Source organism: Vanessa tameamea, chromosome 15, assembly GCF_037043105.1.
Source record: "Vanessa tameamea isolate UH-Manoa-2023 chromosome 15, ilVanTame1 primary haplotype, whole genome shotgun sequence".
Classification (NCBI taxonomy): domain Eukaryota; kingdom Metazoa; phylum Arthropoda; class Insecta; order Lepidoptera; family Nymphalidae; genus Vanessa; species Vanessa tameamea.
In genome coordinates, this window is record NC_087323.1 from 3,184,512 (window position 1) to 3,245,459 (window position 60,948).

Consider the following 60,948-nt stretch of genomic DNA (forward strand, 5'->3'; position numbering starts at 1 on the left):
GCGCCGCCAAGAGATGGCGTAAGTTACCGAACATAACTTAGATAATACGACTATTTTTTATTAGGTATTTTATAATATGTTACATACTTTATTTGATAATAAAATTACCTTTAGAATCTTGATTAAATACTTGTTTATTGTGTATTCATAAATAAAACAATTTATAAAGTGAAACTAATTTAATAAAATAAATAATAACAATTTGGCGGCAAGATAGCTTCTCGAGACGGAGTATACTTAAATCCCTAACTCCTTTATAAGGAACTCTATCAATTAGTCTTTTCAGGAGCACCTTAAAGTTTTAAGACTGACGTTGGACAATTAATGAAGAACAATTCCTGCATCCTTAGTCTTAAATATTAATAATAACTCACACATCTAAAAATCACTAACACATAAATAAAATATATTTACACAATTCAATTTTTATATTTAATTTTCCGATCAGCTAAACGCATTTTCGCTTTTTTCGTATAGTGTGAAAATATATCGTTTTAACTGTGCTCCAATATTTCAACATATATCCTTCATCCGTTATAAGCGACTCGTGTAAAAACTCCACTAAATTCGTACATTCTATTCTATATCTTGATGTCTTCTTAATACCTCCAGTGTCAGATCTTCAATTGTAAACGTCATCCAAGACTTGCTCCTGAAGAACTCTATACTAAATGAGGTAGTTGTCTTCTTCACAATTTATTTGTGGACAACAGCTTGGATACGGTCTACTAAGATCTTCGTCTGTGATGTAACAGTTTGATGAGTCAGCACTTACTACGTCGCAACTGAAATTAAAAAAACAATTGTTAGAGAACCACACATGTTAACCTGTGTTATTTTAGAACTACATAGATTATAAAATGTTAAACTATTTTCATTTCAAACATAATGATAATGGACATAAAATATTTGAATTAATAATTTACTAATTTAATTGTAATCACGTGATATCACGTGAAGTCAATAGTATTTAACACAAAACTTATGCTATACTTTTTCAATCCACACTAAACCAATATTTACTTATTGGGTCTCTGAATAGAGATTTTTGGTTACAGTGAAATGTAAGGAAGTGGGCAGTTATTAAGATCCAACGCTTCGGAAAGCCCGTAACATGATTGGTTCTGGATCTTGATCTTGGATCTTATTGCGGTTATTTCGGATTGTATTCCACTCTGATAATGAGGTTGAACTACAAAATCAACTCATTTATAAAAAGGATTTTTATTAAATATATAAGAAATACTTACGAAGCATATTCTAGTCTATGTTTCAAGCACTCTATCCTATAGCATATACCGACTGGAGACACAATTTCACCAAACGGTATGACGTCATCGATTTCTTTGATAAAACAGCCTGTTTTGTGAGCTGGAACAATAAGATAATGTCTTATTAAAGAGGAAGAAGAAAAATCATATTCGTACTTCGAGTATGCACGAGCATCGTACCTAAATTAAATTATGTGTTCGAATTCCTCTTGGGCAAATAGTGGAATCCGAATAGTGATAAATTTAAAAAACAATGTCTACTTTGATTATTTTTAGATTATTTAGAAGTAGGAAAAGCTGAAATTATTGTATTGTTAATATAAAAGAGCTTAACGTTCATAAACATATAGGCAGGTATATACGCATATGCACTCTACCATTAATCCTAACATCTGGAAGAGAATCTAATTTTTACATGCGATTTAACTTCTTGAATATTAAGCCCTGCCATACCATATTAGCAGCTAACGTGCAAAGTTTAAAAAAAGTCTGTATATGATTTTCACATTTAAGAAATATAATTTAAAAAAATATTTTGTTCAGTGTCGAAATGACGGGAGACATATATTAAACTACGTAACATTTATGAACATAGCTCTTTAAAGTTGTATTACTCATATGAATATATTAAAAATAATAAGGCGTATATGTCGTTAAAATACAAAACTACGTTCATTACTTCATAATAGAACAGTAATTACACAAGAAATTATTTTTCCATGGAAAATATATTATAATTTATTCTTTAGGTAACCGGATTTCCATTATGAAGATTGATAACGGAAAAATATATACATACAAACTAATGATTATTTATTTGAGGAAATACATTTATGACAGTTAATTTATTATTTAGATTTAATAACGGTTTGCGTTATCGTGGACTAATACGGAACTAAAAAACCGCTTACATTATGATTTTTTCGTTTAAAATTACCAAAGAGGTCAGGCACAGATTAAATATAAAAAAAAAATACATTAATTAGTTATGTTTTTAACAGATAAGAATATGCAAATACTAATTAATTGTTAAACTAATTTTTTATTTTAATAAAATTCAAGATTTTATTTTTTTGTCAAATAGTAAATATCGATAATAGTAGATATTTATTTATATTTTTAATAATAGCAAATATATATTTTTTAAATTAATCTATATTCTTCTCTAAATTCAAATTATTTTATGATTATTGTGTTTGAGATTAAATAAAAGGAATTCAATTGACTCTTGAAGAAATATTGGGAAACAATGAACCAAGAAGGATAGCTAGGTTGTATTTCGCCAAGAAAATCGGCATTGCAAATTGCAACAGGGACTTGTTGATTTGCTACTAACATATTTTCCACAACCCACGCGATCATAATTCGTGCATATACGATCACGATTTTGATCTAAACAAATGTAAATACATAATGTATGAACTATCATAATAATTTCTGGTAACATATTATACAATATATATGCAGAGCCGGATATAAAGGTGGAGGCCCTTCGCCACAAAGGAGAGGACTTGGGGCAAGAGATGACTGGAGTCCCTAATAATAATTATTTTACAAATTAATTTGTAAATATTTATTTCTGTCAGTAAGCAATAATTTATTTACTCTTTGTATTGGTAACTTTTCAAACAGTAATTAGTAATTATATTATAATTTGACAATATCTAGATACGTTGTGTGGCTCTTGTGGAGCAGGCAGTTGCCCCGATTGCCCCTAAATCCGATCCTGTATAGTCGAGTAAAAGCGATCAAATCTATTACCAAATTGACATGAATATTTTCTATTATCTACAAGCCAAACTCCCACGTTGTTACATAAAATAACAACTTAATATTCAAGGAATGCGATCGACGTCTGTATATCTTTATGATTACGATGAACTCGAATACAATGCAGCGACCTTGCGACTGAATAAGGATGTATAACGGTTTCCATTAGCCGATTTTAGGACTGAATATTAATATACTCTTTTAAAATCGTAACGAAATTATATAAATGAATGTTATTTGAAGTTCGTCTAATAGATTTCGAGAGACTAGCGAACTGCACAGAACATATCACTGATATGTGATATGTTCAGTTCGATGCACAAGTGTCTGCCAAAACACTCTATAGCCCCTCTCATATTCTAATGGACTGGGATATTCGACAAAGAAATATTATCAATTAACTACTATGAAATTTATTTATTTATTCTTTAATGCACACCAATACTTAAAACTAAATTTGACATTTGGATCAACAAAAGTTGCATGAGGTGCAACCGCCTTATCGCTAAAATAGCGATAAAAGACTACTACTTTTTAAAATAAAATAAATATGAGAAGGATTCCAATTATTAATGAAATAAATTAAAATCTACAGAACAATTTAAAAACTAAAATATAATGTAACAAAACTTGATTATCGAGACGCCCAGCGTCATCCGCCATAATATAACATTTATGCAAGAAAATAAGAAATATATTTGAATAGAATATCTTTAACGATTATAATTATGTTTAATGATCATCACGATGTACATCATTAAAATGTATATAATATATAAATTAGAATAATTTAAACGTACGCGCATAAATTAACATTTAATTTACGATTATGTTACTAATAAAGTTGTAAAGTAATAAATGAACTTTATTACGAAGTACAAAATATATTACTCGGCCGTTAAAAAAATTTAAAGTTGAAGATAATTAAAAGGTCATAAATATAAATAAAATAAGATTAAAGTAATATGTCACTATTATCAACCAGTAAGCACAACGATGTTGCATCGGCCTTGTAGTATTGAGACTTTAACAAAAAAAAACTCACCTTGTAAGTTGTTTACAAACGGGTACCTTGACCCTTGAGAAGGTTTCGCTAAAACATACGCTAGGGCCATCATAACTTATGTTACGGCGGAAATCGAATTCCATGTACATTTGAGAGACGTGCTACATTTATCTAAATGACACGAGTATCTACACTTATTAGAAAATCGTTCAATACCTAATTATATAAACATTGAATCAACATCAATATATGATGAATTCATATAGGCTTTATCACTTCCAAAAAGTTTTTTTTTTTTTGTAAACGTAATGTTATCTGAAGACACAAATTAAAAAACATTAATTAATGATATCCTACTAATATTGTAAATCCAAAGTTAAGGTTGTCTGTTTGTTTGTTTGTAAAGATTTCCTATCTTTTACTGCATACTTGCATTCACGTTATCAGGGCTACAGAAAAAGGATACCTATCATCTGTCTAACGCGGGCGAAGACATGAACGAAAATCTTAATGTCCTTAAGTATAAATTAATATGTTATAATTGTAAAAAGTATTTCCATGTGCACAGTACGCACTAATAATAACTAATCATCTTTAACTATAGTTTAAATAAAACTATTTTTTTAAACAGATACCATAGTAAAATGGTACGATGGAATACAGAAACAAGGACACGACTTGAAGAGGTTTAGCAGTTTAGTTTTGTTGTAAACAACAGACAACAAGAAAGTTAGTCTGTATTTAACAATATGTTAGACGCAAAGAACGGAAGCTAGCATATATGTACATATATATGATTCAGTTCAGTCTCATGCAGGATATTTTTTGTTAACAAAAAAATATATTAATAAACAAAATTATTATATAACATCAAGTATGTGGCACCCCTACACTTAGTGTATTCTTAAAACTGTTATCTCTGTTGAAATTATTTAACTACTCTATATTTATAGTGATAATTACTGTTTTTAATAAAACAAATTGTCAGTTTGACAGTTCTTGCTTTAAGTGTCACTTCGTATTAATAATAATACTAAAATTGTGTATCATAGTATAAGAGTGAAACTTTAAAAAAAATCAATAAAATTCTTTAATTAAAGACTTGTTATTATTATTATTTTATGTAGTTTAAATAAATATGTATTTAAAACGTGATCTATCTTAAGTCGTTCGAATTTATACAAAACTCGATAAACCTATCCCATATCTTCTTATTTTAAAAGTCCTTCGAGGATAACAAAAGGCACCGAACTATCCCAAACACAATTCTTCTAACAAATTGCTACTTTATCGCAATCGAATCGAAACGTGATCGTTGCCCTTTGCCGTTTAACATTTTTACTAACACAACGATCCATTTACAGTTCGGTCGAAATTAAATCGGAAGAAAATATCATATAATTCCTCATTAATATTAAGTACAATAAAATCGTCGACTCGTAAAGGCCCAACCTTTTGCAGAGCCATATTATAAGTCCTTTGATTTGATAGCTGTATTTAATTACTGATGGTCCACGTGTGCGGAATTTACATTCTACTAAGAAAATCTTAATTAAACTTTACCAAACTTTATACATTTCTAAGATTATCTTCATGTAAATTATTAGAGAAAATAAACGATTTAAATATACAATATTTACCAATAATATCATATACATATCAATATGTATTAATAATATTATGTAAAAAAAATAAGCTCATAACATTTAGCCGGAACAAAAACAATGTCGAGACAGTTGGCGCGACAGATAATATAGTCGTTCACAAATTTCATTTACATGTTATTTTTTAAATAATAATCTGTCTTGTTAATATGCAAATCGATTCTTATTTTTTAACGTTCGAACGTCAGATAATCGCGCGTAAAAAAAATCGGATCCTTGTTTTAAATCACTCTGGTGCCGTTCTGGCGATATTTATTCACGATTTAAAGTATAATTGATATGAAAAGGTTATCGCGGCGCCACTCATTTGGTTAATTTGAATTTGTGGGACGGATTTGTGATTTATATTTACTATAGACGAGATCGTTTTTTGTGTAATATTTTAACTTTTTTTTTTTTATTTCATAACCACTAATTGTAAGAAGTATTCAAAATTGTTTAATCACGAAAATTTAAACTAATGGTGATTTTTACCAGAAATTCTAGAAAATTCTATTGTTTATAACAGATTGTTATTCTATAGAAAGTCATCATAATTACACGACATATCTATCGTATTTATTTCTATCGTTAAATTAAGCTATCTTGTTAGTGTCATTGATCTCCAAAGTATTTTGATACGCACGTGTTAGATTAAGTAAGAAATAAATAAATAATTATAGAATTACAAACAAGGCTTTCACAATGTATTGTATGTTTTAATCAATTCTGTAATAATAATAATTTAATTTAAGCTATTTTTTAATTGTGTTGATAACATTCATATTAAATAAAAGGGTACTTTGACTTTTCTGTTAATTATTGTGAGTCACGTGATTTGTAGTGAGGCTTATATAAGTGATAGAAGCTCGGTACATACGACTTTTCACTTTGATCCTGGACCAGCAAGTTGCTGCTAACATTTAAGTTACGATATAATTTTGTGATATAGTACAATTGTTATTGCTTGTTAAATTATTGATGAATATATGAATTGTGTTTTTGCAATTATCAATATACAAAGTTAGTATTATATATACAAAGTTAGTATAATTGTATTTAACTAACATGACTGTATTTTTGGATATTGGAAAAGAGTAACTACTGAGTTTCTTGCCGGTTCATCTCGGTAGAATCTACATTCCGAACCGGTGGTAGCTTTACCTTAAATAGTTTGTTAAATGACGATTCGAAAGTGCATGGTTTAATAAATATTTGTGTTTCATATATAATCTTGTATTGTCTTATAACCTTAAAATATAATAAAATAATAAAGAAGTAGAAATTATCTTAAAATATCCTGACATGATGTATTAAGTCTCTATAAAAAATCTAACACACGCTTCATAACTACGTTGGGTTAAGATTAAACTAAGAACTTTTTTCTGCACACAACAAAAATTTAGATACAACCGACAGTTCCTCAGGAATCCCCCAAATATATGCCGTTAATTTATATTATATAGTAACAAGCAACTTTCCCATTTATAATTTTAATCCGATTAAATAAACTTAAAAAAAAAAAACAATTAATTTATAAAACGATTTTTATAATATCTTAAAGTTCTAACTACAAAGTATTGAAATATTTTGTAAGTGTAAAGATCAAAAGGTCAATGAAATCCGCTGATAACTATAAGCAATGATACAGGGACAGATATGTTTCTATATAAATCACGTGTTTACAAGCAATCGACTGAATAAACTCGTCTATGGGTCAAGGGCTTAAGTTTTGTCAAATGATTATTTGAGAAAATTGTGTATATTTATGAGAACACGAATCATAATTATTATATTCATTACTAAATGGTAATTAAATTCGTTATTTTATTAATAAGATATAATTTCTAATTATAAGTCGAATTGAAATTTTAATTTCAAACACCGAACATTTTATGATCTTCAGATGTTTTTTTTTTTACTTATTAATTAACTAAATATAAATTATGATTATTTGATTTTCATAGTTTTGTTAATTAATAAAGTAACTACAAACGTTTATGTACATTTAAAAGAAACCAGTATATAAACAAATAATATTAATTTAATTGTTCTACATAAATAGTCTAAAAGTGTTTCTTATTCCAAGTCCAATCGTATTGACTTCAGATAACTTTGCAGTAAGTACCGACATATAAAAAAAAATTTTTTTTTTTCTAATAAGTATTTTTTTCATCTCTATCGCATGCGAAAGTACTACGCCAAGTTATTGTAAAGCGTAAACGGTTTTCAGAAATAATACCTTTATTATCATTATAAATTAAAATACCTATTCTTAAATATAACGCAGTTTAAATAGGTATAGATTAATCATCAGTGAATTGATTAAATTAATAAATATTTATAAATAAATAATAAACATACACGTCAAACATATAACCTTATTTTTTTAAGTCGGTTAAATATATAAAAAATAAACTCACCATGTTGACGGGGCTTCATTGGAAGTCTTCCCATCCAGGTGGCGCCACAGGTCAACCCAATAATCATCATCAGGCACACAATCCTCGACACCATTTTTTTTTTTTAATATTCTCAGTCACGTCAAGGTCCCTCGCTAAAGATATACCGAACAAGACTGGCCCGTGGCTTATCTGCCTCTTGTTTTTATTCACACTCGGCCGACTACACACTCACGGCTTTGCCAGTTTATAATTTTATTTTTTATACAACATTGATGATTATCAAAAAACAACTATTATTGAATTAAAATTTAAACTAATAACTGATAAAATAAATCTGAAGACATAGAAATCAAACTAGGAAATAATAATCATTCAAATTTTATATCGTATAACTTAAATTAATAGTTTTTTTTTAGACAGTACATAATATTACTAAACTTGTTATTTTATTACTGAACACATTTTGATAATCTTAACAAAGCATACAATTAAATATTTATGACAGCTGTAGTCTAACAATATAAATTAGCATATACATATATTTTTAGACATATTATAATGATAGTACGAAGTTACATTTATAGTTCTATGGAATAAATAACATGACGTGACGTGTGAAAATCGTGTCGTTTTGTGTGTAAGGATCCTTATGAAGGACGCGCGTCGGAATGTATTCGCGGGTATTACTAGTGATTCATCTTATTGATGTAAACAAACGTCATTTTTATTATTACCAGTTTCTCTTACACAAGATCCGCGTGTTAACGTCCTTATGTGGTGCGAATGTTTGAGAGATTTTTTGTTTGTTGAAATTTTGGGAATTCTTGATCTTCTTGACACTTTAAGACGTTGATTACTTAGAAAAACATTATATATTTAAATAATTATATTTATACATATATGTAGAGTTATCATTAGCTAATGTTTAGTTTAGATCTGGCTGCGAACTCTACATACAGACTTCTAAAAACTTGACTAGTTTTAAAAAAAAATCGTTCGTTCTTTCTTTTTGCAAGTGATATATGAAAATTGGATAGACAACAGATGTTATTTATCATAGATGGAAGTTTGAATGAAATACATTAATATTTAATTTATAATCATGGACATCGGTGTTTTAGGCTTCTGTTTAATAATATTTTTTAACCTGTTATAATAAGGATTAATGATTGTTGAAGGTCGAAATACAGTGAGGCAAATATCTCAATAGCCATTACATACTTAGTTATATCAATGAATGGAAATTGAAATCAATATCGCCTTAGAAGATTAACTGCCACTACGCTATTCAAAGGTTTGACTGAGACTAAGATCTAATTCAATACGTAGGTACTAGTTGTAACCTAACAAACGCACACTTTCGTAAGTTGTACGTTGTATTTTACTAATTATTCAATTATATTTATAATACTAACGATCCGCCCCGGCTTCGTACGGGTACAATGCTGCCACTAAATATACTACAGAATGTCTCACAACGTCCACAGTTTTGCTGTCGTTAGACAATACAAACCGCTAGGTCCCAGCGTTTTAAATCTCTAATATCTTCGAAAATATTTATTTAAATTACATGCTGTCAGGGGCCATATTGATCTATATTAAAAGCACAATGTAGTTAAGGAACTTAATTGGATAAGGATTAATACTGTATTGCTTAAAATCGCTTCTAAAATAAGTCATTATTTCTCGTAAAAATTAAAAGACAAAAAATAGTTATTGTGGGTTATCCCTAAGAGATAGACATAAACCATCGGGGACTTTTTGAAGACCTTTTTAAGGTGTCCAATACTGTAGAAAATTATTTTGATCTATCTCGTAGCGTTCAGCCAGCAATTGCAATGTAAGCGCATAAAATGTATTTATTTACGACATCAATTTGGAAACCTCTAAAATTATCAGTGTTTCTCTACTATATTGTGCATGTATTATACATAATATAAACCTTCCTCTTGAATCTATCTACCTATTAAAAAAACCGCATCAAAATTCGTCGTGTAATTTTAAAGATCTAAGCATACACAGGGACAGACAGCGGTAAGCGACATTGTTTTATACTATGTAATGATATTATATTAATAACATAATATATAATACGACTGACACCGAAATACACTTAGTTGTTAGTTAATTAATAGATAAAATTATATGCCAATGTTTTTTGTTGCCAGATACGCATTAGAATTACGTAATAGAATTATCAATTAATATAAAGACGTATGCACATTGGCTCAATGTGTACATGATTATTATATCATTGCTCTGATGGCATTTATTTGGGTTCGGCCTTTTCTGTTCCAATAATCTGTAGTCATGTAATTTTTTATAGGATTACGATTGACCACAATCATACCTGGTCTACGATCAAATGCATTTGCATAGAAGTTTTCGCTCTTTTGTTGACTGTACCCATTTTATAATACATAGGAAACATAGATACCGGAAGGATATGCTACACATTGGCTGAGCGTGGGAAATAAGGAAGCAAAACTTTATTTGAACGAGTGCTACTGCGATGAGGTAACAGTGTTCTCTCATGGCGCCTAGTTGATCGATGGTAAAAAGTTAAAAAAGGTGTAAAGTCATGTACATCTTGTTGTCATGCAAATTTTGTCATGCCTCTAAAAGCTAAACTCAACTCATTTTTTGTATTCCATTTTCCTCAAAGCCATCTAAATTCCTAACATTCTTGTAATATGATTATCATTCCTCCGAATTATATGTCCAGACAATGATACTTGCTTTCTTTACAGCATGACTATAACATGAGATTTATGAATATGTAATTTAGTTAAAGCAAATATAAATGCCAATATACCAATTGCATAAATACGAATTAATTCTTCAAAAGGGCACTTTCGAAGAATTAGTCCGTATTTCTTAAGACCGAATTAAAAAATCGAGTCTTTGTTATTGCTCTGCAAAATTCTATATTGGAAGATGCCTGTGTGAGATATGTATGTGCTTCTTCAAAGTAAATTCATCCAACGCGTATATGCATAATAAATATCTTGTTTAGCTTGACTAAAAATTGATTTATTACTGTTTTTAAATAATAAACTGCATAAGATAAACACTGTGTCACAGTACGTCCAATGGAAAGTTGCTAGCGTGGAAAGACCAAATCTCACCAAGACCAAGTTTCGAAATTCGTTATTGCACAACTTTTATATAAAAAACCTTACCTTCACTCGCTACCGATCAATTTATAACAGGAAATTTAAATAAAAGTACGGAAAAGAAAATTGAAGCTCGTTGATCCTGCGCCTAATTTCTGTCCAGTCCTGTCTGAGTGCTTTACTGTCTATGAGAGTGAAAAAAATAATTTCACCTGTGTTTGCACACACAATTGAGCATCATCATATCTCATCATCATCTCATCTCAGTCATCAATGCAGTTGACTCTATTGAACGGCCGGCCAAAAGCCGCCCCTACGAACTCGTCACCATTATTTTAATAATTATTTTTATTATTTATTAATACAATTTAATAATAACAGATGTCTGTTATTTATGTATAATTATTAGATTTATTAGGCCTATTAGGCCATCTGTTGGTAAGTGGTCTCCGCTAAGATCAGCATCTCATTTTGTCTCTGTAAATATAACGATAAGAATTTTTTTTATTGCTACACATATTGAAATTTTATGAATGAAGTTATTCATCACTATTAAAAAGACATAAATAAAAAACACTTAAATATAAAATTTATTAATGTGAAACAAAACTATTCATAGAATTAATTTAATATAAAAAAATAGCATCCGCGTATAAACCATAACCCAGATACAGAGAAATTTTTAAATCTTTACATCTTATTTGAAGCTCATCATAATAACAGTAAATCACGCCAACGCAACGCTTTCTTTATCCTTTAATAAAATCAAATTATCTTTCTGTTTTTTATTTTATTTATAACTACATGTGCCCGCAACTTCCTGCGTGTTTTAATTTAAGTTATTTGAACATTGCAGCGTGGCTTTATTTTTATTTTACATATAATTCTAAAATAAAAGTAGCCTAAGTTACTCCTTATTACATCAGCTATCTGCCAATGAAAGTCCCGTCAAAATCGGTCCAGCCATTCCAGAGATTAGCCGCAACAAACAGACAGACAGACAAAAATTGTAAAAAGTTATTGTGGTATATGTACCGTGTATTCATATGCATTAAGTAAAAAGCGGTTATTTTAATATTACAAAATTACACTCCAATTTTATTATATGTATAGAACATCTGCTTACCGCCTGTTGACGCCTTTCAAATTCACATAGGTAGGCTGAATGGCAAATGGCCCAACTGATGGGAAGTGGTAACCACTGCCCATAGATATTAGTAATTTAAAAAATGTTAATGTTTCCTAATCCTCATATAACCAATTTGCCACTAACCTTGGTAACGATAGTATGTCCCTTGTGCCTATAGTTACACTGGCCCACTCAGTCACTCACCCTTCAAACTAGACACAACCTTACTAAGGATACCTTTTTCGAAGAATATATATCATATATTCTTCGATCAAACAGCTATAAATCTTTTAATTTGGGCTTTAAAAACTTAAGATGTTGTCGAACACTGTTAAGAGAAGAGAACACAGAGGGCACCTGTGTTTGTAGTCCCACTCATTTGAGCACTGTAATACGTTCTGCACAGCTGTCTAGTCATCCTTGAGAATTGCCAGCACGGCCGGAATCGATCATTATGTATCAGTATTTCCGAGGATATACCTTATTACAAACATAGGAACATGGTTAAATACTATTAACTACACTGCCATATTTAATATGTTATTAGTACAAGATTTTTATAATCGAATCCCCGAGTACTAACAACTTGAAAACAAAAAATCAACTTAAAATTTCTAACTACGCGTCGGATAAGAAAATACTTCACAAGGGTTAAACGGTGTTCAACAAAAGTTCCTGAACTTCCGTTTACTTCGGAATCCTATTCTATAAGAGCGAATTCGAAATTCGTGTGGATTCGAAATTTAAATGGGAAACCTTATCTGGATAAGCCGCCCGTTTGTTTTTGTCGAGTTTGTTTTGCAAAATAAACCTTATATTGTTTTGAATGGTCTAAATTAAATACAAATACAAATGGTGAAAAATATTGTAATTGACATTAAAAACCGATCTAAAAATATAATATATCTTGTAATATAACAGTAAAATCCGGCGAGCCTTACAGTGAACGCATAATATGAAGTGTCACATCGGCCGTCTCAACTTGGTAAAAAGCAACATTAATATTTTATCCTCTCGGGACATGGGGTGCTGCCATCTGATAGCCAAAAACATAGCACCGCGCGCTCTCATTGGTCAAATCAAATGGCACATTTCCTGTTACTCATTACCGTCCCTCTTCACAAATCATTCACAAAGCTTGAGGAAAAGAAGCAAAACATCATACATGAAAAAGCAAAACATAAGCATGTTCAACAACGTAATGTAGTGTATTTTAGGTTTTTTTTTACGTGTCATTGTCATTATCATTTCATTAAACCTAAGGTATATTTGCTAAGTATTAAAATGAAAACTAAACGTATGAATGTAATTTGTTAGTATTTGCTCCTTTTACATATTCAGATATTTTAAAAGCGTAAGATACCACGAACCGCATTCTTTTATAGGTTTTTGACACTCCCGATCGTCCTTAACCCGCACTATAGCAAAACATGTTTTGCATTCTTGTGGCCGAATTTTTCGTCATCTCGTTCCTTTTTTAAATGAACAAGATCCGGGTTTTATTTTGACCAAATCAAAAAGGGCAAAGACCGTAAAAACTTCTTTTTTTTTAATTCGTATATTCTGTGTTAAAGAACATTTCTTTTCAATTAAGCCGCATTAGTAGGAACTTAAAACTCATATTATAAATATCACTTAGTAATGTTTTACTTTACTTTACCATGCACATATTTCTATATTGAGAAATTATTGCTTGATTTCTTCAAAATAATTGATTTCATCCAGTTTTAAACGCATGGAAAGAATTTTGCAGAATATTACGGCCTACTTAAAGCCATCTCGTTGCCTTTGCTGGTAGACTGGTTCCCGACCACAATTAATACTCGATTACACTGTATTTAACAAAAAGCCTTAAAGCCAGCTTGCTAAGACCGGCTACTGAAACCGGCAAAAATAATGTATACCAATTACATAACAAAAAATCTAACATACGTCTTCTTACGCGATCTCTTGACGCATTATTCGTGATCGTCATTTCAACTATGGCTCACTTGATGATGATGATGATGACACTGTCTGATCACTTCTTTAGTTGTTATTCTTAGTTTTCGATTGAGACCTTCGACGTCCTTTTATATATATACAGTTAACCATCGACAATTTAGTTATTAATAATTATATATGTATGTGTATTTTTTTGTTTAATGAAAGTCAACAAAACTTCGCAATCAATATCGTTTTTAAATTAAAAGCTATCCTGAGGACAAACAATGTTAACGCGTGTTGTTTTTTGGGACCAATTTTAATGTTTGACTTATATTGTGTGAATATTGAATAAATACTGCTCCGATTTCAAATAGGTACAATGATAAACCTAGTTGTTTTTTTGTAGTAGTTTCATTTTAAATAGACACCTATAATATTATTAAATTTTTCTCATAACAACAACATTAACAGCCTGTAAATTTCCCACTGCTGGGATAGGGCCTCCTCTCCCTTTGAGGAAAAGGTTGAGAGCTAATTCCGCCACGCTGCTTCATTGCGGGTTGGTGGATTTATATGTGACAGAATTTCGTTGAAATTAGACACATGCAGGTTTCCTCACGATGTGTTCCTTCACCGCCGAGCACGAGATGAACTACAAACACAAATTAAGCACATGAAAATTCAGTGGTGCTTGCCTGGGTTTGATCCCGCAATCATCGGTTAAGACGTACGCGTTCTAACCACTGCACCATCTCGGCTCAAACCAAATAAACCTGATATCTACGCTTATCACGTCAAACATTCTTAAGGGAATGAAATGGTGAACTGCAGCATTTTATATAATAATATTTTATACCAAAACCTCCTGCGAAAGGCGCTGCATCTTCTGGATTAAGTTTTATGTTGTTGCTTTTTTGTTAGGCATATAGCATTTATTGTGCAATCATTATCTGCATAAATATACTATTTTCATGTCATTTCATCATAAAGGTAGGCGATACCACCGCCCATGGACATACTGTTAGAAATATTTATCTATCCCCATATCACTACACCATCAACCTTGGTAAATAAAATGGTATTTCCCTCGTGCCTGTATTTATATCGTTTCAATCACCCTTCAAAACAATACTAAGGTTTACTGCTTAAAGGGCTCGTAAAAATCCTACCAGCAAGCATTTCTTACTCCTTACGTTTTATCTCAATTAACATATTGTATTTACATTTTTATATAAAACAATTTATATACTTTACTTATTTTCCTCCTTTGCAAATCTAATGTAATAATGAAGTGTGAAATCTTCATTTACATATATGTATTAAGTAAATCAACAACATATCAAGGAAAAAGACAATATGCGGTTATAAACCTGATATTAACTAGACTAGGTAACACGAACGAATTTTATTAAGAGTCAACTTATAAATTTTACCTTAACAAACAATACATTTTTTGTTGATAAACATTCGTCGAAATATTTACAATATCAAACGAGATTAGTTTAATGATTATTACATTCATAAATTTTTCCAAACAAGACTTGTAAACAACTCGTAAATTGGAATGTTAAAGATGGCGCCTTCGTATGTATATATAAAAATTTGGTCAAACAAAATACTCTTCACAATGTATGTATGAATACACCTACATGTGTGTGTAGCACACATATACCCAAGCGAATCAAAACATCGGAAATATATATTTACGGAATAAAAAAATTGAGTTTGAAATAAGAACTCCACAAGAATTACATCTTATATATAAAAATAAGTGGCATTTTTTCAGGTGAAACGCCCGGCATGTTTTGTGCTAATGGCAAAGTTAGATTGCCAGCATTAGAAATTCCACCCGAATCATTATATTCATTAGTATTTGGGACATCTTCGGCATTTCATATGACTTCTTTCGGTGCTACTAAAATGATTAGAGATAATTTCATGCCGACGTTTAAGGTAAATACTTCAACTGGATTGTCCCATATTTATATCAATCTTAATCATAAAGTATTCGATAGTTTTAAAAATTCTTATCCAACAACCTAAAATTGCATACATGTTACAGATTCAGGGCCAGATTTATCATCAAGTTGGTTCGTTATTGCCATACCCCGACGCTGATTATCAATTTTTACAAATTTATTTTATTGGTGATGAAAATCGTGAATTGGATCAACGTTGAACAATTGTTTCTAATACAAGACGAGAAATTATTCGAGAGCTACAATGGTTTTTCCATCAGCATAACGCATTAGTTCAATTGTTTAAAATTGCTCTAGATCGTATGCCATCTGATAATTACAAAATCGTAATAAGGGCTGATAGAACACCTTTTGGAGAGCATGCCAGGCGATTCAATGCACCGACAATTGATGAGGTTGCAATTGTAATTGTTGGTAATCAATTTTAATCCCGTGATATTATACTTCATCGCAGAAATGAGGAATTGCAACGTGTTTCGGAACTTCATCGTAGTTATGATGCATTACAATACCCAATATTGCAGTGGAAAGGTGACGATGGCTGCCATATGAATATACCAATGACTAATCCACAAAGCGGTAAATAATTATCCTATTTTCTGTATTGACATTTTCATTTGTATAATTTTCCAAAGTCGCATTTTGCATTTATTTTCAGGTGTATACATAAAAAAAAAAGAAAACAATACAAGTAATTATACAGAAAAAAGTTAGTGCCATGAATTTTTATTCGTATCGATTGATGGTTCGTCCACAAGCACAGAATTATATCTTGAGATGTGGTAAACTATATCATCAGTACATCGTTGATATGTATGCCAAGATAGAAACTGAACGTCTTAATTTTATTCGTTTCGACCAAGCAAAATTAAGATCCGAAGAATATATTCATTTGCAAGATGCGATAGCGAATGATGCTAATGTAAATGACATCGGGCGATTGACTATATTGTCATCTTCGTTTACTGGTAGCCCACGGCATATGAACGAATATGCACAAGACGCAATGTCTTATGTACGAAATTATGGTCGACCTGATCTGTTCATTACATTTTCATGTAATCCGCAGTGGGATGATATTAAAAACAATTTATTTGAAGAACAGTCGACAACTGATCGTCATGACATTACAGCACGTGTTTTTCGGCAAAAATTGAAAGCACTTATGGATTTAATTGTAAAATTATGTCTATATGGAGAGGTGCGTTGCCATATGTACTCCATTGAATGGCAAAAAAGGGGATGGCCGCATGGACATGTATTAATTTGGCTGGTACATAAAATAACTCCTAATCAAATTGATAACGTTATATCAGCTGAAATTCCCGAGCAAACTGTTGATCCAGAGTTATTTCACGTTGTCGTTAAAAATATGACACATGGTCCGTGCGGTGAACTAAATATGAATTCGCCATGTATGCTTGATGGAAAGTGCTCGAAACGATACCCAAGGCAATTGACTTCAGACACAATAACGGGCAATGACGGATATCCATTGTTTCAACGTAGAGCACCTAACGATAATGGAAAAACTGCAATCATTAGGATGCGTAACCAGGACGTTGAAATTGATAATCGTTGGATAGTTCCGTATTGTCCATTATTATCGAAAATATTCAATGCTCATATAAATGTGGAGTATTGTAATTCAGTCAAATCCATTAAATATATTTGCAAGTATGTAAATAAAGGGAGCGATATGGCTGTTTTCGATGTTGCTGCTGATAATAGAAATGATGAAATTACTCAGTATCAAATGGGGCGCTATATTAGTAGTAATGAAGTCGTCTGGAGCATTCTGTTGTTTCCAATGCACGAAAGACATCCTATGGTTGTTCACTTGGCTGTGCAACTTGAAAATGGGCAACGTGTTTATTTTAATGAAGCAATTATATCGGAAAGAGCAGCACAACCACCAGCAACTACGTTAACAGCTTTATTCAAATTATGCGAAACTGATACATTTGCAATAAATGATTGTTGATTATGATTTGTTGATTATCTTGGAAATGTACAACGAATCTCTAATAATAATTGAAGATATGTGTCTAACAATTGCAAATAAAGCATTAGCACAATTGGGTATGACCGCACCAAATCGTGAGATGTGATCTCGATCAAACAGATCATGATCTGTTTGATCGTAATAAGGTCTTTTCCTGAATACGTTACGAACATTAAGGTAAGAGTTAAGAGTATTTATGGATTTTTCCTATAAACTAACTGTAGAACTTAACAAGATCTACAAAAAATTCGAGGACGATGTATGTATGTAGATTGTAAATATTATGATATAAATTGTTAAAATATGACATGCACAATATACGTAAACATAATTTTAATATATTGCAAATTGTGGTTTTCTGAATAATATTCAATAAAAATAACTTCAGATAAATTCATGAATAATGTTGATTCTGAGAAAAGTTTAGAGTAAAAATATACTTTAAGAAATCCCACGCAAATGCTTTTACGGATACATCTCGTTAAAGTATACTCGTGCAACACACTGAAACCGGCAAACGATAAACATATATTACAGTTCCAAATTATTATACATATAATTATATATTATATTTACAGCAGTCTCCTATACTGCAATTTTTTTTACAATTTAATAATCTGTTTTTTAAAAGATTGCAAAGGAATCATTATTGTTAAAAAAAAAAGTTATATTCCATATAAATCAAATGACAAATAAAAACCAACTTTCTTTTTTATATATAATATACATTTTATTTTTTATTATACACCCATAAACGTATAACGTTATTCCACGAATAAAATGTTTAACATAAACATTTGTCGAATTATTCTGTCAGAACCATTTTTAAGTCTCGCCGCTAAAAACAATCGTAAATTGTCACAAAGTAAAATACGATATCGACTATAATAATAATAAACACTTGGGGATACATAGAGTATCATCGTAAATTAATTTCCAATATTTCACGAGTGAGATACGAAAAGAATTACAGAATAAGACTACTGGATGTACTTAATTCTTAAATGTAAATCCCTAAATGTTTTCCGTTTCTTATTGATGAAGATGATGATGTCCTCCTAACCTATTTTGGTCACGGCGGACACTCAAGAGTTTCGAGCCAACTGCGCAGGACATATTATGTATTATTTTATATGATAGTGCACAAGTTTGTGTGCCGACACAGATGTACTCTGTACTCTGTATTCCCTCAATCTCGTCATGCGATAGGATCCAGCAAATCAGACACGACCAGAAAAGGTCTAAACTTTCCAAGTCACTGGGTATACACACTTCTGACATCCAGACTCCGAGCTACTGCTGAGAATTGTTTGAAAGAAAAACTCAATATTTTTTGTATAAGCCTGACCTGAATATTGAACCCAGGAACTCGAGATCTGATGCCTTGTATCAGCTATTAGACCAACGAAATAGACAATCTGATACTAAAAATGTTGTCAACCTAAACATTGTTCATAATTAAAATTCCTATACTTTTATTTCTGCTGTTATGTAACTTTAGTTTTTTCCTTAATCACGTATAAGAGACATCATTAGAACATATCGTAAATTCCAACTGTCTTAATTTAAGATAATAAACAAATTATAATAAGAAAGAATTCCAAGATTCCAGAATGGAATGCGAACGATGGCGCCATCGGTTGGAAAACGTAATAAAAATAAACAACGGCGCTTAAAATATAAATAACTCATTGTGTTTGCAATATTTTATAAACCAAATTTGTTATTCAAATAAAACACATTTTTATAATATAGAATTCTGATAAAGTATATATTATTATTGAAATAAATAGTTGCTTGTTTCGTATAATTAAAATATAACATGTTCCTTAAAGCAAAAATAGCATACAGTCTATATATTTATTAACATATATTCTACCGCCAAGAAGCAATACTTAGTAATGTTGTGTTGCCATTTAATTGGGTCAGTGTAACTACAGGCACAAGGGACATAACATTTTATAGTTAGCTCCAAAAGTGCGCACTGTGTTTAATTTTAACAACGACAATGCCACCTATAAATGCTGCTGGCCACTTACTTAAAATTTTTAAACACTTTTTTAAATTAAAAAAAAAAGTTACATTTAGCGGGATTACAAATAATAAACATCTATGAAAATAATGTATTTGTTTCGCAATATTTTACAATAACAAGCTTTTAGTATACTTCATACGTTTGTGTGCGTGATTTAAATCTTACGACGGAATTTGAAACAGTTCGACTAAACCAATTGATATGAAATTATGTGCACACTTTTGGTGTTAGTGATAAAGTTGGGTGGGTTGAAGGTAGCATTTTTTAGTGTATATTCACCGATTTCTCGAAACCGAATAGACCAATTTAAATGATTGAAACTGAACTCTTTAATCAAACAATATCCTGTTCCTAAATCGTGATAACATTATACCTCCTAAAATTAAATTAAACATCGATGATATATAAAAACTTTTAACTTTTACTTGGTGGTAGGGCTTTGTGCAAGCCCGTCTGGGTAGGTACCACCCACTCATCAGATATTCTACCGCCAAATAACAGTACTCTGTGTTGTTGTGTTCCGGTTACAATGGTGAGTGAGCCAGTGTAATCACAGGCACAAGGGACATAACATCTTAGTTCCCAAGGTTGGTGGCGCATAGGTGATGTAAGGAATGGTTAGTTTTTCTTACAGCGCCTTTGTCTATGGGCGGTGGTGACTTACCATCAGGTGGCCTATATGACCGTCCAATGCTATAAAAAAAAACCTTATAACATCCGAATAAAATAACACTACTACTATCTAATTCATCATTGTGTACATAACATCACACATCTCATAGATCATAGGATCATAGCTCGTTTTAAAGTGTTACGCATAATTCTATGAAATACACCGATGGTTTTCGTTATTCATACAATATTCACCAAATTCCACACACATGTTTCATGTTCACAGCAAACGAAACTAATCATTATACAACCTTAATAAACACATTAAATACAACTGTCGGACAATATCTGACGCTGTAAATTAAAGTTAATTTATTAATAAGGCTGTTCAGGTATTGTTGCGTATTTAAATCGTAAATAATAATAAAAATCCTTATTTATTAATGATAGTTAACTAAACTTATCCTTTAATATTGCTAACATCATTATCTAAAAAACGTATTTATAGTATAGCATCAATAAAAACTACTTCCTTTAATTTTTTAAATGGAGCATCTTTTCCACTGACATGTTCCATTATTTCCTTCTCGCTTACATTAAATCCTTTATTTAATACTACAAAAGCTTTAGGTTTTTCAATTACTGCTACATCAAATACTGCTGGGTGCCCCTTAATAACGTTTTCCAATTCAGCTGGAGGAACTTGGTAAGCTGTAACGAAAGTTGCTGTAACTAGTTTTTGTAATTTGCCTATCATTTTAATTCACAGATATACTAAATTTACTCTCCACATCTTCCACAATTTTTATTACAATGTAAAACACAAATTGAACAATATAGAATAACAAAAGTGTGTAGGTAGTACGTATATATACAAGGGACAACGTAGTTTTTTATGTTATAAGTAAGCTGATAGGCAAATGGGGCACCTGGTGGTTAGGGGTCACCACGGACATTGACGCAAAAATATTAACCATTCCTTACATTGTCAAAGCGCCATCAACTTTAGGAAAACGTGCGTACTGCACTAGTGTTGCGCACTTTTAAATTTCAAATAACATTGCTGTAATATTCGAAGTTGTGACACACATGTAATGCTCGTTTCTGAGCTCTTCCGTTTCTGTTTTGTCTAATTGTTGGTAAATATGTTTTAGTTGACCTTCAAGTAGTAATAAAATGTTGGTGCTATTCATTTACACCTTATCATAATTTAACCTAATAAACGCATTCTGTATAGATAATATGTCCTACCAATCGAACCTGTTCAATTCAAATCCAACATCGACCGTGTGTATCACTGAGAACGCAAACTATTATTTTTTCAATAAAGCGATTCTATTTAGATGGTAAAATCATGAAAATAAATGCCTTAATGTAAGTAGAATATTATATTAAAATCACATCTATTATTCTTTTGTGCTTCACTAAAAGCAGATGTAATATTTTTACGCAACATTCTTTATTATATTTTCCAGTTCGTCGTGATATATGTATTAATATAATTCGATATTATTTATTCTGTACGCTAAAACCGTAAATATTTCTTTCTCATATTTCAACAGGAAAAGTTTACTACGTTCTTATCTCTTACCATATTTGTTTTAATAAAGTCTTATTGAATATATTTTCTGTTTATGTTTCAAGCATTCTCATCGACAAATTTGAATCTTTTATAACATAATTATTTCGACGATTGATCAGTCCCAACCGATTTTGGTCACCAAGTTCGTGGGAAATATGATGGTGCTAACACAGATGCACTCTCTATTTTCGCTCAGACAAATAATCTTACGGGACGGCAATCGGACATGACTACAGATAATTCAGGTGTAAAATCTGTGTGTACGATTTCCTCGTACTTACTTTTCGAAGCACTATCGAAGTATTATTGGCGACAAGGTATATACCTCAATTGCTTTTGCAAAAAAACAAGAAATGTTGTCAACATTTTTTGTTTGTAAGTCAGACTGCCGTCGTCATCGTCGTTTCTTCATTAAAAAACATTATCGCCCATCTCATCTTCGCCCTCGTTTTAGAACTGAATTTATCTCAGAATAATTAGTGAGAAATTTATACCAGACAATAATTACCTTTATAATTTCCTTTAATCTATCCGCTATTACTACAGAGCCATCTTCTTTAATCTTCACCAAATCACCAGTTCTCAACCACTCCTTTTCAACAAAAGCTTTTTCATTTGCTTCTGGATTATTCTTGTAACCTCTTGTTATATTTGGTCCTTTGATTAACAATTCACCAAGCTGTAAATCAATATTCATTTATCATACGTAACTAAAAACTGTCAGTAACAGCACTTTATTATTTTGCAAAACTAAAACTAAGTTATAGTCCTAACCTGATGTAAGTCCACCTGATGGTAAGTGGTCACCACCGAGAAATATTAACCATTCCTTACATCGCCAATGCGCCACCAACATTGAGAACTCGGATGTTATGTCATTATTGGCTCACTCATCCTTTAAGCAAAAATATTTAGTACTGTTTTTTGGCGGTAGAATATCTGATAAGTGGGTGATACCTACCCAGACATGCTTGCACAAAGCCTTACCACCAAGATTATAGACAAAATTAATAAAAAGCAGCAAAGTGGATAACTTTTAAACAGCTGTTATATTTCTATACTCCTCTACTAACATTTATTTTTTCAGAAGCTGATATGGTTTCCCGCTTTTGCAAAATTGTAAAATATGTCTATTGTTACAAATTATGAATAAAACAAAATATAAATATTATTTGATCGCTCACGCATATTGCCAGGTCAAGAAGTTACTTAATATACTAAACTATTAATAATTAAACCGTATCTCCCTAATATATAAAGTATTTGATAGTTTGAAGTATGTTCGTCAAATGGGAAATGAGTCGATTACCTAATTCATATAACATCATATTACCTCATTTGGACCCAAGTTTTTCAATTGACTATCGATGACCCTGAGTTCACAGTTTGATATTGCGAAACCAACAGAGGAATAATCCTTGAAGTTTAAAGGTGGCACTAGAGTCATTGATGACGTCTCTGTTAAACCATAAACATGGCTGAATTGTATGTCATGCTAAAATAAAAATATATTTAAATAAAACATGAAATAATTTGGTTTTTTTTTTATGATTTCGGTAGGCGGACGAGCAATTGATGGTCCACTTAACATCGCCTTTTACATCGCCATGAAAACTAAGTCGCTATGTCCCTCGTGACCGTAAATAAATTGGTTCTCTCACTCTTCAAACCGGAACACAAAAATACTAAGTACTGCTGTTTGGAGGTAGAATATCTGATGAGTGGGCCTACCCTAACGGGCTTGCACAAAGACTTACCACCAAGATTATAGAGAAAATCAATAAAAAGCATTTAAGTGTATAACTCTTAATGAGCTCTGCAAATAATTCAGTTAAATAAATATCGTTATGTTAACAGTCGACCTAATTAGAGAAATATTGGTACAATAGACAATGATAATCTCGAGGTAGCCCGGTGGTTAAGTCAAGTGTTATAATATATTTCGTGCTCAGCGATAAAAGAAAACATTGTGAGGAAACCTGCGTATCGGATGAAAAACTGTGCTGTGCTTTCGTGAGTAAACAATGTGTGTTTAATTTAGCACACATTAAAATACCTCTAATATTTTTGTCTTTAGTGTGTGTACATTAGTCATCTCAACCACACATCTTGTGAGCAAGGGAGTAACTTATACCAATCCATGCCGATAGTTTAGGGTAACAAGACACACACATAAATAAAGTTATATAAAATATATAGCATTTAAAGGTGGCATTTGTTTATGTTATCGTTGGTTATTATTAATATAATCGAATGATATAATATTATTTTATGTTCTAATAATTATTGACATCAATATTTAATATGATAATTTTACCTAAATAAATTGATCAATTTGTTTTGTCATGTGTCAAAATATAAAGTCGTAGGTCACATAACTTTATACTTATTTTCCGCAAAGCGCCTGTGTAAAAATCAGAGCAATATATTATATCTAAATAAAATCTTATATACAAAAATAAGTGGCATTTTTCGTTGTCACTTTATAATACGATCTGACCACTCACTCTGTTCGAGTGAACTAAACTACATTGTTCACTTGACACAACGCTAATAGCGTAGGTTTGCCATTCATTCAGTGTGGGCGCGCGTACGGAGCTAAGCTAATAGTTCGAAAATCCAAATCAAAGTGTGAGCCTGGACTTAAATACCAATTCAAAATACTGTTTAATGTGCTGTTGGGCTTAGGGCGCTTCTCGTTATTAGGGGAAGGCTCAGTTATTCTCGCAACTCCAATACGATGCGAAATAAATAATATTATATAGTTTGAACAGTATAAGTGGATACTTTATTCGATCTAATTAAAAAAATAAAATACTCACCAGTTGTATCAGTGAACATTTTTATTTCATTTGAATTAATTTGTTCACAGTTCGCAACAATATTCCTTCAAGACCTGTAGTGCCACTCGAATATAAAAGTAATGATACATCATCCACGCTATATTTGACTTCTTTCAAAATATTTAAATCCGTGTTATTATCTTCAATAAATTCTTTAAAAGACACAGTGTCTGCTGGTCGACACTCATCAATGTCGATGACGACTACTGGTATATTTAATTTACATTTGTTCAAAGCTTCTTTTATTATTGGTTCGGTGTCTCGAACAGCAACGACTACTTTCGGATCTTCTTCTTCTATCTTTAAAAAAAATCCTTTATAAGAGATAACTTAACGATTAGTAGAACAGTTAGAGGAGAAAATGATTGAAGATTGATTTTTACAATAGCCTGAATTCGCTACTAAACTATAACTAATTCCAATTGCAATAAATTGTAAAGAAAAATAAAAACTTAGGCATTTATCTTTAAAAACTTTTATTGAGAGAGAACGCGTGTTGTGCTTAAAATGGAGACGCTAGGTATAATATCTAAGTAGTTGAGATGACATTTTTAAGCGTATGCTTTCCCAAAAAAATTTAAGCACATCCTTACTCATTGTAAGCGTTACAATTTAAATAGTAACAATGGGTGATACTCGGCTCTTGATAAGTACTATTAGTATCTTATACCTAACTAATTATATAGTCTCGATGTTTAAACTTGCGTGCAGTGTAAACGGGATTTAATGTTGTAACCAAACCACCGGCAGTTAATGTTCCAAGCACTACAATAGGATATTCGGGTATATTTGGTAGCATTACTGCAACTGCGTCGCCATCTTGAATTTTAATTTTTTTTCGCAGATTCGCACCAAATGCACGGGATTGGCTGTATAGCTGTTGGTAGGTGTACCGTCTATCAGTTATTCCACAAATCTGTAAAAAGACGAACTTAAGAAGAAATTAAAAACAACATGGCCGTCACAAAACTCGGTAGATATAGAACATCACATTCGATCAGTTATTGAAATAATTTATAATTAAAGAAAATAAATAAACAATATATTTATTATTTTACCCCCAAAGTACTTTTTTCTATAAGATGTGCGTATGGTATATTGTACTATTTACCTAGGAACTAGATTTTAGTGGTATTACTTAGTACAAGACCATCGGATAGGTACCATCTTCTCATCAATTTACTACTCAGCCATAGCCATGGTATGGGATAATAGTTTTCATATTATGGGATAACAGCTCTCATTGTTGGCGACGCAATATTGGTGTACTGAACGATATGTATAAGATATATCACCAATAACTATGACCGATGTATATATAACTTACTTATATATACATCGGTTACTTACTAACTTACTTATATATACTTACTTTTTATACTTCATAAAAAACGATAGAGAACTTTATCCGGATCACCGAATTTCGGTTTATGGTATTTATATTTTATAAATGTGCATTTTAATAATAAAATATGATCTTTTTAATTTTTAAATTGTTTTATAAAAAAACCTCAGATTATAAAACAAGAGGCTATATAAAGAGCGCGCTACCGGGATTTTGCATTGGCTTTTGATATGCGAAACCTCAATTATCCGAACGCTGACTTAGTTTATCCGAACGCTTAATTATCGGAACGTTGTCGGGTTGGCCGTTTGTCAATTAAAAATTGACCATTTTATTAAAAAATAATATAAAAATAGCATTTCACTTTTTCAGATGTTTTATATTAGAACGTATTATATTTTTAAATGTATATTAGTTAATTTACTAGTGTTTTTATGTGAAAAGGTGTTGTTTTTGTTTAATCTTGTCTCAAAGTCAACCAACATTTCGATTATACGAACTTTTTAGTATCCGAACTAGTCTTGGTCCCAATTAATTCGGATAACCGAGGTTCTACTGCACTATAATTAACATTCCATAGATATATTTAAAAAAAAAACCATAGACATTAGCGCTGTATGTAATTTTAATCATTTCTTACATAGCCAATTCGTTAATAACTATGAAAACATTAATAAAATAAAATAAATTATTAGCAGTAGCTTTTAAAATTATTTTTTTATTCTGAACCTGTAAGAATCCACCTCGTTGATTGCCATTCACTGCACAACCAACTTATGATGATACGCTATTTTGATACATGCATCCTATAAATATTATAATTACTTATTATAACCAATGTCGCGTATCACATCCTTTACATACATTTCACGCTCGTGTTATGCGGTGAGTTTCGAGTTTCATCTTACAGAATAAGTACTGTTGTCAAAAATTTTCACTTTCTTAATTCAAACATGTCGGTTCATCCTACATCCACGTCTGTTTTTATTACTTTGACTAACTTTGAACTGCTGTTATAAATAATATCCGGATAAGATGTTTCATACATTCATTGTCTAGAGAATTTAGTAATTACATATATACATATACATATACAACATAACATTAATTATAGCTATTTAATCACTATGATTGTAACATGTATAATATAATTTAATATTTAACAACAATTTTCGATTTGATGGTGTAAAGGATACGTATTACTTACAGCGTCTATGGATGGTGGTGTCTTAACAACATATGGCTGATTTGCTAGACTACCTACCTATTTTGTATTTAAATAATTGGTTCAAAATTAACATTATTAACCAAAATCAAATTACTTACTACTGCCGTTTTGTTCGACCATCTATCCAAATCTGCCACATGTATTCAGAGATCGGCATATGCGGTATGACCACGTCTTTATACGGTGACTGTACGTTTCATTCTTTCATTTATCGAGAAGATCTATTCAAAGCCGTCGGGGCTTACTTCCAATCTTAAACATTGTTTAATTTTAACGAAACAAACTAAGTGTACCGTTTTATTTAAATACACCGTATCGTTTTAAAGTTAACGTCATTGCTTGTAACTATTTATTGAAGCGACTCAATGCTAATGTATTCCGATAAAGAGTGACTATTTTACATCTTTATTTTATTAACGAAAACTATAAAGTGTTTATGACACTCTCGAAATAGCGTTACACGATGACTATTTTGTAATATGTATAATAAATGTATTATATAAATAGTCAGTAGTTTTAAAACTAATTACGATACGATGTTAAGCTTCAGGTTGATTTATTTGTTTATTTTTTTTTAAATTTAATACGAAATTTTATATTGAGGGTATGTTAAATACCTATAAAATAATGGTTTTATCTTTTTGTGCATAGGTCACGTGATAACAACCGAACGTATCGGTATAGACTATGACCAATTGACGCGGAATCGTTCGTATTTTTTTAATTATTTTATATAGGTAGCCGTACTGGTAAATGGGCAATGTGATGGTAAGTTGTCACCTCTGCCCATAGACAATAGTACTATAACATCCCTGTGCAGAAATGGAAAATAAGGATAGCAGAAATTTCCTTAGAGTTAGCGTGAGACCAGAACGCCACGTGCGTTCCTGAAGGGAGTCGTAACAGCCTCTCGCCAATTTGCCAATGTACTCCATCTTCGTCTTAGCAATGATGTTTTTGAAGGACCTAGAGGCAGAGTTGTATTCTGAATGCGCTATTATTTACATCACGAGACACAGATGCGTTAGCCCAGGCTAGATAGTGTTTCTGCTTGCAGCGTGACACCGTTTTGCAAAAGCGACCAAACCGAGACTGTGACTTGCGACCGATGGGCAAGACAGAATACGGAATGAACAGTTCATATCCTGAAGTACCACTTCGGCTACAGAGTCAGCAGCAACGTTCGGATCATCCGGCGAGTAATCTACGCTAATAAAGTACTCGTTTGGCGAGTGTCAATCGTAGCTGTCACACACACTACGACAATAAAGTTAGTAAGTAGTGAAACGTGTCCGTCAAAATGCGTTAAAAATCTATTACACTCCGCATTTTCTCAAACCAATTTTTTTAGCTTATATTTACATAATTATTTCCGACTATTTTTAACTTATCCCCAAGTGGGACGGTTCACCTTACCTCTCCATAGTCACATACGACTTTATATCGGTTTTACGGTTTTAATCCGAAATCGCACCAATATATTTTTCCTCTAAAAATACTATCTTTAAAATGAAAAAGTAATTAACTTTTAGATTTAATTCTATAATTAATCAATATATATTATTTTACAAAAAATATTTGATTTTTGAGTATAAAAATAGATTATTATTTACAATTATTATGATTTATTTAATTTAAATATCGGATCAATGACGTATAACAATAATAATGCATCATATTGTTAATATTAATGACGTTTTCCATCATCAATATAATAATTATAGCTGTTACAATCACACGAAAAAAAGATTAAATACAGCGAAACGGTAACCATTATATATAATAACGTAACTATTTTTCATTATATTATCTATTCAGACAAAGACTTAATAGTTCAATACCTTTTTCTCCTCTGTATAATTCAGTTTAAGTATTCTCGGTAAAAAAAAGAGTCGAAAAAAGTCACGCAACTTGCGTCATATCACTAGTTATAATAAATGATTATATTTTTCACGTGTGCAACATTGCTAAATCATATTATCAGGCGTTAAACTGGTACTTTACAAAATATATTTTTAAATGTTTCTATGACATTGATCGAACAATTACATGTCATACAGATAAAAAAAGCGATTGAAATGCAGCAGTATTATATTTAAAGCGAAAAAAAACTATTTACATCGAAATTACATCCATTTGCTGAAATCACTAATATCATACAATTTACTTTCATACTTATCTATAATAACAACCTTAAAAAATTAATAAAATAATGCTAACAATATTTGGACTTTAAATCCTTTCTTAAAATTTTTCCAGCCGCACTTCTAGGTATACTTTCCAGGACGGAAATATCATCTATCCTCTTGTAAGCCGCAACTCTTTCAGCAACAAAACTACACAAATCTTTGGGACTAGCGCTAAAACCAGGCTTTAAAGCGACAAACGCTTTAGGAGTTTCTCCTTTTGTCGCATGTGGTACACCAATTACAGCTGCATCGCTTACTGCTGGATGGTCACGTAAAACTGCTTCCAATTCAGCTGGAGGTACTTGAAAACCTTTTACCTGTAGAAAATATAATATTTTTCTATATACAATTATAAAACTTGGATTTCATTGTATAAAGTAAAGATTAATAGCCTGTAAATGTCTTCTGCTGGAAAAAGTTCTAACCTCTGGAGGATAAAGTTTGAAACTTATACCAAGATCCTGCTCCGATAACATACACATAATAAATCGAATATCGGTGTGTGGTGTGTGTCATGCGTCTCTGTTGTTTTCCATAAAACTGACAGGGCAAGTCCTAGTTGCGTCCTGCTCGCACGTTTTATTTTAATTACCATAAGCGACCGTAATAAGTAATTCATTTCTGTTTATATAAAAGCTTATAATATTATAACAGATTAGTTTATTGTTATTATTATTAGCATGCAATCAATCTTACCTTAATCAATTCTTTTAGTCGATCGCAAATCTTGATTATCCCATCGTCATCAACGGTTGCTAAATCACCAGTCCTGAACCAACCATCATTTGTAAGCACATTGGCATTAGCTTCAGAATTGTTTCTATAACCTCTCATCACTTGCGGTCCTCTTACTAACAGTTCTCCTGTCTAAAAGACAACTTGCAACTTTACTAAAACTATATATAGGCACATATAAACTATTTTTTGAACAAGGATCATAATGATATGTCGGTATTTCACGTGAAGCAACCATCAAAAAAGGTCATGTTTCTGATTTTAGTTATTATGTCGAAGAAGCGCAACGCCAGTCTCTTGCGCGCCCACCGCGCTTAGCTTGCGAAGTTTTAATAATTGTTTGAATATATTTTTATGTATCTGTGCTCGTGCTAATTGATTTGTCGTGACGTAGTAGTTGCTACTATATAATAAATGCTTCTCTTCAAAAAAAAAACACTATGAAACTTGGTAGGAAAATGCCTCATCAGTGATCATACATATGTGTGTTGTAAAAGGATATTGAAAACAAACCTCATTTGGTCCTAAATTTTTCAAATCATTATCAACAATCCTTATATCTGTATTAGCGACTGGATGACCGACAGCATTATAATCGTATAGAGTTTTCGGTGACATGGCTACCACCGGTGCCGTCTCCGTGAGCCCGTAGCCTTGACCAAAACGTATTTTGCGCTAAAAGTATAAAACAAAACAAATAATCATTAGATATACTTTAGACTAGATTCTTGGCGAGTACTTAGTTAAAAAATAAACCTATGTTCTAAATTTTAGCATTCTAGACTCCCCGTGACGTGCGTTAATAATCAGTCAGAATAAACGAATTCCAAAATTTAGATGCTGATATATCATAGATATTTTGTCGTTTACATCTATATGAACATAAAATCATAATAAAAATTACATATTATACATACATATTATATAATAAATACATAATTATCTCGGATCACTAACCTGAACTTTACTGAGGAATCTTTCCGCGTCAGTGGCAACTATTGGTGCAGCTCCATTTATAACATGATCCAAATACTGGTACACCTTAGCCGAAGCCATAGGATGTTGCGTCATTAATATAACTGTTAAAATAAATAATAACCTCACTTATGTTATAAGAATGAATGGTTGCGTGTCGAAATAAATGTATTTCTTCACTATTTATTGTTATAATTAATATATTCATTCGTTTCAATTTTTATCACTTATTGTGCTAACAATTCAGTTTAATAAATCCCATACAACTAAGCAGTATAAAATAAGTGTGGAAAAATACCAGCAGATTTTGATATAATATTGTATGAAATGTCGAACATTCTAGAAGTAATTCAAATTTTATAAAATACTTAATAGACGCAATAGCTTAATCAAATAGCAGAAATAAAAAAAATGGCCTTGAACGTTATTGAACGGGATTTAAATGAAATAATCTATGGTATTCATAATCCATGAAAATATGTTGATTTGAAGTTGGCATAGGTTCGATTCAGAACTTTGGAATGAAAATTAAAGGAGATTTTATACCCAAGTATTTAAGTGAAATCGTTTGGCATATAATAATATAACAGAGCTATTAAAAAAGTCATGCAGTATGTAGATATAAGGTTTGCTTATCTTTGCTCCTCATGCCATATAATATGGACTAGAAAACTTACTTAAGGGTGGCGCAAGAAACAGGATATTAACTTTGAATTTTTCAATGGCTTGAAGATAAACTTCCGGCTGAAACTTGTCTAAGGTCACCAATTTGACGCCTTGTGCCATCTCGTGAAATCCAACAACTACTGAACCATAAATGTGGAAGAACGGTAATATAGCCATCGCTACATCTTGGTGAGTCGCTGGAAATAAATAATACTGTGTTAATAAAATTTTGGAACAATTACACATCATTTAATGAAACGCCTTCAATTTGCAGATAATCCTTTGATTGAATTTGATTAGATGGATACCAACAATGGACCAACAGTTTTACGTGCTTTCCGTAACAAGGGATTGTAACTTCTGGGTGTTAATGAAATTTCCAAAACAACGAAAAACGTTCACTTATTATTAATTTCGGATATTGATACCTCAGAAACCACAGCTTTTAGACGATAGTCTAGTAGACGCTTATAGTAATAATGATAAAAAAATATACAGAAATAATTGATTAAATATTAAACTTAATTCACCTGTGGTCTCTTCATTGCAATTTATCGCTGGATCACTGATTTGTTGACAGTTCGCTATTATATTCCTATGTGTCAATTCAACACCTTTCGGCAGTCCTGTGGTGCCGCTTGAATACGGTAAAAAGCATAAATCATTAGCAGTTCTCCTTACTTTTTTTAAACACGACTTGTCTACATGTATATCCTCGCTCAGTTCATTAAATGCGACTGTCCCCTCAGGGATCGGATCTCCGTTTGTCTTTATAACAATTATAGGAATGTTTAGTTTTGCTATCTTTATTGCTTCTCTGACGACGTTCACTTTGTCCGGTAAAGTTACTATCATTTTTGAATCGGACATTAGTAACTGACGTTGGATTTCATCTGAAAATGTTCCAAAACGGCTTATTGTAACTAGTGCTCGCATCGTTCGAAATTCGAATTTGACAAACAGAGGAGAAAAATAAATTGAACTGAATATTTATTGTGAGATAGTACCAAATCTGATTGACATCGTATATAAAAATTTTATATCCCGAACCGGGATTTAAGTGCGAGTGTTTTTAATCTATTTAAGGAAGGCAGAAGATCCAATTAAATCTTCGCCTACGGACTATATATGACCAGTACTAACACTGTAATAAATATCTACGCCTTCTCTTACAATTAATGCGTTGTCAATTTCTGGTGTTTTATTCCTTGTGCCCATTTGGCCTATTCACCCCTACCGGTATATAAATGATTTCACTTACGCGCTGTATAAATTGGATTGATGGTAGTAACTACACCACCAGCTGCCATCACACCCAACATGATTAAAGGGAAATCGGGAACATTTGGTAACATCACCGTGATAACATCACCATCCCGTATTTTAAACTTCTGTCGAAGATTTGCTGCGAATGCATTCGATAAATTAAAGGCTTGCTCGTATGTGTACCCTCGGCCGGTACGTGCACAAACCTAAAAAAAACTTTATGTGAATAATATTTATCGAAAATCATTGTTTTTTAATAATTAATCTTATATTTTACTAACTCTTTTTTATAAACAAATTAAATAATGAACTCATGGTTATGTTTTTGTTTATGTATTAAAGCCGAAATACGCTTTATTTTATGAATGTTCTATTTTTCTTTTTTTATAATTATATTGTATTTTTTAATATTAAATAATAATTCACGTCATTCGATACACAGGTTTATAGACTTACCGTCAAAGTCCTTTCCGGCCATTTTTCCAAATTCAGCCATACATAATCGTACAATGTATAATTTGGTACATCAACACGGGCGTATGGTGATTTGATTATTCCTTCCTTCGTCCATAGACTGTTTTTTCTCACACTAACACCGGCGAATTTTGAACCATTTTGCAATACATTTAAGGTTCTATTTGCAGTTCTCAATAGTTTCGAAGCCATTGCTTTGTCTGTAATGAAAAATATGTAATAAATGATAAGGCTTGTATTATAAAACTGGTATAATTATACGTTATCTTTTTATTATTTATGATAAAGATAATCTATTCGATAAAAACAAATTAAAAACAATGATAAGTTAGATGATATCTGTAAAAATAATTACTCAAGACAATGAATATGAATTATTACATAACACAAATTTAGTAAACACTTCTCGGAATTATACTACTACTACGAGTAAGTGTGTATTTTTAATAATAGGATCTGGCTGCGTCTAAAATTAAAAAAAAAAACTCACTCGAAATTTAAAAAAAAATCATCAAATCTTCTGAAAATTACTAAACTACGACGAGATGATGAGGTAATTGTATTTGTAGATCATATTAATTGCAGTAACATCAAATAACAACTAGTGTTCATTGTTGTTATGTTTCATATTATAAATAAATTTAATTGGACGCCCAAAAGCCACGACAGGCCTTAATTCGCTATCCAATTGAAACTCTATTTATATGAGGCGTATTTTTATTATTAATTCAAAAGAAAACGCAGGTCAATTGGTAACCTGGGCCCAAATTCTTAAAACAAATTGATAGTTTATCGCAATCGAACCGTAATGGTTGCCGTTCGGGCCTAAACCTATTCTATACTCTATTCCAACCATAACAGGAAAAAAGCCAAATAAAAAAACATTTAACAAATTGACACGATAACATCGGCCAGGAGTTACTCTATGTAATTACTCTATGATATTCACTATGGATTTGTAAAAAATGGCGTTTTGAACGTCGACGAAACTGTTATCGGAATTTTGGAAGTAAAATTAAAGCGGAAATAAGTAGTTAATTGTAATAGTATTGTATTATATTAATCAAAAACTCTTAATAGTGCAAAATGAGTTATTAGCAAATCGCATGAAATATATAAAACTGAGGTTTGTTTATCTTTTTTCCTACTTCCATTGGAAATTGGAATAGGCTATGGTTTAATTAAGCCGACTCTGAAATTTCGTTCTAATCGCTTCAAACGTTATCAATTGAAACATAATTCACTTGTAGATTCACGAACTAAGACAATCACTAGGTGGTGATAATATCAAAGATTAAAGTTCAATATTACTGGATTATTGACTTTATAGATACCCTAGATCATGCTGCCCCGTAGGTCGCCTTCCTAGCGTCTCGTCTTCGTGACGATGTGTGACACATGTATTTCACATGTTGATCAATTATAAAAGATAATGCAACCGTGTATGTGTAATGTTATATCACCTAGTTAATTTGAATTTGAATTTTTATCTCTGGTTGACATTTATGATGGTAATTAATTTATATGATATCTGCTGGCTGACTACAAACACTCCTTTGTTTTATTATATTCATAAAAATATTTGATAAAAAAAAATACAAGCAAGATACTAAGGAAATATGAATTCATTAATAATACCGTTTTGTGTGAATGTTAATTTAAAAATCACTGCAATTATTTCCACAAGCAAATCGGGTGAAATACGTAAATCTATGGTTCGTTTATCTTTATTCCTAGTTCGAATGGAATAGGCTATATGCTTACTTAGGGTATCAACCCAACCTTTAGAACCTACAAGCAACCGGCCGGCTTCGAACAGTGTTTACGCGGGAATCGTCTCAATATTTCAATCAATTTTCCTTATAACTCGGAATACACATTTACCTTATCTAGTGATACGTGCACCTAAACGGAGAGCGAAGGAGATTGGCCATAAGAGATAGTCATGGCGTTCGCCATCACGGCATACGAGTCGGTATTAACCCCAAAACGACAATAAATATTTCACAACGAAAATTGACGCGAAAACAATAGCTACGTGACAAGAATAATAATCTACCTTTGAACTGCTGTTGAAAACACTCATAGAGCAAATTAGTACTCGCTTCACATGGCTAAAGGTTAAATTAAACTTGTCATTTTAACTGTTTATCATGGTAGAAGCATTTCAGTCAAGCTAATGCTTTAATAATAATAAATAGTATAAGTGTAGCATACTACAAAAATCTAAAAATTCTCATACAAATATCTTAGTCAAGTCTTAATCAATATGTATAATGTTGTTTACACCTTTAAAGACGTATCACTTTGTATATTACCCAACAGATATTAATTTTAAGTGCTTAGTAATATGTTGATGGTGTAACTTTTCCAATAAATAAATAAAATAAATAAATAAATGATGTTATTAAAAGAGGGAAGAGCGTGGTATACTCAATAAAAGAACAAAACAATAACCTGAGATTATACATATAGATAAGGAAAACATAGGACGTCGATTTTGTGCTTTATACACCTAAATCAACAAAAAACAATAATAATAGAGAGCTTGCGCGAGAACGAGATAGCAATAATGGTCACTGTTACGTAGTTACATCAGTGATAATTACTTTCAGCTATATTCATTTATTCATAAATCAAATACATATTGTATTACTTGAAGTTGTTTTCGTTTTTCGGATTATTATGTATCCCGAAGAACTTCAGTACCGTCAACGAATAAGATAATGGTTTATTTAATTTATATTTAAAATTACGTAGTGTAGTTCGAATGAGAGAAAAATGTTTCCAATTTCCGATTTATTCATGGAAAGTTAAATCTAAGAATAACTTAACTTTGTGACTTATGGAATCTTTAGTTATTCATTATGTATGGAATAGGTGTTTTTTTTTTATAATATTTTTTTTCATGATAAATTATGGTCCAAGAAAACTAACTCTAACTTGAAAAAAAATTTTAATCATAATGCAGTACATTTAAAGATAATTTATCAATAAACCGATTTTATTTTATTTTTCGAAGAAAGGCAACTTGTGACCTCTCAATACCGTATTAATGTTTTTTATTTGTTCCACTCAATATTAACTTATTTTTTAAATATTAGGTATGAAGTTGTATACCTATTATGTGTCTTGAATTTAATATTATTAGGCCTTGACTGACTTCAAACCGGGTTTTTGATACATTATAAAAAAAATTTAAGCCTTCGCGCTTTTTTTCTGTTTTTATATTGAAACAATCTAATCAACTCACGAGTAACTTTCACACCACAGTATCCAAACAAGTTCACGAGGCACAAGAATGTTAGGAATCAATAAAAACTTGAAATTGAATATTTTAATTAAAAAAAAATAATTAAGAAATGTTTTGGACGGTTGATAACCTCCTTTATTTAAATTCGGCAAAAAACACTTACGACTATAATTACTAGCATATATAGTTTAAAACATGTAAATCATTTTCGCAAAATATTGTTTGACCATGATTACTGTCAGTGTTTATCAGTGTTTTATTTTTATCCTAAGTAATTTATGCGAAATTAGACTTTATTTTCATTATAAAACATGTCAAATTCGATTGCGGCAGTTCAAAATATCAACTGAGTTGAGCGTTTACAAATAAAACGAAAACAACAATGATTTTCTTTCGCTAGTAAAAACTTGTTATGCTTACCTTATTTTAATACGGTACGTATATTTTAAGTGGAAATTAAAAACAAATCACTGCTTACACAAATAAAGAAGTTACGCATTTATTAGCACTGTACAAGTAGTCTTATTCGCTTAACGAACTTCACATTACTAAAACCACTGAATGAATGTGTGTAATCGGCCATGTTTTCCATGTTTGCTTGACTCGATCACTCGACTCAACAGTCGACAGTCCACGCTCACCGGCTCGAATAGAGATGAGCACATTGACGTGATTCATTCGATTAATTATTAATGTATATTTAAACTATATAAAATCCTTCTCCTCAACGGGAGAGGAGGCCTTAGCCCAGCAGTGGGAAATTTACATGCTGATTATGTTATGTTTATTATGTATATTTTAAAAAAAAACTGAATTATTGTATCCAAGTGTATTTAAGTAAACGGTCAAATTAATTGTATGACGTCACAAAAAAATTAAAATAATTTAACCATAATTTAAATAAATAGCTAATTCATACCAAAACATAAAATATGTATAATAATGTTCATAAAACATGTTAATCTTTACAATTATGTAATATACTTACATAAAGTAAGAATAGGACAATAAGTTAATTGTGCATACATTTTAATAAGTACAAATATTTGAGTCATCCCTATATCAGTACATTAAAATCGAATTTAAAAAATAGATCGATTTTTAAATCGCCCATCACTATTTTAGAATGCTCGTGTCCGAAATACATAATAATGCCAATATGAAATAAATCATTGTGCAATTGCAATTTCAATTCTTATTTCCATTGCAATAGAGGCGAAGTCATTTAAGACCTGTCTGCAGTTTGAGTCATGTAGGTACGTTGATTTGCGGTCTTATTTTGAAATAGAGTTTATTATAAAGGAATATTTTTGTTTCTGCTAGTTTTAATATGTAAACACAATTATAAAAATGTAAGTACCAGACAGACAATAAGAGACGGACCAATTTAATAGGATATTTGACAATGCGAAAAATAAAGTGTCAATTATTGTAACCAGTATATATTATGAATTTAAAAATGGTTATTTATTAACAAAAGTTGAAAATAATAATTAATTTATTCAAAAATCCCTAAATAAAAATGCATTTTTTTAAACGTTTGTCACGTAACACAAAACGCTCCTGATTGGTCGGGCTTATGATGACATCACTTGCTTATTAATCTCGTTTGCTTACTGAATGTGGATTATATGTGCCACAGATTACAATACAGGCTAGTGACGTCACCGACACCATTGCAGCGCCATATTGTCAAAGTAGCGTTTTCGCGCGCTATTTAAATATTTAAATTTTAATTTGATATGTTTCAGCAAATATGTACTAACTTTAATTGGGTTCCTTAACCTCTACTAAATAATATTAAATGAATTTTAAAAACCAGTCAAATAGCCTATTATTAATATCTACTAATAAAGAATTTTGATGATAAAATTACTCACTGTAAGGAGTTTTAACTTCAGCTTATTTGTAGACCCTAGTCATCATTTAAATTGTTTTTTTAATATACCTACTTTATAAATAACAGTAATTGGTTTTCTTATTAAAACTTGTTTACGATAATACTATCTGAGACCCATATGACATCGCCCTCATTCATGATGCCTATTTGACATTACATTACATTTCCCGCTGCTGGGCTAAGGCGACCTCTCTCTTTGAAGAGAAGGTTTTGAGCATATTCCACCACGCTGCTCCAATGCGGGTTGGTGGAATACACATGTGGCAGAATTTCGTTGAAATTAGACACATGCAAGTTTCCTCACGATGTTTTCCTTTACCGCCGAGCACGAGATGAATTATAAACACAAATTAAGCACATGAAAATTCAGTGGTGCTTGCCTGGGTTTGAACCTGAAATCATCGGTTAATATGCACGCGTTCTAACCACTGGGCCATCTTGGCTCATTGCTTATTTACTCGGTTGATATAAGTTTTCGCTAACATTTTATAATCGCGTCCAAAATAAAATTCATCAATCCAAAATACACTCGATAGGTAGCGCAGGCGTTAAGATTTTAATAAATGATTTGATTCTTGAATTGCAGTTAAAAGAAGAAATTTTGCCACCAACTTTCATTGAATAATCTTCGCCCGATTAATTTTAATTTATTTAAACGAAGTTGCCAATCGGACATGGCAATTAATTGACTGAAATTGATGCGTGTCAGTCATAGAAGTTAATAGTGATTAATGAGGCGTTTCTCTAGTGCCATAATATTATATGTATACGATAACTGCAGACACAATAACACCGTTACTTGTGGGAACTTATGCTGTAAAATAATTAACACTTCCAGAGGACCGTAGGGCGTTCAGTTCAGTCTCTCAGCAAGCAAGGTGAACATGTCATGATCCAAAAGGACGGTAAAACAGTGCTACCATAAATATAGGATTTGCCTGTAGTGTGCCGTACAGATCAACCGTTTAGTAAGAGCAACCTGTTTCAAAAGGCCCTGAAGAGGACTGCACCTCAGATTGTTTTAACTTGCCGTATGCACAAGTAAGGAGTGTTGAAGGCAAGCCCACTTTTTCACCGTCTGAGAAGATCTTCTATAAGCCTCGAACAATGCACAGTTTTTGAGGTGGGCCGATGGATGTGTTCTATGGAATCGTTACCAAATCTTTAGTTCGTGCTGAAGACGGCTTTCGCAGAAATTTCACTGGGTATGAATCCCACATAATTCGGTAACCTACCTACCTCGGTACCTTGTTGAAGTTAACCTTGTGTGTAAATAATGTGCGAGATGTAAGTTAATTTACCACACTGGCAAACAAGCGACCGGTTATTATTCCAATGTCCATAGACTTTGACACTGTAAGAAATATTACCCATATCTTACGTTGCCAATGCGGCAACAACGGAATGCATTGTGCTCTTAAAAAAGTGTAAAATACTTACAAACATAACATAGAACTTTACATTGTCTCTATCGTTTGTATTACGTAATATAATTGATCAACACCGCAAGTCATCACGTATTTAACTTCAACCTGTCCCAAGGTCGTTCGTGAACGGCATAGGTCGTAATATAATATACTGTTCGCAAATACACCGGCCCCCAAAATCTGCGTCAATTATTCGGTTTTTACAACGAAAATTATCCTTTTAAGTAGTGTTTAAAGATGTAAGTATGTACATATTTCAAGACAATTGTCAAATAACATTCTAGATTACTTAAGAACATATTCTATTGATGCGTCTTGGGGTGAGACCGACTTGTATGCCGGGACGGCGAACGGCATGGCACGGCAACGCAATCTTATGCCGTTATGAGTGTGTGTGTCGAGTCAACTAAGGAGGTATTATTAGTTATTACGGTACGGTATCATCATTATCCTCCTGCCCTTATCCCAATTTTACTTGGGGTCGGCGCAGCATGTCTTCTTCTTCCATACTTCTCTGTGGGACGACATCTCACAAGTAACATTCTTTCTAACCATATCGTCTTTCACACCACCTTAATCTTAACTCTCTTACATTACGAGCTCGCTTCTTAAGTCGCACCCGCCTTTTCCGGTGCGACAGCCCTTGTCCATTTCCCACAGGAGCCGGGTGCTGCCCGTATAACATATAATATCCGTACGGTACGGTACAGATATAATATTTTTTTAATGTTATTATTAGACTGTCTGATATGGTCCACCTAATTGTAAGTGATCATCACCACCCATAGAGATTGTGTTACCTATTAAGTAAGTTTTATATCCGAACTTTATTTTTCAATTGTACTTAAATATTATCCAAAAGGATGTTTTATATTAGACAATAAATTGTGTTTTTGTAAGGAAAATACTTGAATAACATTTCATTGTTTTAAAGATTTTATAATCCATGTTTATGATTACATCTTAGGAGATATGACACACGCATTAATTTTGTATCTAATCTTAAATATTTTTAGAATTTTTGTATAAATACTCATTATCGTAATTTATAGTTGTTTTATTTTATTGTCTAATAGTTCTTACAATAAAACTGCTTGAAGGACGTGAGATAAATCGTTGCCTATTAAATTTTTTGTATTTGATGTTATGTTGGCATACATATTATATAGATTTTTTTTATGGCATTGGTTAGCGGACGAGCACATGGGCCACCTGATGGTAAGTGGTCACCACCGCTCATAGACAAAGGCGCTGGTCCTTACATCACCTATGCGCCACCAACCTTGGGAACTAAGATGTTATGTCCCTTGTGCCTGTGATTACACTGGCTCACTCAAAATATATTCTGATTAACTCAATATATATATATATATATATATATTTGATTTAGATTTTTAATAATAAATTTAATTGTTTATAATTGATTATGTAAATTGGTGGAAAAGAACATCTGCTTACTGAGTTTCATGGAGGTTATTCTCGGTAGAACTACTGTATACATCCGTGACATGACATTACGATTCAAAAGTGCGTTTATTAGAATCCTTAAATACAAAATTTTTTGTTTTCGATAATTATTTAAATCTATTTTTTATTATAAGTGCTATATATTATTTGTAAATATGGCTATGAGGCGCCACCTATGGGTATGATTTTGAATTAAGAAGGCTGTAAAGATATTCGGAGATTTCGTATCACCTAAATTGTAGTTATACGTTTCTCAACTATTACTAGATGGCATTGCTGTGTAAAATAGTTTGATAAATAAATTAAACGAATTGATGATCGAATTGATTCAACAATGTTTTTAAATCAATTTGTGCGTGTCAATATTGTATGTAATATTATCGGCTCAGTAAAGTACACCATACAACCTTAATGCACTTCCAATGTACGACAAAATCGATGTTACAGTTAAAGAAAATTAAACAAATTTAATAACTATGGCGTAATGTCACCAACACTTACTTTGGTGAAATTTCAGCTCAATCTATTAGATGAAAATGGCACCAAATTCTGTTAAAAGATTGACTCAAACAATACTAACAGCTGAACTAAAATAAAAGGCTTTAAAAAGTATCACATACATTTTATTTAGTGGTAGGACTTTGTGTAAGTCCGTTTGAGTATGTCCACCCATGCACCTGATATTCTACCACCAAACAGCAATGTTTAGTATTGTTGTGTTCCAGTTTAAGGGTGAGAGACCCAGTGTAACTACAGGGGACATAACATCTTAATTGTTGGTCCCAAGTGGCCCAAGGTTGGTCCCGCATTGGCGATGTAATGGTTTTTGGTTAATATTTCTCACAGCGCCAAAATCTATGGGCGGCGTTGACCACTTATCATCATGTGGTCCATTTGCCTACCTTTTTCATAGTAATCCTCAAATAAACACTTATTATAAAATAATTATATACTTACTTAATAAAATAAGCAGCTGAGAAAATTTTAAATCTCGTAAGCTTGGCATCTACGGAAAAAACCCCACGAAAAATCTCTCTGGACCCCCTGGAAGAGGCCTTTTGTTAGTTATGTATTATCTAAGATAAGACTGGTAAATTCATTGATCTTTTATTATTCAACAATCTTTTAACTAGATAATATAATCAGTTCCGTACACGTATCTTAAAAATCATAATTAATCTTACATAATTATCGGCAACTAAATGTAGTTTATGCAATACACATAATATGTACGCAGCTAAGCTAAGCTAAGGTAGCTAAGCTAAGCTAGCAAAATAGTCTTTAGTTCCTTATATTTAAGGTCCAACGAGACAAGCCCGTCAGATGATTTTTAAAATAAATAAAGTTTCGATAATAAAATGAATATATTTCTCTAATATCTAGCAATAAAATAACTACCTTACCTATTTAATATAAACAATAGTTATATAAAATTTTTTAATGTAACAACCATAATTTTATGTTATTCATATGACAAAAATAATTTTGATGAAGAGACTCTTAGCTAAATCGTGATTTATCTGCCAACACATATTATACTCGTATATCCCGGAATCGAACTAAAACCATAACCACCTGTTTGAAACCATAATAAAACTACCACTGACTAAACCTGTTAACTTTATAAAGATACGAGTGGGACAAGTCAACATTGAACATAGAAAGCCGCGTTGCAAGAAACGATTATATTTATAAAAGTTAAAACGTCTAGTGTAGGTATATAGTCTTCGTTTACTTTTGCGATAAGATAAATTACGTATGTATTAAAAGTGCATTAGGTTATAAAAGTCAATCACCTCCACGTTTTACTATATATGTATAATTTTATTTATAATAATTTCATCAAAATCAGTTCAGTGTCTTATCCGTGAACGCGTAAGACACAGACAAACATTTGTTCAGTCAGTTACTGTTGCATTTAAAATATCAGAATAGATTATATAGTATTTATGTATTACTTTTTAATCCTCAAACATTATCTTTCTCTTTCTCATCCTAAATCTAGATATATCCTTATTTTCATAAGGTAATCAAATTTTAATCATCATACACGAATACGACAATGTATACTTACACATCATCGACATCGTAAAAGTATTATATTTTAGAGAAAAAGACAAAAATGTCTTGAAAATGTCGAATCTTAGCTTAACATAAATATAGATATAGTAAAGTAAAGTGACAGCCTGTAACCGCCCCACCGCTGGGCTTCTTGATGAGAATGTTTCTGGCTTATTCCAACATACTGCTCCAATGCGGTTGTGTCATACGTATGACAGAATGTCATTTCAATTGACAGATGCGGGTATTGCCAAACGGCTATTTCCACTAACCTATCAATACCAAGTTTCAGTAACTTTACAATAAACTATTCACGGTTAGCATTTTCTATAGAAACTATCTATCCGTCGTCGAGAGGATAGCTTACTAGGGATAGCAACGCTCATACAAATTGTGATTACCAGCGTTGCAATAAACGTTTGAAATACGATATATAGTACAGACGAAGCTACATAATAACGTCATTCGATTATCAGAAAAAATCGGCCTTTTGAAAATAAAGTCGCTGTAATTTCTAATAATTTTGGAATGTTATAGATATGATATAAGATTGTGATGCAGGCAGTTACGGTGATACTGATATTTTACGGCCACAGAATATAGCCACGTTTGAATTTTATGACTCAATTAAACTATTACGAATTTGCACGTACATTTAGACTGAACAAAAGTGCTTAAAAAGTAAGGTTAATTTTGTCATATACTAATTTCCATACATTTATGATTTCACCTTCATCAGATACTTTTGATGAGTCTCAATAGACGTTAACATAAATATTTAGAAAGCCGAAAAACAAAACGTTTCGTTAAAATAGTGGTAAATCAAACGAACCAAACTTAATTATGTGTTGATACCTGGTTTGTATTTGAAATAATTTATTATTCTATTCATATGGTAAGCAATTAAAAAATAAATAAAAATGTGAAACGAGTTTTGAGCGTGACATTTTGACATGGTTATAGTTAACCGAAACGTTCGAAGAAGCTTAGATAGCATTAGCATTAGCAGCCTGTAAATTTCCCACTGCTGGGCTAAAGGCCTCCTCTCCCTTTGAGGAGAAGGTTTGGAGCATATTCCACCACGCTGCTCCAATGCGGGTTGGTGGAATACACATGTGGCAGAATTTCGTTGAAATTAGACACATGCAGGTTTCCTCACGATGTTTTCCTTCACCGCCGAGCACGAGATGATTTATAAACACAAATTAAGCACATGAAAATTCAGTGGTGCCTGCCTGGGTTTGAACCCGAAATCATCGGTTAAGATGCACGCGTTCTAACCACTGGGCCATCTCGGCTCTCCACTAAGAGTATTATTTTGAAATTATTTGATTCGATAATGTCCATAAATGTAATGTTTTTAAGAAGATTAGGTTTTCTTATAACAACATAAATTCAACATTAGAGATTTAAGTTAGGAGAAAACAAAAAACAATCAAATACTTACTTGTGAAAATGTATGCCCTCTAAAATTTTGTTATTCTCTGAGAATAGTTTGAACTGAACCGAAGAAAGCAATTTTGAGAAAAAAAAAATTTTAAATTGAAAAAATATATTGATTTCTTTTGATTTGAATGACATCTTCTTCATTTATTTATTTTTTCTCATTCATTTGAGAAAGAGAAATTAATTCTCGGATGAGAACAGATTACTTTTTCGCTTAAAATACCTTAAATTCTTAATAATTACAAAATAATACATTATATTATAATATACTTGTTTTCTGCTGTAATTTTATATGATGTATGAGTTTTTTAACACAGTTAGGTACTTTATAATTTAATTTCATTCCTGTCATTGATTTGTTTTAAGCCTCTTTGAATTTATTTAAGCCTATAAAAACAATATCTTTACCTACTTATTTAAAAAAAATTGAAATCACACTTTCACCTTTATATAATATAATCATTTAAATTTAAAATAAAAGCTCATAATGACCACATAATATATCAAAGCGCTATAAAACAAAAATCTTAATCAATTTACGCATAAATTTTCTTTAACTCCTTTCTCAATATTTTTCCCGAACTAGTTTTAGGAATATCATCAACGAAAACAACCTCTTCAATTTTCTTGAACGACGCTACTTTTTTAGATACGAATGTTTGGAGTTCCTCGGGGGACGCATTTTGACCATTTTTCTTTATTATGAATGCTTTTGGTGCTTCACCGTTGAAGTCATGTGGAACACCAATAACTGCTGCGTCTTGAACAGCTGGATGAGATCGGAGTATACTTTCTAGTTCTGCTGGTGCTACTTGCATTCCCTTAACCTGAATAAGCATATACAAGTTAAACAATAAGCTTCATTATGTGTGTCTATGCAAGATCTTATATTGCCTTCACATAGGTAAGTTTCTAGAGCCTGCAGTCAGGCATGGATAAACAATATCGGGTTCTCAATACAATGCGTCTTTTAACCCTTTTCTAACTTTTTTAAGTAATATACTTACTTTCCTACTACGCAATATTACTCATAATTACGATGTTTTTTTCAGCCTTCACCGTATTCGAATACGAGAAATATTAATCTTCAATAGTTTAATTAAGAATTAATTTTAAAACCGCATTTCTCAATTTTAGCCTACCAGTGTTCCTACCACTACCACTACCACTACCTTTGAATAATTCGACCTTGCCTGCAGTTATACTAAAGTTAAAAATGGTAATTCAAGTGTCCTTTCAAAAAGTTAAATTTAAGTTAAGCTTTTTTGAAGGTCTTTTATTATTATTATTCCAATTCAGAAATTTTATTAATAAGCTCCATTAAAATTGCAACAAACAAGACAAATTATAGTCTCACTAAATTACCAAGAACTCATTATGAATTTAAATATATTAATCTAAATCAAATGATAAAAAATCACATCATTAATATACAAAAATCAAATTCCTTGTCATCCAAATTATAATTAAGATAAGATAATAACTTTGTAAATGTTTAATTTACTTACCTTGATAAGTTCCTTTATCCTGTCGGTGACGATGAGGCCGTATTTCGTATCGTAGTGTCCTAAATCTCCTGTTCTAAAGAAACCGTCATCTGTTATGCTGTCTTTAGTCGCCTTTTCGTTTTTAATATAACCCTTCATTACTGTTGGAGATCTTATACATAGTTCTCCGGACTGAAAACCATTTTAATTATCATTTTCTTATATTTCTTATATCGTATGTTATCTTTAAGAAAAAAATTGTGATTATAATCACACTTTCTAAACTAATCAGATAAATGTTTAATGATCAAAATATTGTGTTTCTTTTTATTTCTATACAAGTTACATTACAGTCAAATTATAATATTAAATTGTTTGTGTTTACTTGTATGTTTAAAATAACAGCTTTTATAAATTCAGAGACTAAATCAAAAATAGAACTGGGACTTTTACCAAGTTTAAGTTTACAGTGAGGCGATTGTTGTAATTAAAATTGATTAAATACCTAATAGTTAGGCAACTAGGTCTTCTTTATTAATACAATACTTACTTCACCACAAGGAACCGCCTTTCCAGTTATGGGGTCTAAAAACTTAAGTTCTATGCTCGCCATAGGTTTGCCGCATCCTGAATAATCTATATCCTTCTCTCCTTTGAATATAGTTGTTGCTAATGAAGTTGTCTCTGTTGCTCCGAAGCCTTGACTGAATTCCATTTTACCCTACAAAAGAGTTCTCATTTTATCACAAGACATTTATGGAAAAACTTAAAAAAAAAGTATGTTGCGTTTAGGAATTTAGAATAAATATATATAATTAACTTATATAGTGATGTTTCCTAATTCTCACTAATTCTTACAAAAAGAATAGAGTTAAAAGAAAAAATTGTCTTAAGAATTATTCGTAATCATACCTACTTATATAAATATGATTCATCGTGACAAGATATTTTATAGTTATAAAAATTATATTAATTAAGGATGAACAAAGTATGTACAAGTAAAATTATCATACAAATGATTACTTATCACAATTTAGATTAAAACGTAATAAAATTGCGTACCTAGAGGTACTCAACCTCATTAAGATGATCAGTACGAAGGTGTGATTTGATAAACAAATCCACACCTTTAATTACTGCGATAGGCTGATGGATTTTTAATACACGAAAGTTGTCGAGCAAAATAAATATTTTCTTTAGACATTTGATACTTATCCTGTCATAGACATAGGACCGTTAATTTTTAAAACATTCAATTAAAGTAATAATAATTATGATATACTCAAATTCTTAATCTATTAAGAAAAACTGCACCATAGGAGGAGTTGATTAAGTTGCACCAAAAATTTTAGAATACTTTTGGTGCTTCTATTGTAGACATTTAATCGTCGTTTTTTTTTTACGAAACCTTATCAATATTTAACTCACATTTCCTTTTTCTAAAAGCGCCGTTACATCAGATGAAGCCAGTGGTGCAGCTCCACAGACAATGTATCTCATGTTCTTGAAATATTCCTTTGTCACATCAGGATGTTTACCGAGAAGAATTGCTGTAACATTGTAGGTATATTAGCAAAATGCGTTTCCTTTTTTGAACGTAAATTATCGATTCACCTAAATTGTTACTAATTACATCTAATTTGTTTTTGAAGAACTGTTTCGCAAAATAGCAAACATGGTGTCGGTGTGTCACAGAATTATCAAAGGAATTGTATTTCAAAAATTTAATAGCTGCTATGAATAATTACTTTAAAGACATAATAAAGTATTAGCTTTAGATTAATAATATATTTTTCAATTTCATCAAAATTAAATGAAGATCGGCTATTTGAGTCGGCTTCCAAAAATTGGCTTTTATATTTGCATATTATCTATCTACTACACAGACAAAAGTAAAATATTATAACTTTTCAACTTACCGACAGGAGGAACCAAATATAGAATTGAGGGGTTTCGATTTTTAAGGACATTAAAGTAGGTGTTAGTTGAAAATTTTGGCATAGAGATTAGCTTACATCCATAAACTAAATGTCCAAGCAAATTTACAACTATGCCATAAATATGGAAGAAAGGAAGAATGCACGGCACAACATCTTGATAGTTGCCTAAAAAAGAAAAATAATAATGTAACGTTAGGATGGGAAAAACTTGAACAAAATTCAAATTTTAGATGGAATCCATTTTCAAATGAAATTCCTAGTTCGTTTAGAAATAAATATAAAACTCATTTACCATTTGTTAAATCAGGAAATCTGTTTTGATCGCTAGACATTATTTCCATTCCAGCTATGAGATTCTTATAACTAATTTCAACTCCTTTCGGCATTCCTGTTGTCCCACTCGAAAATGGTATAAAAGCTACATCATCATTTTTTTTCATGACTTTGTCAAGTAAAGCATAATCTGCTTCTCCAGATTCGGCTATTTCTGTGTATCTAATTGCTCCATCAGGTATTGCCTTATTAGGATTATCAATTAGAACAATTTTTGCTTCACTTTTGGCCATTTTAAGTCCTTTCACAACATTTTCATAACACTCCGGTATCGTTATTACGGCCTTTGGTTCCGTTAAGCTTACTTGATGACTTATTTCAACTGAAAATAAACTTACGATTATGTAATTTGGAATGTATGTCGTATTTAATGTAATCATTAATTATTATATGTAACTATTAAATATTATAATTGTCTCAATTATGTCTTACTTTCTTTGTATATCGGATTGACAGGGCTAAAGATGCACCCAGCTTGAATAGTACCGAAAGCAATGACTGGGAATTCCGGGCAGTTAGGTAATAAGGCGACCACGACATCGTTTTCTTTTAGACCCAACTTCTTTCGTAGGGATGTGGCAAATACCGCCATATTTTTCCTTACTTGTGTGTATGTATAACTTTTGTTGGTCTCCGCACATTCCTATAAAATGAAATAAGGTTTTTGAGAAATTGAGCCATTCCAAATTTGAATTATCAAACTAATCCGAGATTATTTATACATTATCCGAGAAATTGTATTTTCTTATACTATTTTTGCTTAGTACTTATTTATTACGATCAAAGTACTTATTAATAAAATACACAGTAATATATGCATAACGAATTGATGAAATCAATTTTAAAGGGTTAGACGCTCGGACTAAATAAAATAAATGGACCTGCTCTTAAGTTTTCAGACAAATTTTATCAAAGGTAATATGGTTACCTAAAAAATCCGAATCCGTTAATGTGAGATTACGTTCAGTAAGTTATTATAATACACTTAATAAATTAACGTTAAAATATTCATTACGTCCATCTAAAAAAAAAGTGGTCATAAATTATAATAATTATCTACATAATTACTTTACGTAGTGTGATTTGCGTAATCTAATTTTGAATACATACATTATTTACATCGTCGTAATTTATACCTATATTTGTATTTTTAAATATTATAAAACCACTGGCAAATGGACCGTCTCTATGGGCGATAGTAACCACTTAATTGCTACTTTAAGAAATAGAAATATTAATATATTTGCACCAATGCGAAGCGGAACTTGGGTACTCTCGAATTCGTCCGGGTGAAATGAAAATGTATTTACTTGATCGCAGCGTCAAATACATTTTAAAAACATAGAAATCGATAAATTTATTTTGGATCGATCAATTTTCAGTTACATACAAACGTAAAAAAGATTAATATTGATAAATATATGTATAAAAAACATTGTTTAATTAAATCGTTTTAATATAAGTTACTTAAAAAAAACTTACAATCGCGTAATCTGAAGTTCACCTGCAAATGTTAAATTCCACGTCGAATATGTAATTATTTTTTTCATGTATTTATGACAAGCTCGCAAATGCCACGAATGACGTTACAAGGATATTTTTACATCTATTATTTAATTTTCTTGTTATCACAAACCATACTGTCTGTTGTATTATATTTACCTATGATAATAAATAGCAATACTTAGTCATTCTTAGCTTGTAAAGAATGAAACTCAGCAGTTCATACAATGAAGATACTCCATATATTTTTATAATGGCATGTCTGGGAAGGTATCACTCATAAGATATTCTTGCACCAACAGCTATAGTTAGTATTGTTGTGTTCCGGTTAGGCTTAGGGGCATAAAATTTTAGTTCCCATGGTTGGTTATGTAAGGAATGTTTAATTTTTCTTACAGAGCTAATTTCTACCACCACTCCATCAATTAATGGTAACCGCTTACCATCAGGTGGTCCATATCATAAAAAATAATAATAAAATAAACAAATATTCTTTAAAAGAAAATTATAACGCTTAAATAATACTCAAAGTGAGGGGCCAGTGGATTCGTAATATCCTAAGGACTCGTTATATTAAAAAAATAAGAAGATAAAAATGCAAATACGATACGATGGTTCCGTTTTCAAATATTTTCTCCTACGTCATCTTCAAAGTATTTTCATTTTGTTTTATGTTTAATAATTTTGACTTGTAGAGAACAGATTTATTATTATTGTTATTAAATGTGGTCAGATTATTATTGTTCAATTATTTTTATAAAATATTTATCGTTAAGGAATTCACGTGATTTAAGCGCTTTTATTGTTAATATGATAAAATTTTGCGTCTAAAACGTTTTCAACTTGTTCTATAAAGATGATGTCCTTATCAAGTGCAGTCAAGCCTTCATTGTGATTATCGGTCACTGATTACCAACGACAAACAATGAAATTATATAAAATGAATCACTTACGCTATCAAGTAGCATGAAATGTTGTTTATGAATCGCTATTTTATTTTTTTTAATAAATTATGTCTAATTTTACGTATAGGTAGAGTAAATATTGAAAACATTATTATAATTTTATCGAAATCTTGTATTCTGAACTGTAACGAGTCACGATTTATATTCGCTTATTTATTTTATATTAACTACTATATAAACTAAGTAATTCAAAAATAGAACCACGTTATAAAAAACAAATGAAGAATGACAGTGAGTATCCGTGGATAAGCTTGACGGATACTCTCATAACGTCAATGTCAAAATTATTTAATTTAAAGGATGAATATTTTGAAAATGTGTTGTAAATTTAATCAAATAGAATACAATAGTTATACGTATGTACTCACTGAGCTTGTATTATTTTTAAATTCATTAATAAAACATAAGCCTATGGGCATGTTATGCGGAGGAATGAGGACCATGTTGTGGGAAAGGTTTTGAAAATGGATGTGGATGGATATAGAGGTAGGGGACGACCCAAGAAACGATGGATGGATTGCGTGAAAGACGATATGGTTAGAAATAATGTTACTAGTGAGATGACGTCCGACAGAGAAGTATGGAAGAAGAAGACATGCTGCGCCGACCCCAAGTAGAGTTGGGATAAGGGCAGGAGGATGATGATAATAAAACATAAGCCTAAACAAAAGAAAAAAAATTAAAACGTTATTTGCTGCTCAAAATATCATAGGTATAATAGGAATATAAAATGAGTTAAATTATAAAAGTATAGAAAATAAATTGCGTCACTACAGGGCTTGTGTATGTTGTATAATGTGTTACTACGTTATACGTCACTACCGTCCTTTCACTGAACCTTAGACCAGACTAGTCTTACACTAGCGCGACCTACATCAAGTTTTGCAAAACTCATGGTATTAAGGTACCAATTATCTATAAGCAAGTTTAACTTATATTTCGAGGCGTTATATTCGCTAGCGTTTTAGAAGGACTAAATTTATTTTATAATAATTTCGTTCAATTATTTTGTTGTTCAATTTAACTTTATAATGTACTATTTGATGTTTTGAATATCTGTTTTATAAAATATATTATAATAATTATTTCTTAGACAATTGAAAAACTAGAAACTGTGTTATATATAGATAAATTATACGAGTATAAGCGCATCTCTGTTGAATTCGAAATGTTGAACTCGTTTACCAAATTCAATATCAATTTCATTTGGTAAACGAGTCCAAGTTATTCAGCGAATATCTACATACGCAATGTATCCAAATACAGTAATAAAACTATTACGAATGTCGTCACAAAACTCTCTAAGTAGTATTTCCAAATTTAGGTACATTAAGAGAAATAAATTGACTCAGAGCATTTAGGTCTGTAAACTATAAACGTTCACGTTTAAAGAGACATAACTGATATATTATTATTTATTCCCGTTTTTGGAATCCCGTCTTGATACTCATTAGGTATTCTACTTCGAAACAAAAGCTATATTATAGTGTGTTTCAAATGATGAATGAGCCAGTTTAAATGCCTATGTGATATAGCATCATAGCTACTACTAATTTTAGCAGCGGTTCATAGCTCAAGAAATAGTTGTCTTTTAATTTTGCTATTAGTCTATCTGTCTTTATATATAAAATAATATTTTTTATTCTTATTTACTATAAGATTGTACTGCGCACTGTGTAGTCAAATATAGGTGCAGTCTATATTCCTTGTTTAAGTATGAGGATTATGTCACTCCGATAAAAAGGCAATCTAACACGACCGAAGAGTTCAGGCAGAACCAATAATTATACATGTCTCCCGCGGCTTGGTAATATAAACTCGGCAACTTCCAAACTACAGGATGCTACAGAAAGATTTTTGATAGGAAAAGCATAATTACTCTGTTTTGGGTCACTTCGGAAATTTATTCCTATGAATATACCAAATAGAAACTAATTCCAAACAGATGATGTGACACATTCTTATAAAGACGACGTCAACAATAAACAAATATTAAGATAATTGGTCAAGGGCAAATATATTGGGCGCAGGCTCTAATTTGACGTGAGATGATTTTTAAGACGTAGGTACCGTTTAGTTCGATCACTAACTACGTCCTCGTCAAACTTTGATTACCGTTCATAATAATATAAACAAGAAACCATAGTGATATCAGTGTCATTGCGAATTCAACCTTTGAGAATTGTACTTATTTATAATAGCTTTAATATAATTTACATAAAAATGTTATCAGGACAAAATAGCTTAAAGTAAATGTTTTAATTTTTTGATCTCGAACCGTGGCCGTAAGCAAACGACCTCAATAAAGTTTCATCACAATCGGACATTAAACGCATAGAGGACAAATAAACAAAGAAACCTTCATTTTTATTTATAAGATACAATTGTATTAAGATAATATTTATTGCAACTAGATAATAATATATAAATAAAAAAATCTATACTTATAATATAAATGCGAAAATGACTCTGTCTTGATAAAACGTGACATGAAGCAAGCTTGAATCCCAAGGAAGGACATAGGCTACTATTCCTGCCTATATGGAAAAAATCCTAATGTTTTATTGTGACTACCTATTTTATTTGACAGCATCGCAGAAGGTCCTATGTATAAGTTGGGATTTTGCCGGATAGCTTTAGAGCTATTCTGTAAGACTCAAAATTCCACACGACCGTGAAATGTCTTAATGTGCTATGCAACATTTGACTCAAATAATTATAAAATTCATAGAAGAAACGTATCAAAATAGCATATCACTGTAAGACACTAGTCATCATTTCTCGAGTATAATACGAAGTAAATCCTTACAAAATCACACTACTTACAGTAATTAATACGTATATATTAGTGTATTAAGAAATAAACAAGACTAGAGAGATGACCCAGTGGTTAGAATGCGTGCATCTTAACCGATGATTTCGGGTTCAAACCCAGGTAAGGCACCACTGAATTTACATGTGCTTAATTTGTTTATAATTCATCTTGTGCTCGGCGGTGAAGGAAAACATCGTGAGGAAACCTGCATGTGTCTAATTTCAACGAAATTCTGCCACATTTGTATTCCACCAACCCGCATTGGAGCAGCGTGGTGGAATATGCTCCATAACTTCTCCTCAACGGGAGAGGAGGCCTTAGCCCAGCAGTGGGAAATTTACAGGCTAATTATGTTATGTTTATGTTAGAGAGAAATAGTCATAATATGTATAGCACACAATGTATCGTTACCCTAAATACCTATATGTAAAAGTTTTAAACGACAGTAATGTGCAATTTTGCAATGTATATTCATAGATACAAATTACTAAATGAAAATACATAAAACAAGTAGACGAATAGAATTTAAAAGACTATTTTATACACATTATATTCATATAATAAATTCGTCAGGAACGCTTTCATATCTAAACAACAGAACCGTATTTGATGAAAGCCCTTACTAAGTGTATAATTATGAATGTTTACAAATTATAAAATGTACACGTCCAATAGGTTTTTTTATGGCATTTTTTTATTTATTTTTATTTAATGGGTTCACCAACGACATAATATTTGTAAATATCTATTACAGTTTTAAGTTTATAAACTACTAAAAAGAAAATGAAAAGTTAATTATATTTGAACACCGCTTGCAATAAGGATTTAGATAAAGTACAATTATAAGTAACAATAAAAAAATACTTACGCTAAGCCTTATTATAAGAAAAGCACAAGAGAATTATTATTCAAAACTATACATTTAAATGGGGAACAAAAACATGAAACCAAATATATATATTTTTACTCTCAGCATAGGTTGGCGGACGAGCATATGGGTCACCTGATAGTAAGTCTCCAAGCATTAGCCCTTAGACAATGGCGCTGTAAGAAATATTGACCATTCCTTACATCGCCAATGCGCCACCAACCTTGGGAACTAAGATGTTATGTCCCTCGTGCCTGTAGTTACACTGGCTGCTGTACACTTTAGTTCAAACCGGAATATAATTTTGGTGAAGGATTTGTTATCAATATGGGTAGGTGTCATGTGAGATATTAAGGCCTGTTAAAAATAAAGCGATACGACGAAAAGAAACGTCACAGTAAAAAATGGTAATCACTCATTAAGATAGTAGGAGGAAGTGATTGTACAGGGCATTCATTTTTAAATTGAAAAAAAATATATATATATGTCAGTGTGGGCGACGTCTTCCAAGAAGACGACAAGCTCGAAGTCCAGCGAAGATCTGCTGATGTTCAATAAAAATATAAAATAACGCCAAAATTTATAAAAATAAAATGTAAGAAAAGGCACGGGCAACTGTGTGCCCGTGGATGTTGTAAACTAAATAAAAAAAAAAATGTACAGGGCGTCACGGTATAATGCGTAAGAGATCCCGGGATGCCTCCTGAAAGGACCGAGCTGAGTTGGGGCGCATCTGGCGAGTCCCACATACTTTACGTGGGGAAAACGCGTAAGAGCGTTATCTCAGCAAAAAAAGAGGAAGTATGTAAAAACAAAGTTGTGAAGATATTGCTTGGTTATGCCTAAATAATAATTCTGAAATTTGTAGGATGAGTAATCATATCCTCCTCGTGGGAAGCCAGTTGTCAAGCTGGTCTAATTTGACAAATCAATCAGATGAGACTCACTCTAAGATTAACAAACCGTGTCAGCCAAACGTATCAGATCAATATCATCAATATTATCATCCGAATTGCATACACTTGCATAATATAAAATCGATGTTTACATTTTACAAGTGAATCTTACAAATAAGAAATATTATAGGATTATTATTGTTTATTTATGTTAACAAAATTCTAAAATAAATGTATGTTATATTGCCTGTTAATATTATACATCGCCTCGACCTTGGTTTTTACTTGTATTATAAATTTGCAGTTTATATAAAACCTGCTATATATGTACGTATAGTATATAAAAAACATGACCTGTTTGTCTGTTTTTAGGTATATATATATACGTACTTATTGTCTAGGATAAATAGGAATAGTTGATATGTCATTTTCAGCGTCAATATTATCTTTGACTACGTTCGTATAGTAATATTATTTAATTCAAGAGGAAGGTTTATATGTATAATATGTTCACAATATAAATGTAAGGTGTACAATAACCTTAAAAAGGTCTACAAAAAAATACGCGATAGTATATGTCTGTCTTCGGGATAAGGAAGCGTTCAAGTATTACGTAACGCAATTTTTGAAGATTTTTGAAAAACCCCCCCCCACCCCTCTCTAAACGTTACGTAACACTCGAGTGACCATTTTTACCCTAAAGTCGCAAAAAGTGTTGTTATAGTTATTATCTTTGGTATAGTTTTAATTAACTTTGCGGTAATAATACTAAATAAAACAAGAGATTTTGTTTATTTTTTATAAATTTTTGGCTTTACACGTAATCGTTATCGTCTAAGATCTGAGGTCTGAGACTGTCTTGCCATGCACGTAACGGCAGTGCATTTGAACACTCTTGTGAGGTGTGAAGTAGATCCCACAGGTTGCCAATTTGGGAGTATTAATTCCCTATTTTTTTATTAAAAAAAAAAACAATGTTACGTAACGTGTTGTAAGAAAGAACACCTCCCGCCCCTGTAACGCTTCGTAACGTTATACGAGACACCCTCTCCCCCCAAATTGCGTTCCGTAATACTTGAACGCCCCCTAACCCACAATAACCAATTTTTTATCCTTTACTTTTTACGAGAAATAATGGTTTCTTTTCGAAACGATTTTAAGCAATACAGCATTAATCCTTATCCAATTAAGTACTTTAAACACATTATGCATTTGATCAATATGGCCCTTTACAGCATGTAATTTAAATGAATATTTCCGAAAATTTTGGATTTAAAACGTAGGGACATAGCGGTTTTATATTGTCTAATGAACAAAAGCTTTGTATATAATGTCATTCTGTAGTATATTTCGTATTAGTATCAGTATTGCACCCGTGCGAAGCCGGGGCGGGTCGCTAGTATTGTATAAGTGTTATGCTATAAAACACCTCGAGGCCACACGTTTAAGACACAGGTCGGGCTAATAAAAAAAATATCTGGATCTATGTCTGAACTCTTCAGACCTAATTTGACAGCCCATGGGATTATGAGAATGAGTACCTTCGCGTTTGCGCACACACTTTTGGACTAATATAATATATCCTGCACGGCTAGCCAGTCTTCTTTAAAAATAGTACACGAGGTCGAAATTGGTCAGGAGGTCAATATCAACATAATATTATAAAGGAATTGTTAATGACTTGATTTACATTCGAATACATTGTTAAGTATATTAAACAAAGTGGACGAACATTGCTGGATTTAATACTTTTTTAACATTTTATTGACGTCATCTTACGTGCGATATAATAAAAGTAGAAGAGTTCAAAGTCCGCGCACTGAGCAAAATCAAATGCGAAAATAAATCTGTTTGTTTGTTAACTCATTTCGCTCGCTTCGCTCAGACACTGAGCCGATAATAATGACATAAGAAATAAAGGTAATTCAGTATCTTTATAAGGGCATAAACACATTTACGGGAATATATGAGAAAATACATGATCTACCGGAAAAAAAATATTGCACGCATAATAGTCACGGAGAGATTACTCTCCGTACTGCACTAATTATAGTGCAGACGCAGAGTAATTTTGGCGGTTTTATTTTTATCTGTCAAGTCTTTTTTTTATTTTAACTGCGATCAAGGTAATGCAATGTCTGTTATGTCCGTAGTGTTAAAAGACGTGAATTTTAAAATATATAGTATACTAATTAGTAAACATATGTAATATTTAATATTATTTAAAAGCGTCATTATCAATGTAAAGATGTATAATTTAAAATTAATTATGTACGTATTCTTTTTTTTATTATGAATAATGAAACCATAACGCATTTTTATTTTTTATCTGTGCCAGTTTTTTTTTTAATTAAATACACGAAAGTATATTTTGACGAATATTAACTAGAATGATTAATATGGTGCAGGCGAGGCTAATAAATGATAAGAGTGATAATTACTGGGAAGTCGGCCGTATCATGAGGTAATCACAGTGACAATCATTTTTAGATAGATACGCATTCTTCGATCGTTGGACCCCATATCGTTATTTTTATGACTATGAACTAGTATTTCATTAATAATATAAAATATGTTAGTGTTTATAAATTTATATTAATTGAAAATGTTTAAATTTGAAAATAAATATTTAAGAAATTTATTTGTCGCTAAATAAAATGAATATTATTGAATTGAATATTAGCGAAGTTTAACTCAGCTAAAACTTAGACTATTTGAATGTTATATTATTCAATGATCTATATTATATATAATATTTTGGACATATTTTATATAAAAATATGTATATATATTAAATATAATTACGCAATAATTTATTATAATTATTTATTTAGTAGTTCACTTTTATTATTATCGATTTATCACTCGAAAAAGATTGAAAATACTAGCCTCGTTTTCATAAATGTACAAATTTAAATTACTGTGAGTGCCTTATTTTTTTAATAATTTCAATAACATTTTATCATTTGTTGTCAAATAATTAAAAATGAAATATAAATTTAACGTTACTTACAATAGCAACATGATCTTGAAAAGATTCAAAATGTAACCAGAGACGGTCCAAGAACCTCATTTTCGGCATTACTATGTCAGGTATCGGTGATTTAATTATATACTCCTTGTTCTTCAAGAAATTACTCGTTGAAAATTTCCTTAGCGATTTCAAGTCTCTGATTTGACGTAAAATAATTTTTCGCGCCATGATTATTCGCGGGCGTTTGACACCACTACAAAATCGTAACTGAATCTCTATGATGGCAAGCAAAAGCGATTCGCAAATTGATTAAACTTATAGTAACGACTCAATAATCTACGCTGTTTTTCCCTACTTTTAAAGTAATTATTTAGTGACATTTGGAAATAATGTTATAAATTAAACAGTGGTAACAAAATCGAAATCAATTTCGATTAATAACTTTAATGAACAATAAAGATGTTAATACGAAAATATGCCCTGACGTTCTTAACCATAACTATTTTAATTTAGATATAAAAATTTATGAAAATTAAATGATGTCAGCGGTTGGTACTTAGGTACGTATTTAGATTATCTTGCATCCTCATTACGCTAATACCGAGATTTTTGTGCCTACGTTTATTATTAGAAAACTAAGAACACGCGTATCATCTCTTATAATGTCAATGAATTCCTGAAAAAATAATCAAATATCTTATTAATAAAATATATCGTTTGGAACCATAGGTCCTTGTGCAAACCTGTGTGGGTAAGGTCACACGTATCTACCGCCGAACATACAATTAGTATTGGTGTGTTTCGGTTTTTGGTGATTTAAATAAATTCAATTATGTATTTATTAATTGTATTCTCATGTATTTAAACCGGAAGGTTCCTTTTTAAACTCGATAAAAATCACATTCAAAATATTGTATTTTTATTGAAGATATAATATTTATTTATTTATTTATTAAGATTCACCAGTGGTAATTACACTGTTAAAGTAATAATTATGCTAAGTTACAAAGTTCTTATTGCTAAATGCATTACCTTTTAAGGTGAATACCGCATGCGAAAATAAGTGTGAGATAGTTATACATAAAAACAACAATTCTACGATCCTATGAAATTAAACAAATAAACAAAATCTACCAAACATATCAAATTGTTACATATAATTATTTATTTATAATATAGTTTTTTACATTTTTACGAAACTTTGGCAACGAAAAAAAAACTCTTCCGTCATTAAACATTTAAAAAATAGATTCATTAAAAATAATATAAATCTTTATTATTTATTATTATAATATAATCCATGCAATAATTCATGGCAATGCATATCAAATTAGATAAAACATTGTACTAAAATCTGCCAAATGCGCAGAGTTCGTTCACATTTGACGGTGAAATTAGACCAAGTATAAATAG

General features: G+C 31.2%; 3 protein-coding genes and 1 pseudogene across 3 annotated transcripts; all 4 read right to left on the reverse strand.

The window, feature by feature from the left end:
- Positions 1 to 160: 160 nt before the first annotated feature.
- On the reverse strand, positions 161 to 8,297 carry LOC113399093 (uncharacterized). The gene is made up of 3 exons (XM_026638127.2): positions 8,114 to 8,297; positions 1,251 to 1,371; positions 161 to 785 (listed from the first exon to the last, which is right to left on the reverse strand). The coding sequence occupies exons 1-3, from the start codon at positions 8,205 to 8,207 to the stop codon at positions 668 to 670; spliced, it is 333 nt and encodes a 110-aa protein (XP_026493912.1). The 5' UTR covers positions 8,208 to 8,297; the 3' UTR covers positions 161 to 667.
- Positions 8,298 to 21,399: 13,102 nt separating this feature from the next.
- On the reverse strand, positions 21,400 to 29,319 carry LOC113399168 (uncharacterized; annotated as a pseudogene).
- Positions 29,320 to 30,044: 725 nt separating this feature from the next.
- Positions 30,045 to 38,044, reverse strand: LOC113399049 (uncharacterized). The gene is made up of 9 exons (XM_026638063.2): positions 37,874 to 38,044; positions 34,183 to 34,400; positions 33,722 to 33,932; positions 32,991 to 33,353; positions 32,472 to 32,657; positions 31,777 to 31,898; positions 31,333 to 31,494; positions 30,781 to 30,951; positions 30,045 to 30,401 (listed from the first exon to the last, which is right to left on the reverse strand). The coding sequence occupies exons 2-9, from the start codon at positions 34,390 to 34,392 to the stop codon at positions 30,111 to 30,113; spliced, it is 1,716 nt and encodes a 571-aa protein (XP_026493848.2). The 5' UTR covers positions 34,393 to 34,400; positions 37,874 to 38,044; the 3' UTR covers positions 30,045 to 30,110.
- An 8,152-nt stretch (positions 38,045 to 46,196) lies between these two features.
- On the reverse strand, positions 46,197 to 59,809 carry LOC113399050 (uncharacterized). The gene is made up of 8 exons (XM_026638064.2): positions 59,575 to 59,809; positions 49,947 to 50,157; positions 49,474 to 49,836; positions 49,161 to 49,346; positions 48,670 to 48,791; positions 47,792 to 47,962; positions 47,263 to 47,433; positions 46,197 to 46,581 (listed from the first exon to the last, which is right to left on the reverse strand). Exons 1-8 carry the CDS (start codon positions 59,761 to 59,763, stop codon positions 46,291 to 46,293), a joined length of 1,704 nt encoding a protein of 567 aa, XP_026493849.2. The 5' UTR covers positions 59,764 to 59,809; the 3' UTR covers positions 46,197 to 46,290.
- Positions 59,810 to 60,948: the final 1,139 nt, after the last annotated feature.

Excerpts from the sequence above, each read along its gene's own strand:
- LOC113399093 (XM_026638127.2), bottom strand. The coding sequence starts at position 8,207 with ATGGTGTCGAGGATTGTGTGCCTGATGATGATTATTGGGTTGACCTGT. Across the intron at positions 1,372-8,113 it reads AATGAAGCCCCGTCAACATG|CTCACAAAACAGGCTGTTTT; the intron begins GTGAGTTTATTT and ends TTATTGTTCCAG. Across the intron at positions 786-1,250 it reads CATAGACTAGAATATGCTTC|TTGCGACGTAGTAAGTGCTG; the intron begins GTAAGTATTTCT and ends TTTTAATTTCAG.
- LOC113399049 (XM_026638063.2), bottom strand. The coding sequence starts at position 34,392 with ATGGCTTCGAAACTATTGAGAACTGCAAATAGAACCTTAAATGTATTG. Across the intron at positions 33,933-34,182 it reads GGCCGGAAAGGACTTTGACG|GTTTGTGCACGTACCGGCCG; the intron begins GTAAGTCTATAA and ends AGTTTTTTTTAG. Across the intron at positions 31,899-32,471 it reads GTTTCTTGCGCCACCCTTAA|TTATATTAATGACGCAACAT; the intron begins GTAAGTTTTCTA and ends TTATTTTAACAG.
- LOC113399050 (XM_026638064.2), bottom strand. The coding sequence starts at position 59,763 with ATGGCGCGAAAAATTATTTTACGTCAAATCAGAGACTTGAAATCGCTA. Across the intron at positions 50,158-59,574 it reads TTCAAGATCATGTTGCTATT|GAATGTGCGGAGACCAACAA; the intron begins GTAAGTAACGTT and ends TTCATTTTATAG. Across the intron at positions 49,837-49,946 it reads CAATCCGATATACAAAGAAA|TTGAAATAAGTCATCAAGTA; the intron begins GTAAGACATAAT and ends GTTTATTTTCAG.